At 39.8% G+C, this 72,089-nt stretch overlaps 1 protein-coding gene across 1 annotated transcript; it reads left to right on the top strand.

Moving 5' to 3' along the window:
- The first annotated feature begins 22,361 nt into the window (after nt 1-22,361).
- On the top strand, nt 22,362-61,822 carry TXNDC15 (thioredoxin domain containing 15). Its single transcript, XM_053717206.1, has 5 exons — nt 22,362-22,491; nt 26,666-27,126; nt 27,989-28,152; nt 35,777-35,907; nt 61,053-61,822. The coding sequence occupies exons 1-5, from the start codon at nt 22,422-22,424 to the stop codon at nt 61,247-61,249; spliced, it is 1,023 nt and encodes a 340-aa protein (XP_053573181.1). The 5' UTR covers nt 22,362-22,421; the 3' UTR covers nt 61,250-61,822.
- The last annotated feature ends 10,267 nt before the right edge of the window (nt 61,823-72,089 follow it).

Here is a 72,089-nt window from a genome sequence, read left to right as displayed (position 1 = left end):
GTCAGCGATCCACATTCCGGGTGTGGACAACTGGGAAGCGGACTTTCTCAGCAGATTGTTTCATCCGGGGAATGGTCTCTCCCTCCTGAGGTGTTTGCAGAGATTTGCAACAGATGGGGGATGCCGGAGATAGACCTCATGGCGTCCAGACTCAATTCCAAGCTTCCCAGATATGGGTTGCGGTCCAGGGATCCACAGGCAGAACTGATAGATGCCTTAGCAGTGCCATGGGGGTTCAACTTAGTTTACATATTTCCACCATTACCACTCCTACCTCGGGTAGTGGCCCGCATCGAGCAGGAGCAAGCTTCAACTATTCTAATTGCTCCATCTTGGCCGCGAAGGATGTGGTTTGCGGACCTGGTGGGGATGTCATCATCTCCTCCATGGAGGTTACCTTGTCGCAGAGATCTGCTGGAACAGGGTCCCTTTGTTCATCAAAATCTAGATTTTCTGAGGCTGACTGCATGGTGATTGAACGCTTAGTCCTAGCCAAGAGAGGTTTTTCTGAGAGAGTGATTGAGACTCTCATTCAAGCCACAAAGCCGGTCACTTGTCGCATCTACCATAGGGTATGGAGGACCTATTTAGTCTGGTGTGAAGAACGTGGATTCCCCTGGCATAAGGTCAAAGTATCCAGGATTCTTTCCTTTCTCCAAGAGGGTTTGGAGAAGGGACTTGCCGCTAGTTCCTTAAAAGGACAGATTTCGGCTCTATCTGTGTTACTTCACATGAGTCTTGCCGAGCTTCCTAAAATTCAGTCTTTTGTTCAGGCCCTGTCCAGAATCAGGCCTGTGTTTAGACATTCCACTCCTCCTTGGAGTTTACATTTGGTTCTTAAGGTTTTGTAGAGGGCTCCGTTTGAGCCCATGCACTCGGCTGACATTAAATTATTGTCTTGGAAGTTTTTTTTTCTACGGGCTATTGCTTCTACACGCAGAGTCTATGAGATGGCAACCTTGCAATGTGAGCCTCCTTACCTAGTTTTTCACGCTGATTAGGCTGTTCTTTGCACTGATTTGGGTTTTCTCCCTAAGGTTGTATCTGATCACAACATCAATCAGGAGATTGTGGTTCCTTCTTTGTGTCCTAATTCTTCTTCTTCGAAAGAACGATTACTTCATAATCTGGATGTGGTTCGGGCTTTGAAGTTTTATCTTCAGGCTACAAAGGATTTTAGGCAGACTTCAACATTGTTTGTTGTCTATTCTAGAAAGCGTAGAGGGCAGAATGCTTCTTCCACTTCCCTATCTTTGGTTGAGGAGCATTATCCGTTTTGAATATGAGACTGCGGGACATAAGCCTCCTCAGAGGATTACGACTTAACTAGAGCTGTGGCTTTTTCTTGGGCCTTCAAGAATAAGTCCTCTATTGAAAAGATTTGTAGGGCGGCCACCTGCTCCTTCTTACTTACTTTTTCAAAGTTTTACAAATTTGATGTTTTTGCTTCGGGTGAAGCAGCTTTTGGGAGAAAGGTTTTGCAGGCTGTGGTGCCCTCAGAATAGGGTCTGCCTCTCTTTACCCTCCCGTTTGTATTCAGTGTCCTCTAGAGCTTGGATATATGTTTCCCACAAGTAAGGAATGAAGCCGTGGACTCTCCTCATATTATGATGGAAAACATAAATTATGCTTTCCTGATCATTTCCATCTGTATGAGGAGAGTCCATGGCCCCTGCCCGTTTTTTCCGTTGCGCAGACCTACATTTTTTGTTTATTCTTCTGGCACAATTTATACCCTGATATTTCTCCTACTGTTCCTTGTTCCCTCGACAGAGTGACTGAGGGATGAGAGACGTGGGAGAGGTATTTAAGCCTTTGGCTGGGGTGTGCCTCCTCCTGGTGGCCAGGTTCTGTATTTCCCACAAGTAAGTAATGAAGCCATGGACTCTCCTCATACAGATGGAAATGAAATTATCAGGTAAGCATAATTTATATTTTTTGAAATTTGAGGGACATTTGGGGACTAATATTTTTAAAATTCCACAGTAAAAATTCCCCATATTTTGTGATATCGTAGAGGGGTTATTGTGTAAGATAGCTGCATTGAAAACTGGTGGCAAAATGGCAGATTATGTTTTTATCCCTTAGTGAAATTGCTGTAAGTACCTATTTTGCTATTTGAGCGACATTTTTGGCCCAATATTTTTTAAATTACACAGTAAAAAGTCCCCATACTTTGTCATATCGTAGAGGGGTCATTGTGTGAGATAGCTGTGGTAAAAATTTAGTGGCACAATGGGAGATTTTATTTTATCCCAAAGTGAAATTACTGGAAAGTGCCTATTTTTGCAATTAGAGGGATAATTAGGGCCCAAAATTTTTAAAATTCCATAGTAAAAAGTCCCCATAGTTTGTGTGACGAACCAAGGTTATCCAACCCTGCGCCAGTCACTTATTTGGCATAGAAAGGGTTATCAGATCCCTTCTACTCTCACTAATATGTCAAAATCTAGCCACACCAGACCAGCTTGTGATTTAGTTCAGTGGGTGCAAAGGTTAACAACACTCTCCAGTCTATACTAGACGTAAAAGAAATGCCCCAAAACTCCCCTTTAATGCCACCCACACTAAACTAACTACAATATCTCAGCTGCCACCACTTAAAATTTATTAAAGGGAAAATCCTAAGGAAAAACCCAGACTTACACATTAACTCTCTGAGTACAATTTAGCAGAAAATAACCTAAATTATACAGTTGTAATATTCCAGTCTCTTCAGTAACGTGGTTCAATTATTAGACAAAGGCCAAACTTAATAAAGGAATTATTTATTATGACAAAATTATTATGCACAATGCATTATTAATAAAAAAAAGTTGTTACAAATAAAATTACACATTAGCAAACAGTTTTTCAAAATAAAAAGAAGAAAATTAGAAACCTTACACTGTACTAGTCTTTGGAATCTGTTACCAGAGAGATGACATGAATCAATTGGGTCCTTACTCTGTGTTGTCACAGCCTCCCTTGTAAGAATGACAATCTTATAGTTAAAAAATAAGATTCTTATACCTATTTTCCATAGATCAGGTTGCCTGACCACAACCTCCTGGGCGGGCTAAGAAACCCCCCTGTCTTTAAGACCTTCAATAAAGTTTTTGCCTGAAATTATAGAACCCATTATAATTTCTGATAGGTAATTTATTTTCAGATATACTGACCGGTAATCTCTTGGTTTCATTGGGAGAATCAGTTTGATACCAGATATGACAGATTTCCCTTCATTTAATGTCATAACAGTTTTAAACACATATATAGAATTATTAGGAAAGTTGTATTTTTGAGGATTAATTTTATTATTGAACAACAACCATGTTCTCAATGAACCCAAAAAACTCATTAATATCAAATCTGAATAGTTTTGGAAGTAGTTTTTAGTTTGTTTTTAGTTATAGCTATTTTAGGGGGATATCTGTGTGTGCAGGTGACTATTACTGTGCATAATTATTAGGCAACTTAACAAAAAACAAATATATACCCATTTCAATTATTTATTTTTACCAGTGAAACCAATATAACATCTCAACATTCACAAATATACATTTCTGACATTCAAAAACAAAACAAAAACAAATCAATGACCAATATAGCCACCTTTCTTTGCAAGGACACTCAAAAGCCTGCCATCCATGGATTCTGTCAGTGTTTTGATCTGTTCACCATCAACATTGCGTGCAGCAGCAACCACAGCCTCCCAGACACTGTTCAGAGAGGTGTACTGTAAATCTCCTCCTTGTAAATCTCACATTTGATGATGGACCACAGGTTCTCAATGGGGTTCAGATCAGGTGAACAAGGAGGCCATGTCATTAGATTTTCTTCTTTTATACCCTTTCTTGCCAGCCACGCTGTGGAGTACTTGGACGTGTGTGATGGAGCATTGTCCTGCATGAAAATCATGTTTTTCTTGAAGGATGCAGACTTCTTCCTGTACCACTGCTTGAAGAAGGTGTCTTCCAGAAACTGGCAGTAGGACTGGGAGTTGAGCTTGACTCCATCCTCAACCGAAAAGGCCCCACAAGCTCATCTTTGATGATACCAGCCCAAACCAGTACTCCACCTCCACCTTGCTGGCATCTGAGTCGGACTGGAGCTCTCTGCCCTTTACCAATCTAGCCACGGGCCCATCCATCTGGCCAATCAAGACTCACTCTCATTTCATCAGTCCATAAAACCTTAGAAAAATCAGTCTTGAGATATTTCTTGGCCCAGTCTTGACGTTTTAGCTTGTGTGTCTTGTTCAGTGGTGGTCGTCTTTCAGCCTTTCTTACCTTGGCCATGTCTCTGAGTATTGCACACCTTGTGCTTTGGGGCATTCCAGTGATGTTGCAGCTCTGAAATATGGCCAAACTGGTGGCAAGTGGCATCTTGGCAGCTGCACGCTTGACTTTTCTCAGTTCATGGGCAGTTATTTTGCGCCTTGGTTTTTACACATGCTTCTTGTGACCCTGTTGACTAATTTGAATGAAACGCTTGATTGTTCGATGATCACGCTTCAGAAGCTTTGCAATTTTAAGAGTGCTGCATCCCTCTGCAAGATATCTCACTATTTTTGACTTTTCTGAGCCTGTCAAGTCCTTCTTTTGACCCATTTTGCCAAAGGAAAGGAAGTTGCCTAATAATTATGCACACCTGATATAGGGTGTTGATGTCATTAGACCACACCCCTTCTCATTACAGAGATGCACATCACCTAATATGCTTAATTGGTAGTAGGCTTTCGAGCCTATACAGCTTGGAGTAAGACAACATGCATAAAGAGGATGATGTGGTCAAAATACTCATTTGCCTAATAATTCTGCACTCCCTGTATACATAATACCCATGTCCCTTTATTGACCTCCTCAGGATATGTGACTGAGGCCCTGTTTTCTATCATGTATTCTACTGACAGTCTAAGCCATAAAACCCTATCCTGTTTACACTGCCAAGCATTTATGATGCTCCTGACAAACCCAGGACACCAGTTCTTCTTGAAAAATAAATAACTGTCTTTTAGTTCGCAAACCAACAGAATTAACCCCTTAGCAGCTGAATCCTGAGATATTCATGATACCTCCCCCAATAAGAGACGCAAAAGGGGGTGGCTACAAGCCACTCCCGATGCGTATCAAAGGTAGCTTCCCCTTGCGGTGATAACGCCATTGCCAGAGAAATTGCACATAGCAGTTTTTAAAAGTGACACACTATTCGCTCTACCCAGCTGATTTAATATATTGCAGGGACCCTCCCATGCATCCTGTAGTTGGTTCTGTCTAATGGGCGTTAGTACAAGAACATTTTGCACCATTTCATATACTCCCTCTCTGGCAGTAAAATCCTGCAACTGTCTTTGTGGGAATATGGCATCTCTGGGTTTTGCAGGTACCTCCCCCAATAAGGCTTGCATCTTATTCCTGAATAACACATTATCCCCTGTTACAGAGGTGCCTGTGAAGCCTAGGGTCTTGCTAGCTATGGTGTGCTTTCTGAACATATTGTGTGCTGTCAGTTGCTGCTTAACTACCCAGGGCTCTTGCCCTCCCACTGGAGTAGAATTCCTATACTCCTGCACTCTGTTATGGTTGGTAGGAGTTTGACTAACTGCCCCCCCTCCTCTCCACTGTGGATCCTAGCTGCTGAGCCTGCTGGGGACTCGGATGCTGTGCACCTCTCAATGTATTTGCTGAATGGCACTGTGGGGCTGTGTAAATACACTTCTCTGTACTCCCCCTCCTGTGTCTGCAGTTTGTGTCAGTCTCTGTCCCCTAGTCTGTGCAGTCTGTTTATAGGTCACAGCAGAGGTTACTGGGGTCTCTGTCACCCACAATCTTTCACACTCACTCTGGGGGTCCCTCAAAGAGTATCCTGTACCCCCCTCCCACATACACTCTGGATTCTGTGGCTCTGCTACTTTTGTTATAGAGGGGGCTACATTCTCCCCCCGCTCTCTCTCACAGTCAGTCTACCAATTCACATCCTCACACAGAGTTTGGGATCCTTCTGACACTGGGGTAGACAAGCACACATCTTCCTTCTGCCATTTATCCCATATAACTTGTCTTCCCACAGGGAACTCAACTGATCCTGGCACAGACTGGCACACATCATCCAGCAGCCCAGTCACCCAGTCATTCTCTCCCCCCGTCAATCTCACTCCCTTCTATAGAATCCACTGATTCAATCACAGACAGACACTCACCACTCATCTGCCTCCTCTTACAAACAGCTTCTCCCTGTACAGTTAAACTCGGTTCAGGCACAGACAGACCCACACAGTCTATCTGCCTTTCTCCCCCGTCAGTCTCACCCTGTACAGTTAAATGTAATCCTGCTGGTACTGCTGGTTTAATTACAGGAAGACACACACCGTCTATCCGTCTTTCTCCCCAGTCAGTCTCTCCTCTTACAGGTTCACATCTCAGCACAGACACCCCCAGTTCAGGCACAGCACTTTGCACACATGCACTCTGTCCTCTCTCCTGGTCATAATGTCTCTGAGCATTGTCACACACAGCCCTTTCCACATAAGGGTCTACAACTAATGTCCCTAGGTCCCATGTAGCATTGTCAGGCACATAAAGAGATAACAATCTACCCAAATCAGTACCCGGTAAAACATCATTAGGAATATTTTCAGATACCCCCACATTTCTTAAACCTCTCCCCGCTCCCCAACCAAGATATACACGTGCCATAGGCAATGCAAGTTTTATTCCCCCAATCCCTTTAACTGCTACAGTCCTGCAAGGAATAATGTCCTGAGAGCGCACCAGCACTGGACGTATAAGAGTCACGGCTGCGCCTGTGTCCCGAAGCCCAAGTGTTATCTTAGTTCCAACGAGCACAGGTTGCAAGTTCTCCTGGTTGCTTTCCTCTGGACGTGTAACAAATAAAACAGATGCCGGTACCTCTGAGGGATTACCCCCTCCAGCTGATTGCACCAAATTAATCCTCTCTGGGCAAGTGGAGCTGATGTGGCCCACTTTGTTGCAAGCAAAACATCTGCGGGTATCCCCCTGCCCAGATGCAGCACTTGCCCCTCCTTTCCCAGAGGGAACAGACACATGAAACAAAGGCACAGCAGGTTTTGTGAAGGGGGGTCGTGCAGCAACTCCTTTCCATGTGGATCCCCCCTTAGAAAAGGATTTTCTCCCATTCCCTGGTGACCTGTTGGCTGTGTAAAAATCAGCCAGCTCACCAGCTTCCAATGCTGTTATGGGTTTACGGTCCAAAACCCATTCTTGAACTTCTGCTGGGCACAGCTGAATACATTGCTCCTTCACAATCAAATCTTCCAGCTCTTCTATAGTGGCAACCTTTAGCCCTCTGACCCACTGTTTAAAGGCTGTTATCAAGTTCCCAACAGCTGCAGTATAGCTCTCTGACAAACCTTTCTGCAGAGAACGGAATTTCTTCCTGTACACCTCAGGAGTAAGATTATACCTCCTCTGCAGTGCAGCTTTAATGGAATCATAGTCCTGATCAAACTCCGGGGCGTAGTTCAGCAAAAGCCTCCAGTGCAGGACCTTTCAGGCCAGGGGTAAGGTACTTGGCCCACTGCTCCCTTGGCAGCTGGAACTGTCTGCAAACTTTCTCAAAGCTACGCAGGAATACATCCACATCGCCATCTTTCTCCAGAGTGGGAAAATTCTCTGCATGCACTCTGGGAGCAGGTGGGTCTCTAGCTTCACTGACAACAGGTGAGACCATCCCTCTCTCCAACCGTACAAGCTGTAGCTGATACTCGCTCTCAGCCTGTCATTCAGAAGCCTGTCTTTCAGCTGCCAGAGACTCTCTCTCAGCTTCCCTAGCTGCCTGTCTCTCAGCTGCTTCTGCAGCCGCCTGTCTCTGAGCTGCTTCCAAAGCAGCCTGTCTCTCAGCTGCTTCTGCAGCCACCTGTCTCTCAGCTGCTTCCACAGCAGCCTGTCTCTCAGCTGCTTCCACAGCAGCCTGTCTCTCAGCCACAGCAGCCTGTCTCTCATAAAATGTTGTAATCAGTTCCATGCGCAAACTTGCATCCACTGAGCCCATATGTTTCAGAACAGTTTGCAAATAACAGTCCAATGCATCCCCAGATCCTGATGAATCACTGCCCACAGCTGCAGACATCTCTCCTGAGACTTCAACTGGTGTGGTTTGGCTGTAATCATATTCAAAAAGAGCTTGTATTAGTCCATCTTTGTTCTTTCCACAGGTTGGAATATCACGCTCCTGGCATAACAGTGCCAACACTTCTTTACACATGTATGTACCATTAATGCAAAAAAGAGATTTGCAAAAAAAAGGAAAAAAGGCTGCTTTTCTCTAAGTGAATATATCAACAAAATTGTGAGGAATCAATTTATTTAGGTAGAGTTTGTCTTGAAAAACAACGCTACTTGTCTTTGAGTAAATATATCAACAGAATCTCATAAGTATAAGGAATCAATTTGTTATTGTGTAAAATTTGTCTCAAAAAATAACACTCACACTAGGTAAAACTTTATTGGAGACAAAGGGTTAAGTCCAGCAGGACTCATACAAACACTCACACACACACTGGTTAAAATTAGCTCAAGCTTACAAATACAATCATAGATGTCTGATATGTGATTGAGAAAATATGTATATAGTGGGTTGGCTGCAATCTACTTAGTAATCTTTAAGGATATTCCTCAAATGTAGTTATATTGAGATTGCATAATTTGAACTATTGTGCAGAAAAAATTAACACAGTAAGTAATAATCATTTAGATGGTGTGTCACGTTTAATAGCCAGAATTTGAGCATATGTACCAATGTTAGATTTACTTTGGACCTGATCAATTACTTAGTATCTTGTGCAAGCCTGTAATATATATTGTTGCGGCAAAGGGGGTTAAAAGATTAAATTATGGCACAATGTATCAAGGGGTAAATGTGGCTGCAGCGGTGAGTAAATTACATTGCATATGCCAATGATACTCCAATCTTACTATGTGTTCTTATTCAACACTTGTATAACCTGTCAGTTGTAACATTACCCAACACTGTGACTGAATGCATAAATCCCCCAATTGCCTAATAAATATTGTAAGAAAATTGTGAGCAATAAGTTATTTCAATCAAAATAAGGAAAGTGACCAGGTGGATACAAAGTATTCTCTTGCTACAAAAAGCCTCTTCTATAGCGGAGGCTATAATTAACGTTATACTGGGGGTTTAGAGATTTAATTATGGCACAATGTATCAAGGGGTAAATGTGACTGCAGTAGTGAGTAAATTACATTGCCTATGCCAATGATACTCCAATCATACTACGTGTTCTTATTCAACACTAGCATAACCTGTCAGTTGTAACATTACCCGGCACTGTGACTGAATATAATTCCCCAATTGCCTAATAAATATTGTTAGGAAATTGCGAGCAAAAAGTTATTTCAATCAAAATAATGAAAGCGACCAGGTGGATACAAAGTAATCTCTTGCTACAAAAAGCCTCTTCTATAGCGGAGGCTATAATTAACGTTATACTGGCTAATTAAAACAAATAAGCAACAGACCAAACTAGAAAAGTCTCTGCTATATCGGAGACTGTGTTAATGTTATACTGCACTAATTTCGATCAAACATATATTAAGAAATATTGGAAATTATATTGAGTTAGCGACTAAAAACAGTGAGGTACAGTGACCTCGTGAACAGTGCCCCTGACGTGCGTTTCACATAACGCTTCTTCAGAGGGGTACACGCCGGCCGGCCTCGACAGATGATATCCACATGTAAGACCCAGTCAGGACCATTGATTGGCTCAGTGCTGTGTGAATTTCCGGTTACTATTGGTCATCATGATTAGACCGCACCTTTGAACGGACCAATCATGGAATTCGGTTTCCAAGCGTCACTTATTGTTAGGTTTCAATTGAAAGATATTATAGTTGATCAAGTTCGCCACATACAGAATCATTACCAGAGGGGTTACTCAGTACATTTTGGTTGTTAAAGTTACGTGCTGTTAGTCTGTAAATTTTGTTATGTTACATCAATAGATTAAAATCAATAACTATCAAAATGTATGATTTTTGTGATATAACTTTAGAGAGCATATTACATATACCAATGTAAATTAACATTTTTTTTTTTTTTGAAAAATATTTTTTTATTGAGGTTAAAGTAAAGGGTAACATACGATGAGCCAACAGCACAGGTTAAATACAAAATACAAAGCAGTATTAAAGCTTAGTACAGAAGACGAAAAGTTGTGCAATTCAAGTACTTATGGTAAATATTGACAAAAAGGTGATGAAAACTATAGCAACCAACCTGTGCAGGGGTAGGAATGACCTCTAATTTTTTCACGGACCTACCACTAGCAAATACAACAAGGTACATTATAGAACAAGTATATGTATTCAGGAATCCTAATGGTAAGGCAGATAATGTGTAAGGGAGTTGAGGATTATGAAAAGTCTGACATCCCTTAATAGAAAGAACCTATAGGTTCAACTTATACAACAGAGGTACCTAACATTATACACAGGTAGTGGTATGGTTTAAGGGGGGGGGGAGATCAGTGGGCCAGAGCCACTTTTAGTTTGGGGGGGGAATTTTGGGGGGGCGGACCATAGTGAATATAGGGAGAATAGAGACATCTTAGGGACTAGAAGGGATTAGGGAACTTAGAAGGGTCCTATAGTGAGATTGCTTAATCAAAAACTCAAATTCTTACACAAGTAAATATAATATATGACCTCATAAGGGGGAGCTGTATGTAGGTAAAAAACCATTAAACCTGGGTCCGGTAGCCAAACAGTGATAAAATCAGATAATATTGTGTCCAGCATAATGCAATGTATAGGCAATCAAATAAAAAAAAAATCGTAGGACAACATAATTTTTTAGTTTCAGAGATGTCGGTTGTACAATCAAGAGATAAAGATTAGAGCGGGTGAGTTAGCACTATCAACGATAAATAAACAGTATAAGCGACTCTTAATATGGGTGTAGACTGTCCCTTTAAAGTAAAATGCACTGAAAAACATTTGGCGTGTATAATTAAATAAAAATAATTTAATTGGTATATGTTTTGTTATAATTAAAGGGACACTGTAGCCAAAAAAATTATTTTGTGATTCAGATAGAGCATGCAATTTTAAGCAACTTTCAATAGACGTAAATTAGAAAGTTACTTACAATTACATGCTCTATCTGAATCATGAAAGAAAAAAATTGGGTTCAGTGTCCCTTTAACCTTGTTGGTGCTGGTTGATTTTTATCTACAAATATACATTGTAGTTGTTATATTCATTTAATCCAAAGGGATGTACAGTGTTTAACAAATGTATCCATCTGCATTCTGCCTTTAACAGTGCATTTTCTAGGCTGCCACCTCTTATGCCTAATGATATTTTCTGTAGTACTGAAAATTTTAATTGATTGTATTGGCTTTTATGTTTCAGTAAGAAGTGTTTTGCAACACTTGTGATCTTTTTCCCATTCTGAAGATCATTTTCTGCATTTTGTATGTTATTTTTATGTTCCAGTATTCTTACACGTGCCTCTCTAGTAGTCATACCTACATAGGCTTTCTCACATTCGCAGAAAATGACATAAATTACTCCTGTGGACCTGCATGTAAAATGTTGTTGTAATTTATGGACCGTGCCATATTTGTCTCTGATGTCTTTTATCTTTTTGACAAAAGGACAAGCTGTACAGGTACAACAGGGTTACATCCCTGGGTCAGTGTCGCTTCTTCTTGGAATATGTATATAATGGCTTTTGACCAGTTGATCCTTTAGGTTTCTGGGTCTCTTGTATCCAATTTTTATTCTGTCTCCTATAATATCTTTGAGGTCAGAGTCATTCTCAAGAATGAACCAGTTTTCATTTAATATTTTAATCACCTGATACATTTGAGGGTTATAGGTAGTTATTAACCTTGGAGTAGTATTGGAGATGTCTTTCTTTTTAGGGTGAAGGAGTGTGGCTCTTTCAGTTTTTAAGGCTTTGAATTCTGCCTTTTTAACAGACCTCTTGCTATACCCCCTTTGAAGTAGTCTTGTCATTAATTGTTTACTCTCATTTTCAAAGATTGAGGTATCTGAACAATTTTGCCTGAGTCGAAGAAACTCCCCATACGGTATTGCATTCAGTGTACTGCTAGGTTGTGCACTCGTCTCATGTAGTAATGTATTATACTTATGGGATTCTGTTGATATATTTACTCAAAGACAAGTAGCGTTGTTTTTCGAGACAAACTCTACCTAAATAAATTGATTCCTCACACTTATGGGATTTTGTTGATATATTCACTTAGAGAAAGGCAGCCTTTTTTCCTTTTTTTGCAAATCTCTTTTTTGCATTAATGGTACATACATGTGTATTTTTCTAGCTTCACTCTAGAATTAATGGGCCAGCGCATTGGTGCAAGAATTAATTAGCCCTATAATTCTTATTTGTTAAATCCCATTTCCCCTCAGTTTTTTCTTACCGAATACTTGCTATTACTAGGTATATCCTAGTTTTTCTTTTTGAGGGTATAAAAGTCTAATAAATATGAATCTCCAACAAGATTTAATCGTAAAACAAGAAAAGAGACTAAAGGAATTAAATCAATTATTTGATAAACCAAATATTGAAGATATTCAAATAACAAAAGATGAACTTAACAACACACTATGCCAATTACACCAAACCTTATATAAACACACTAAAAGATGGTGGAACTGGCATTTTTTTGATAAGTATGCAGAACGTGGTATAATACCTAGAGGTCTCAGAATAAAAATGTTTCCAGCTTTCACTTTACATAATGAGGAATTAGTTAAAGAATGGGAGGGCACCCTATCAGAATGCTCACTCAAACTTATTCAAATTCTAAAAAACATGACACCTTGGAGTTAAATAATCTGGATGCAGAAATAAAAAAACCCAAAATGAAATGTTAAAAAAATCGGAGGAGAAATTCAACTTTGTGGAAACTTATCAAACGTATCAAAAAGAACTTGATAAATTAGAAAGTGAATTAATCCAGATCAACAAAACTTACAGAGAGACATAGATGATTTTCAACATCAGAGAGTTTATAGGTGGAGAAACTATACCTTCAATAGATCTAGGTCTTATAGAAATGATGTTAGAGAAAATAACAGTGGGACAGATACAGAAACTGACATCGCAGACAATGAAAGCAATAGGGATGATATTGAGCCAATGACAAGAGACTTACCAGCAACTGAAGTTCAGTCCAGCTCCTCATTGATAACACCACAACCCCTAAATCAGGTGTCTTTTTTAGCATTAAGCAACAGACAACAACAGGCGCAAAACTCGACACAAATAAACAAAACAAGGGGCAACAAAAGGAAAAACACAGGGCCTCAGAGACAGTCAGACAGAAAGAGAGAGATGAGTCCGTTCACGAAAATCAGGACCAACTCATGAGAATTATTAATTTGAGTGATCATGTCCTGAGCACTGACCATGAAAAAGTTTTGTCTAAAGGCCTGACTTTCTGTCCCACTAATAAACTCAATAAGTTTGAAATAATTAAAGATATACACCTATTCATACGCAAACTCTTATTAAAAAAGATGTACTCTCACAAAACTGACCCCTCTTTTTCTAATGATGAGCTGGATTCACTAAGAGATTTGGAGGATCTTTTAAGTGAATCAGACACTGATACTCAATTATCCTCTTGGAAAAAGGATTTAAAACCTAAATCTACCTTTATGCCCCCCACAGCGATATCACCACAAGTCAATGCATTCTCACAGATAGTATGTAACAAAATTGAACAACTACCTATTTATAATGTGAACAACAATCTCACTCATTATGAAACAAACGCTCTGAAGGATATAAAAACATGGATAGATGTAATCATAAAGCCCTCTGACAAGGGCGGTAATATTGCCCTATGGTCCAAAAAAGATTATGTAGAAGAAGCAATGAGACAATTAACAAATCAAGACTGTTATAAAAAATTGTTCTCTAATCCTCAAACAGAATTTATGGATCAATACAACAAATTCATTATAAGAACATGGAAAGATGGGATTATCTCTAAAACTGAAAAATATTTTCTAATACAGAAAAATCCCACTCTTGCAACTATATATTTCTTGCCAAAGGTACATAAAAACTTAATCAAACCTCCCGGAAGAACAATAATATCCGGTAATAACAATCTAACGGAGGCTGCAAGTAAATATGTAGATCAGAGATTAAGGGAATACTTGACCACTTTACCATCTTATGTCCGTGATACAATGGAAGTATTACAAATCTTACAAAGCTTACATCTTAAACAGGATACATGGCTTATCACTGCAGACGTGGAATCCTTGTATACCAGCATTAGACATGAAGATGGTATACAAGCAATCAAGTATTTTCTATCCACAAATGCATCTGATAACAAGGAACATAATGAATTTGTCATATCACTCCTGAAATTTGTACTAACTCACAATATATTCACATTCAAAGACTGTTTCTTCCTTCAGACACAAGGCACGGCAATGGGCACCTCGTTTGCCCCGACGTATGCCAATTTATTTTTGGGTTTTTGGGAACAAAAAATTGTCTTTACAGATACCATGGAAAAATGTACAAATCATGTAGTACTCTGGCTAAGGTACATTGATGATGTGCTCTTCATATGGGAAGGCACACACAAGATGTTAGATGAGTTCTTATCTGAACTCAATACAAATAACCTAAGCATTAAATTAACATACCAAGCAGAACTACAAGAAATTAATTTCCTGGATCTTACAATAACCAAAAACCTAGATGGAACCATTCAAACTAAAGTCTTCAGAAAAGAAACGTCAACCAATACATTACTACATGAGACAAGTGCACACCCTAGCAGTACACTGAAGGCAATACCGTATGGGGAGTTTCTTCGACTCAGGTGAAATTGTTCAGATACCTCAATCTTTGAAAATGAGAGTGAACAATTAATGACAAGACTACTTCAAAGGGGGTATAGCAAGAGGTCTGTTAAAAAGGGAGAATTCAAAGCCTTAAAAACTGAAAGAGCCACACTCCTTCACCCTAAAAAGAAAGACACCTCCAATACTACTCCAAGGTTAATAACTACCTATAACCCTCAAATGCATCAGGTGATTAAAATATTAAATGAAAACTGGTTAATTCTTGAGAATGACTCTGACCTCAAAGATATTATAGGAGACAGAATAAAAATTGGATACAAGAGACCCAGAAACCTAAAGGATCAACTGCTCAAAAGCCATTATATACATATTCCAAGAAGAAGCGACACTGACCCAGGGATGTACCCCTGTTGTACCTGTACAGATTGTCCTTTTGCCAAAAAGATAAAAGACATCAGAGACAAATATGGCACGGTCCATAAATTACAACAACATTTTACATGAAGGTCCACAGGAGTAATTTATGTCATTTTCTGCGAATGTGAGAAAGCCTATGTAGGTATGACTACTAGAGAGGCACGTGTAAGAATACTGGAACATAAAAATAACATACAAAATGCAGAAAATGATCTTCAGAATGGGAAAAAGATCACGAGTGTTGCAAAACACTTCTTACTGAAACATAAAAGCCAATACAATCAATTAAAATTTTCAGTACTACAGAAAATATCATTAGGCATAAGAGGTGGCAGCCTAGAAAATGCACTGTTAAAGGCAGAATGCAGATGGATACATTTGTTAAACACTGTACATCCCTTTGGATTAAATGAATATAACAACTACAATGTATATTTGTAGATAAAAATTAACCAGCACCAACAAGGTTAATTATAACAAAACATATACCAATTAAATTATTTTTATTTAATTATACACACCAAAAGTTTTTCAGTGCATTTTACTTTAATGCAACTTCACGTCACTAACACAGGTACACATACTTGTAATCCCTATTTGTCCCATCATCACGTTTACACTTCCTAACATTGTTTTTATTATTCACTCATGTATCATTTAAACTTAGCACGACACAAATAATATTGATATACAATATCTCACCCTTTGTCTCAGGCATCACCGCTTCAATATCACTTCAGCATTACTTGCTTCACCATCCTGTCACCACAACTGGTATATATTCTCAATATGAATTATGTAACTTATACATTATTATATAGAAGAGCTAGTACATAAGACCGAAAGGATGACTCACCTCTCACAATGTAAATACTATTTATTCGCAAACTACCATACATATAGTATTAGGTTTATGCAAGAGCTCTGTGTAATTTCTTCAGCTTAGGTAACATTTAGATTATTTTTTATCTATTTTTTATATATATTTGTATATATTTTTATAACAATTTTTTTTAATTATTTCAAAAAAATAATTTCTGTTCTTCAACAAATGATACCTATTCAGTTCATTTTTTAACACTTTTTTAGTTTCTATAAACAACACCAATCTTCATCTTTCTTTTTACTCACAATTTTACAATCACATTGCACTTTTAATAATTTTACACTCATATCATCACTGAGCTTAATGACACATTAAATGTTAATTTACATTGGTATATGTAATATGCTCTCTAACGTTATATCACAAAAATCCTACATTTGATAGTTATTGATTTTAATCTATTGATGTAACATAACAAAATTTACAGACTAACAGCAAGTAACTTTAACAACCAAAATGTACTGAGTAACCCCTCTGGTAATGATTCTGTATGTGGTGAACTTGATCAACTATAATATCTTTCAATTTAAACCTAACAATAAGTGACGCTTGGAAACCGAATTCCATGATTGGTCCGTTCAAAGGTGCGGTCTAATCATGATGACCAATAGTAACCGGAAATTCACACAGTGATGAGCCAATCAATGGTCCTGACTGGGTCTTACATGTGGATATCATCTGTCGAGTCCAGCCAGTGCGTACTCCTCTGAAGAAGCGTTATGTATATTAGCCAGTATAACGTTAATTATAGCCTCCGCTATAGAAGAGGCTTTTTGTAGCAAGAGATTACTTTGTATCCACCTGGTCGCTTTCATTATTTTGATTGAAATAACTTTTTGCTCACAATTTCCTAACAATATTTATTAGGCAATTGGGGAATTATATTCAGTCACAGTGCCAGGTAATGTTACAACTGACAGGTTATGCTAGTGTTGAATAAGAACACGTAGTATGATTGGAGTATCATTGGCATAGGCAATGTAATTTACTCACTACTGCAGTCACATTTACCCCTTGATACATTGTGCCATAATTAAATCTCTAAACCCCCAGTATAACGTTAATTATAGCCTCCGCTATAGAAGAGGCTTTTTGTAGCAAGAGAATACTTTGTATCCACCTGGTCACTTTCATTATTTTGATTGAAATAACTTATTGCTCACAATTTTCTAACAATATTTATTAGGCAATTGGGGGATTTATGCATTCAGGCACAGTGTTGGGTAATGTTACAACTGACAGGTTATACTAGTGTTGAATAAGAACACGTAGTAATTTTAATTTACTCACCGCTGCAGCCACATTTACCCCTTGATACATTGTGCCATAATTTAATCTTTTAACCCCCTTTGCCGCAACAATATATATTACAGGCTTGCACAAGATACTAAGTAATTGATCAGGTCCAAAGTAAATCTAACATTGGTACATATGCATTAAACGTGACACACCATCTAAATGATTATTACTTACTGTGTTAATTTTTTCTGCACAATAGTTCAAATTATGCAATCTCAATATAACTACATTTGAGGAATATCCTTAAAGATTACTAAGTAGATTGCAGCCAACCCACTATATACATATTTTCTCGATCACATATCAGACATCTATGATTGTACAGGGAGTGCAGAATTATTAGGCAAATGAGTATTTTGACCACATCATCCTCTTTATGCATGTTGTCTTACTCCAAGCTGTATAGGCTCGAAAGCCTACTACCAATTAAGCATATTAGGTGATGTGCATCTCTGTAATGAGAAGGGGTGTGGTCTAATGACATCAACACCCTATATCAGGTGTGCATAATTATTAGGCAACTTCCTTTCCTTTGGCAAAATGGGTCAAAAGAAGGACTTGACAAGCTCAGAAAAGTCAAAAATAGTGAGATATCTTGCAGAGGGATGCAGCACTCTTAAAATTGCAAAGCTTCTGAAGCGTGATCATCGAACAATCAAGCGTTTCATTCAAAATAGTCAACAGGGTCGCAAGAAGCGTGTGGAAAAACCAAGGCGCAAAATAACTGCCCATGAACTGAGAAAAGTCAAGCGTGCAGCTGCCAAGATGCCACTTTCCACCAGTTTGGCCATATTTCAGAGCTGCAACATCACTGGAGTGCCCAAAAGCACAAGGTGTGCAATACTCAGAGACATGGCCAAGGTAAGAAAGGCTGAAAGACGACCACCACTGAACAAGACACACAAGCTAAAACGTCAAGACTGGGCCAAGAAATATCTTAAGACTGATTTTTCTAAGGTTTTATGGACTGATGAAATGAGAGTGAGTCTTGATGGGCCAGATGGATGGGCCCGTGGCTGGATTGGTAAAGGGCAGAGAGCTCCAGTCCAACTCAGACGCCAGCAAGGTGGAGGTGGAGTACTGGTTTGGGCTGGTATCATCAAAGATGAGCTTGTGGGGCCTTTTCGGTTGAGGATGGAGTCAAGCTCAACTCCCAGTCCTACTGCCAGTTTCTGGAAGACACCTTCTTCAAGCAGTGGTACAGGAAGAAGTCTGCATCCTTCAAGAAAAACATGATTTTCATGCAGGACAATGCTCCATCACACGCGTCCAAGTACTCCACAGCGTGGCTGGCAAGAAAGGGTATAAAAGAAGAAAATCTAATGACATGGCCTCCTTGTTCACCTGATCTGAACCCCATTGAGAACCTGTGGTCCATCATCAAATGTGAGATTTACAAGGAGGGAAAACAGTACACCTCTCTGAACAGTGTCTGGGAGGCTGTGGTTGCTGCTGCACGCAATGTTGATGGTGAACAGATCAAAACACTGACAGAATCCATGGATGGCAGGCTTTTGAGTGTCCTTGCAAAGAAAGGTGGCTATATTGGTCACTGATTTGTTTTTGAATGTCAGAAATGTATATTTGTGAATGTTGAGATGTTATATTGGTTTCACTGGTAAAAATAAATAATTGAAATGGGTATATATTTGTTTTTTGTTAAGTTGCCTAATAATTATGCACAGTAATAGTCACCTGCACACACAGATATCCCCCTAAAATAGCTATAACTAAAAACAAACTAAAACTACTTCCAAAACTATTCAGCTTTGATATTAATGAGTTTTTTGGGTTCATTGAGAACATGGTTGTTGTTCAATAATAAAATTAATCCTCAAAAATACAACTTGCCTAATAATTCTGCACTCCCTGTATTTGTAAGCTTGAGCTAATTTTAACCAGTGTGTGTGTGAGTGTTTGTATGAGTCCTGCTGGACTTAACCCTTTGTCTCCAATAAAGTTTTACCTAGTGTGAGTGTTATTTTTTTAGACAAATTTTACACCATAACAAATTGATTCCTCATACTTATGGGATTCTGTTGATATATTTACTCAAAGGCAAGTAGCGTTGTTTTTCGAGACAAACTCTACCTAAATAAATTGATTCCTCACACTTATGGGATTTTGTTGATATATTCACTTAGAGAAAAGCAGCCTTTTTTCCTTTTTTTGGAAATCTCTTTTTTGCATTAATGGTACATACATGAGTATTTTTCTAGCTTCACTCTAGAATTAATGGGCCAGCGCATTGGTGCAAGAATTAATTAGTCCTATAATTCTTATTTGTTAAATCCCATTTCCCCTCAGTTTTTTCTTACCCAACACTTCTTTAGTCTGCTCCTTATACGTTTCCATAGTAAAAATAAAAATAGAAAAGAAAAACAGAGAATAGGGAAGGGAACTGTTTGCAATGTGTGACTATATAATGCACTGAGTTTTAGCCTTTGGAAATTGTGAGAGTCACAATTTATTTTTAGTACCAGGATTTTCACACTAGCAAATCCACAAGCACTAAAATCTAATATTTTTTTTTTATCTACACCGCTGCCCACCAATTTGTGACGAACCAAGGTTATCCAACCCTGTGCCAGTCACTTATTTGGCATAGAAAGGGTTATCAGACCCCTTCTACTCTCACTAATATGTCAAAATCTAGCCACACCAGACCAGCTTGTGATTTAGTTCAGTGGGTGCAAGGGTTAACAACACTCTCCACTCTATACTAGACGTAAAAGAAATGCCCCAAAACTCCCCTTTAATGCCACCCACACTAAACTAACTACAATATCTCAGCTGCCACCACTTAAAATTTATTAAAGGGAAAATCCTAATGAAAAACCCAGACTTACACATTAACTCTCTGAGTACAATTTAGCAGAAAATAACCTAAATTATACAGTTCTAATATTCCAGTCTCTTCAGTAACATGGTTCAATTATTAGACAAAGGCCAAACTTAATAAAGGAATTATTTATTATGACAAAAATATTATGCACAATGCATTATTAATAAAAAGTTGTTACAAATAAAATTACACATTAGCAAACAGTTTTCAAAATAAAAAGAAGAAAATTAGAAACCTTACACTGTACTAGTCTTTGGAATCTGTTACCAGAGAGATGGCATGAATCAATTGGGTCCTTACTCTGTGTTGTCACAGCCTCCCTTGTAAGAATGACAATCTTATAGTTAAAAAATAAGATTCTTATGCCTATTTTCCATAGATCAGGTTGCCTGACCACACCCTCCTGGGCGGGCTAAGAAACCACCCTGTCTTTAAGTTTTTTGCCTGAAATTATAGAACCCATTATAATTTCTGATAGGTAACTTTATTTTCAGATATACTGACCAGTAATCTCTTGGTTTCATTGGGAGAATCCATTTCATACCAGATATGACAGATTTCCCTTCATTTAATGTAATAACAGTTTTAAACACATATATACATAATACCCATGTCCCTTTATTGACCTCCTCAGGATATGTGACTGAGGCCCTGTTTTCTATCATGTATTGTACTGACAGTCTAAGCCATAAAACTCTATCCTGTTTACACTGCCAAGCATTTATGATGCTCCTGACACTTCAAAGAAACACAAACCCAGGACACCAGTTCTTCTTGAAAATCAAATAACTGTTTTTTAGTTCACAAACCAACAGAATGAATCCCTTAGCAGCTGAATCCTGAGATATTCGTGACACTTTGTCATATCGTAGAGGGGTCATTGTGTGAGATAGCTGTGGTGAAAATTTAGTGGCACAATGGGAGATTTTGTTTTTATAGCCCAAGTGAAACTGTTTGAATGTGCCTATTTTTGCAATTTGAGGGACATTTGGGGCCCAATATTTTTAAAATTTCACAGTAAAAAGTCTCCAAACTTTGTGATATCGTAGATGGGTCATTGTGTGGGAAAGCTGCGGTGAATATTTAGTGGCACAATGGGAGATTTTGTTTTTATCCATAAGTGAAATTGCTGGAAAGGGCCTGTTTTTGCAATTTGAGGGACATTTTGGGCCCAATATTTTTATAATTGCACAGTAAAAAGTCTCCAAACTTTGTGATATTGTAGAGGGGTCATTGTGTGAGATACCCGTGGTAAAATTTTAGTGGTACAATCAGAGATTTTGTGATATCGTAGAGGTGTAATTGTGTGAGATAACTGCAGTGATCATTTAGTGGCACAATTGGGAATCGTGTTTTTAACGATTAGAGAAATGCTGGAAAATGACGTTTTTTAAATTTGAGTGACATTTATAACAAAAATGCTTGTTGTATTCATTAAAACATTTATTATTAGCATATATGTATGGTACAGCCTTTAATAGTCTTAAGAAAGTGCTAACAAATTAAGTGTCTGATAGCTTGACTACTGTTTTATAACTGTCTGATAGCTCCAAAACAGTGTCTGATAGCTTGAAATGGATTTTTCAACTGTCTGATAGCTTGCTTGACTCCAGTCACAAGACCCTACTGCACTTTGAAGTTTGAAACCGTTATCTGTTTGGCTGTCAGTATATTTTTTGAAGGACAGCTGGCAACCCTACCTTCAAGGTCTAAGAAATTAACATATGAACCTCCTTGTTTAGCTTTCAACTAAGAATTCAAAAAGAAAAAAGCAAATTGGTGATAAAAGTAAATTTGTAAGTTGTTTAAAATTACATGCCCTGTTTGAATCATGAAAGTTTATTTTGGACTTGACTGTCCCACTCCCTTGACCATTTTATTATAATATGGCGGAATGTTAGGCCTTTGTGTGCAAAACAACAACAAGTAACGCATTCTCCTTCCACAATCTCGTACACTACGCTACCCTCGTGTGGTGGTTGAAGATGATTTGCTAATCTGTGCGCAATTTCAGTACGCGCCTTAGTCGTGCGCCGTCGTGCAACGTCATTTTTATGCATCCTGTAAGAGGATCTTGGAACGCAGAACCGGAAGTGCATGCGTTCCAGCTTTAGGTGCTGACAGAATGGGCCCGTTTTTACGGGTTCTGGTTACCTGCTCTGCGTTATGTCTGCTTCTGTTATCTGTAGTTCGAGGTGAGAGGGCACATTTAGACTGTGTGACGCGCTAAAGGATATCTCATTTATGCTATGTGTATTGTGACACCTTACCCATTTACTTGCAGAAAGGTCTTACTCTAAAATGGAGGAGAAAAATGTTGTACATTTGAAGTTTCAGTATCCACGGTTCTGAAATTTCCATTTGCAAATGTTTTTTTTTTTTTAAGTGAAGTCCGTATTACCTGGAACATATTTTCACCTTGTTAAGCAATCATTTGTAAAATTAATAATGTTGCCGTTTGTTGTGCCCACCTGCCACACAGAATATACATAATTCAAGTTAAATGATTAAAATTTGTTTTGTGTCAATTTAAATACATTCATACACATACATGTAACTTTTATATAAGTAAACTTCAGATTGATAGTTTATTTTAGGTTTAAGAAATAACTGGCTGGTAGACAATAAAACCGCTAGTCCAACCAATATTTACTAGAATATATATATATATATATATATATATAATTATACACATAAATATCAAATTTCCGATCCATAGCTGACTTTGACTATGTGTTTAAACCCTTTGGGGTTAAACACATAGTTAAAGGCATACAACAGCACAGTAAGAAAATGCTCTAACACATATCGTTAAGATAGTAGGATTTGGAATATATATATATATATATATATATATATATATATATGGGTTAAACACATAGACAAAGTCAGCTATGGATCGGAAATGCACTGCTTATCAGGGCTTTGGAGCCAGAACAGATAAACTCTGTTGATTTTAAATCCCGGACACCTTAATGAAAGCTCAATATATTTAAAATAATTAATAAGGGTATTACAGTAACAGTGTCTTAAACAATGATGCGTCCTGGGGATGCGTGGGATCTGTCCGTGAACACTCAGCGAACTGATCAATGAGTAACACGTTTGCCCACAGCCCCATGTTACACATACACAAAAGCTATTAAAAGGTATTTTCTCATGCTCAGAGGCTACTTCTAGATTAGTGTCAAATGCTTAAGTGGATTTAAAGGAGGGCATTTTGTTATGCTTGTGCAGTATTTTGTATTTTTAAAAATTAATTTTCCTATGCTTAAAATGTGAAGTATTTTATTCTTATACTTGTGGGTGTGACTCTGCATATGAAAGAGAGAGGTTTATACTCCTACCAATCAGTGTGCATTACCTGTAGTTTTAAAAATCAAAATAAGCAGCTTTAAAGGGACATTTTAAACTGCTGGGCACTACTACCCAAGAATGGTTACTACTCAGTTTGCTATTGCTTTCCATCCTGTTGCTTGATCTTTCTTTTAAACCATGTTTCTGCGTTAACCCCTGAAATGTTGTCAGATGGTAAAGCTCCACCTCTTTGTACTGGGTGCTGCCATCCTGGCACACAGATATTCTCTCATACTGTGACCGAAGTAGTGTGCATTTACAGATCAATGAGGTTGTCAACTTTGTGATAACTGTATAATGTGCCTCAGTTTAGGGTACATGATGCAGAGCAGGAGCTGTACATTTTCTCAGTGGCTACTTTGGTGTATATTATTAATGATTGCTTTTTTAAAGGGACACTGAACCCAAATGTTTTTCTTTCGTGATTCAGATAGAGCATGTAATTTTAAGAAACTTTCTAATTTACTCCTATTATCAATTTTTCTTCGTTCTCTTGCTATCTTTATTTGAAAAAGAAGGCATCTAAGCTTTTTTCTTGGTTCAGAACTATGGATAGCTCTTTTTTATTGGTGGATGAATTTTTCCACCAATCAGCAAGGACAACCCAGGTTGTTCACCAGAAATGGGCCGACATCTAAACTTACATTCTTGCATTTCAAATAAAGATACTAAGAGAATGAAGACAATTGGATAATAGGAGTAAATTAGAAAGTTGCTTAAAATTTCATACTCCATAATCACGAAAGAAAAATTTTGGGTTCAGTGTCCCTTTAAATATATCTTGTGTAACTGTGTAAAGCTCACAATGTATCATGCACACTAGGCTGAAGCACGTAATACAGCTGTAAAAAAAAAAGTGGGCAATATTATTGACCTGTGAGTGTTCACTGCTCCTGTCACAGGGTGTGATGGCGGCACCCAGTATAAAAAGGCGGAGCTTCAGTATCTGGCACCTTTTAAGCTATTACAACAGGAGGACTGATTTGAAAAAACTGCAGCAGCAGGATAACATGCAATAGCAAAGTGAGTAGTTACTATCCTTTTGTAGTTGTGCACAGCTGTTTAATGTCCCTTTAATGTTTCCTTTTCTTGCAAAGACATATATTTTAACACTTTAAATAATGCTCTTTAATATGCTTGATGGGAATATTTTGTGTTTCAAGTCTCCATAAAATAGTATTTTATTAAGATTTTATGTTGGAGTCGGTACATTTTTTCTGACTCCACTCAAAATAGTTTCTGATGAGTTTCCCTTAAAGGGACATTTAACCCAAAATATTTATTTTATTATTCAGATAGAGAATACAATTTTAAAAAAGTTTCCAATTTACTTCTATTATCAAATGTGCTTTCTTTTATTATTATTATTCTTTATTTATAAAGCGCCAACAGATTCCGCAGCGCTGCCCATGGGTACAAGGATAACAGTACAGTGGAGAAACAATACGATAAGACACAACATTTTACAGACAAATACAGGGGGAATTGAGGGCCCTGTTCCCGTGGGAACTTACAATCTAGAGGGGTAGGAGGATGGGAAACAGGAGGTGGGGACTGCAGAGGTGAGAATGATATTAGTGAGGAGATAGAGGGCAACTGTTAGTTAGTTGGTTAGTTTGTTAATAAGTCGGGTGATAAGCTTCCCTGAACAGAAAGGTCTTTAGGGAACGTTTAAAGGAGGAGAGGTTAGGGGCAAGTCTGACATCTCGAGGAAGTGCGTTCCAGAGGGTTGGTGTCGCACGAGAGAAGTCCTGTAGTCTAGAATGAGAGGAGGTGATGGTAGAGGACGCAAGAAGCAGGTCGTTGTTGGATCTCAGGGGAGGGGCAGGAGTATATTTGTTCATAAGTGAGGACAGGTAGGGTGGGGCAGCATTGGTGAGGGCTTTGTAGGTCAGGGTGAGAATTTTGAATTTAACTCTGTTGTGAATGGGGAGCCAGTGAAGGGACTCACAGAGAGGTGCAGCAGAAACAGAGCGTCGTCTTATGATATTCTTTGTTGAAGAGATACCGTGGCAGGTAGTGTGCACGTGCCTGAAGCACTACATGACAGGAAATAGTGCTGCCATCTAGTGCTCTTGCTAATATATAACATTGTTGCAAAACTGCTGCCATATAGTGCTGCAGACACGTGCACACTCTTGAGCTTACTTTACTGCTTTTGAACAAAGCATAACAAGAAAACAAAGAAAATTGGATAACAGAAGTAAATTGGAAAGTTGTTGAAAATTGTGTGCTCTATCTGAATCATGAAAGAAAAAAATTGGGTTTTATGTCCCTTTTTAACTGAGCACTGATGGTGATTGGTGGCTACACACATATGGCTTCCCTGATTGATTCACTGTTCAGCATGCATTGCTGGTACATAATTAACTTTATATGGACAGTACACATCTTGAGTTTTTCATATAAAATGTTTAGTTATGTGAAATGAAACATCTTTGCAATATAATTTAATTATTTATTTTGCCCCTTTCATATAATTTACCTCTGTAAATTGAGGATTTTCTGATTCTCAGAACTTGAAATATACCCTGTTGACTTCTCAGTGCTAACCCTACTACACATCTTTCCCTAATTGGCTTTAACTGATAACAACTACAAAACAATGCAGTTTATACTAACTTTATGACCATGGCTATCCTTGTTGACTGCAGACTAAAGCCGAGATTGGTTCCTTCAAATGATGCAACTGGTGGGTGGAGTTTGTATTTATAAAAAACAATTGCAGTAAAAAGGATGTTTGTTTTAAAAAAATGAGATTTGTCTGATATATTATTCTATAGCAGCACAACAGAAATTTCTTGTAAGTACAAAGTGTTTATTGTCTCTTTAACAATGGTTTAACTCAATGGGGGTAAAACATAGATATAGGTCTGCAGTAATGCAAAATACTTTTCATATTGCAGCTTTATGTTCCTTTAAATACATTAAGCAACATCTCAGTTGGGTATATATAGTTTTGGACCTTTTTGTTCTAGAATTCAAAATGATCTTTTTTGTTTTCCTCTATAGGAAGCCAGAGTGATCCAGAAGTTGACAGTAAATCATTCATTCCTCTTAGCCAGGAAACAGAGTCTTTTTTATCAGAAAATATTGAAGATGTCCATATACATGAACCTATTCAATACAAGACTGCTGAAATTGCAGATGCCATGCAGAGTACGGATATTCAGACTGACCCTGTTGTGCTCCTTTCTATGGTTCCTGGACAAATCAGAGACAAAGCAGAAGTAGATGCTACAGTATCAGTTTGCAATGGTGCAAAAGATGGTGTAGATTGTGGTGCATCAGAGAAAGACCCTGCAGATGCTAATGAGAGGACAAAAAGCCAAACGAATGAGTCATTACCAGAGGAGTTAAAAACAGAGGAATCCAACACAACAGATAATGGCAAGGCCCTAAAAGTGAACTGTGAGGAGCGAAACATTACTGGGATTGAAAATTTCACATTACAAATCCTTAATGTTTCTCAGGTTTGCTTTATGAAACAACATTTATTTTATTATTACTTCAGTCTATTGTACTTTTTGTAATTGGTGTAAATATAAGTTGTCAATACTTTGCTTTATACAATTAGTTATCAGCACAGGCAGATTATTTGACAAATGTGTAGTATGATTTAATTTCTGAATACTCCAGTATTCCTATATAACATAGTTATATTTGTTCACTCAGAAAATGTATTTTTTAACTGTTATGCCTCTTTAATTATTAGCCCTTTGGTCACCTAGAAAACATCATCATTAGTCCTTGTAACATTGAGGACATATGATTATGTCCAGGAGAGTGTTTTTCTTTTTTCTCTTAGCATCTGTATATTTGTCTTTAGACCACTAAAGGGATAGTAAAGTCCAAATTAAACTTTCATGATTCAGATAGGGCATGCCATTTTAAACAACTTACTAATTTACTTTTATCATCAAATTTTCTTTGTTCTCTTGTTATTCTTAGTTGAAAGCTAAACCTAGGTAGGCTCATATGCTAATTTCTAAGCCATTGAAGGACGCCTCTGTATTTGACAGTTTTTCACAGCTAGAGGGCGTTAGTTCATGTGTTTCATATAGATTATATTGTGCTTATGCACGTGAAGTTATTTAAGAGTCAGCACTAATTGCCTGAAATGCAAGTCTGTCAAAAGATCTGAGATAAGGAGGCAGTCAGCAGAAGCTTAGATAGAAGGTAATTACATAGGTAAAAAGTATATTGCTGTAACAGTGTTACTTGTGCCAAACTGGGGAATTGGAAATAAAGGGATTATCTATTTTTTTTAAACAATAACATTTTTGGTGTTTACTATCCCTTAAGGCTGTCTTTGTTGTTTGTCATTCTTTAAAGGACTTAATGGAGTTTCTGAATCCTAACAGCAGTGAGTGTACCCTTGCTTTATTCTACATTCCTTGGTGTCGCTTTTCTGCAAGTTTGGCTCCACACTTTAATTCACTGCCACGGGCGTTCCCTACATTACATTTTGTGGCCTTAGACGCTTCCCAGCATAGTAGGTAAGTAAATAACAAATACTTATTGCCAGTGAGCAATAGCCTCTTTCATTTTTCTTCCAGCCTATAACTTAATAGATTATTCAACATAAATTTATTTTTACCTAAATCATTATGACTTCTCCTATTCTTGAAATTCTATAAACAATTACTGAGTTAATGTATTTGCATTACAGTTGTTTATGTAAATGCTTGTTAACGGATTCCATTTCCAAAGGCATTCCTGTTTGTTCAGTTGAACTTTACTTTTCTATGATGCACTAGTAAGGAGAAAATTATGAGATGGAAATGGTCATTTACAGTGCTTGACTTTTTCTTTGCTATATTATCGTATATATTTTTTGTAATTTACCCATTTGGGACGTGCACCCAGACCTGTCTGTGGTTAACTGCCTGTGGCTCTGTGGATGGTGCAGCTTCCTGATAGTGCTGTTTTTGCACCCAGGGCTGTGCACGTTGCAGGGTCACAGGATGTGTACCCGGTCCGGCCTGAGAGTGCTGTCCCCTTTCGTGTTTTGTATATGTCTGGGGAGATTACATAAGCGTGTGTACCCTTCATTTTTTCTCCGTTTGTTTGACTGTGAGCCTTTGTATGTGTGTGTGTGTATATATGTGTAAAAAGGATTCGCACAACGATATAAAGCAAACACTCTACATGAAAGAAAGTTATTCTATCCCAGGTCTAACCCTTTGCCACCCATAATAGGTAATTGAAACATCTATGTCTCTGTATAGACTAGAAATACACTCTCTTAACACACTGTTATTGTTTGTCTACTCATTCAGATTCCATATGTGTTCATAACATTTGTTACATTTTGTTGCGCCCAAAGAGGCTTATAGACTTCACAATTTAATTGAATGTTCTATATTTACATTGTAGCATTTATCATTATGGAATGTTTTATGGGCTGCCTCTATATACTATATGTAATAATGTTATCCATTGGTCGTTTAAAGGGACACTGTACCCAAAAAATTTCTTTTGTAATTCAGAAAGAGCATGCAATTTTAAGCAACTTTCTAATTTACTCCTATTATCAATTTTTCTTCGTTCTCTTGCTATCATTATTTGAAAAAGAAGGCATCTAAGCTTTTTTTTTTGGTTTCAGTACTCTGGACAGCACTTTTTTATTGGTGGATGAATTTATCCACCAATCAGCAAGGACAACCCAGGTTGTTCACCAAAAATGGGCCGGCATCTAAACTTACATTCTTGCATTTCAAATAAAGATACCAAGAGAAAGAAGAAAATTTGATAATAGGAGTAAATTAGAAAGTTGCTTAATTTCATGCTCTATCTGAATCACGAAAGAAAATTTTTGGGTACAGTGTCCCTTTTAAGATAACATCTTGAGGTAGACTATTGACAAGCCTGTTCCTATCTATATATAGTACTATTAATTTTATCAGGTTAGCTTTATCTCCTCATCCCCTAATAGCCAGTTTGTGTCTATTCATGCAGATTCCATATGTGTTTATAACAGTTGTTACATTTGTTGCGCCCAAAGAGGCTTATAGACTTTACAATTTAATTGAATGTTCTGTATTTACACTGTTGTATTTATCATTATGGAATGCTTTATGGGCTGCTTCTATATATTATATGAAATAATGTTATCCATCGGTTGTTTAGGATAACAATATGAGGTAGAGTATTGACAAGTTTGTTCCTACCTGTATATAGTACTATTGATTTCATTAGGTTAGTTTTAACTCCTCATCCCCTAATAGCCAGTTTATATCCTTCTGCAATTTTCAATATACAAACATGTATAACTATGTTTTCTGTATTAATGTAATGTACATGAATAATGTATGCTGATATTGGAATTTTTTACTAATGGCAATTAAGTGTCTAAGAGGTTAATTTGAGCACTGAAATTTTTTCAATGTGATTGATAAATTGTGAACCTATCAGAGAACACTTTAAATATGTGACACGTTAGCACATTGTTAGCTACGATTACGGCATAAGGTCAAAACATGTCAGCCTGATGCTTTCGTGTGTCTAAACTTTTAAATGCTTATGGTACTCCCATGTCTGTTTTTACCATAAGTGGAATACAATAAAGGAACTTTTGTTTTATACTTCGCTCTGGATATTTTCGTTTATTCAAATATATATATGTATATGTATATGTGTGTGTGTGTGTGTGTGTGTATATATATATATATATATATATATATATATATATATATATATATATATATATATATATATATATGTGTGTGTTCAGAGAGAGCACTCTCACCTCAATTTCAACTGCCAGGGTGTCAACGATTAAATATAAGAACAAAAGGAGGCACTCGCTGCTCTTTTTAATAAATGAATTTAATCTCTTAAGCGTGACGTTTCGGGGACACAGGGGAGTGTGTCCAGTACAGTTTATAGGTCACATTAAAGGTGGAAAAAGTTCTGAAATTATTTATGTTTGTCTCTTTTTTTTTTAACATCACAGAAACCTGACATTGCACTCACTGGATTTTTTAAAAACTTTTACTGTGACCGTCTTACGTTTTGGGGATAATGTATCCCTTTCCTCAGACCCGGTCTTAGGAAGGGGATACATTATCCCCGAAACGTAACACGGTCACAGTAAAATTAAGTTTTAAAAAATCCAGTGAGTGCAAGATTTCTTTTCTGCTGTTGTAAATATCCACTAGCACCCTGGCAGATGTTTTGAAGGTGAGAGTGCACTATATATATATATATATATATATATATATATATATATATATATATCTCTATCCCTCAGTTTACGCCGGGGTTAGGTTCCAGAAGGAATGGTTGTAAACCGAAACCGTTGTAAATTGAAACCCAGTTTATAATGTACGTCAATGGGAAGTGAGGGAGATATGTTCCAGGCCCCTCTCAAAATTGTCATAAGTAACATCTAATACATTATTTTTAAAGCTTTGAAATGAAGACTTTAAATGCTAAACAGCATTATAAACATAATAAAATAATCACACAAAACAGAATATATAATTAAACTAAGTTAAATGAACAAAAACATTTGCTAAACAACATTATAAACCTAATAAAATAATCACACAACACAGACTTCACTTGCATTTTTCTGCAAACAGTTATTTCTATGCATTCCAATCTGGACTGATTTATAGACAGGAAGATCTTGTTCTTTTGAAATCTGCTAGATAGCTCAGGTCTGGTTAAACTGATTAATTTCAGCTTGCTTGGCTTTGCTGCAACACAAGCGGACAGCTCCACCTACTGGCTATTTTAATAAATGCACTGCTTCTCAATGCTTTTCAATAGCAGTCACGTGACTGGAAAAAAAGGTTGTTATTCTGAAACGGTGTAAATTGAACCGTTGTAAAACGAGGGCCACCTGTATGTGTGTGTGTGTATATATATATATATATATATATATATATATATATATATATATATATATATATATATATATATATATATATATATATATATATATATATATATATATATATATATATATATATATATATATATATATACATAATGTGTGTGTGTATGTATATATGTATATATATATATATATATATAATATTTACAGTAATACACATTTAAAAATATTAAGTATTTGAGAGGAAAGAAACATAGAATTTGACGGTAGTTAAGAACCAAAAAGGCCCATCAAGTCTACCCATATTACATGTTACTTTTTCCTTATGTATGTCCCAGGCATTTTTGAATTCATTTACATGTTTACCACCTCAAATGGAAGTTTATTCCATGAATCCACCACCTTTTCTGCAAAAAAAAATGCTTCCTCAAATTTCTCCTGAATCTGCTACCCTCTAACTTTAGATTGTGACCCCTTGTTTTGACATTTATTTTTTTGTGAAAAATGTAACCAAGTATTCGACTGGCTGCACTGGCTGTACTGCTGCATTGTGTACCAAATTTTAAATAATCTGAAATAATAATTCCCAAGTCCCTTTCTTCTTTAGTTACAGTCAGTAATGTACCATTGAGAATATAATTGGCCTGTGTATATATATATGTCTATACCTGTATGTATATACATATATAAATAAACATATATTTAGACATAACAAAGAAAAATTGGTAATAGAAGTAGATTGGTAAGTTGTTTAAAATTGCATGCTCTATCAGAATCATGAAAGGAAAAATTGGGGTATTATGTCCCTTTTAACCCCTTCGCCCAATCCGACGTGTATCTATACGTTATGTGGTACTTTGGCTATTGTACCGTGTGACGTATATATACATCGGAGCTGCAGAAAGCTCGGCTGTTAAGTTATAGCCGAGAGCTGGAGTTCCTGAGCTCCAGGCATCTGCCAGCATATGGAACCGGAGCATGATTAGTGCTCCGCTTCCATATGTAGGCAGATGCCAGATCGTTACAGTGACACTGTGTGTGTCACAGTCTGTAACGATCCTCTGCTGGTGCCGGCAGGAGGTGTGGGACGGAATCCGGGAGGCGGGTGGGCGGCCCAGCAGCGATGTGGGGAGGGAGTGGGAGGGCCAGACACTGAAGAAAATAAAACATAAAGGGAGAGGGAGGGAACGGGTGCTACTCTACAGATAAAAGGTGGGGTTGGGGGTCCCTAACTAATAATCACAGGAGTGGGGGAGGTGAAAGGACCACTACACTACAGAAAATGTAAAAAAAAAAATACATTTAAATGAAAATGGTGTTCTATAGGTACTGGCAGACAGCTGCCAGTACCTAAGATGGCGGACACTAGCTAGGGAGGAGGGTTATTGAGCTATTTAGGAGGGATCAGGGATGTTGGAGGATAAGGGGGGATCCTACACTGCACGAGATATGCAAAATTGAAGTTTTTTTTTTTTTATATTGAATGACTGTCTGCCAGTACCTAAGAGGGGGGTGGCCAGTGTGTGTGTGTGGGGGGGAGGGAAGAGAGCTGTTTTGGAGGGATCAGGGAGTGGGAGGTGTCAGATGGGAGGGTAATTTCTACACTATAGCTACAATTAACCTTACAAGCTACCTGATTAACCCCTTCACTGCCTAGAATAATAGAAGTTTGGTTAGCAGCTGCAGTTAGTGGCTTTCTAATTACCAAAAAGCAATGGCAAAGCCATATATGTCTGCTATTTCTGACCAAAGGAGATACCAGGGTAGCTTTTACAATAATTTTGTGCTATGATTGCACAAACAGTATGTAAATAATTTCAGTGAGAAACACAAAGTTTGTGAAAAAGTTAACATTTTTTTTTATAAGATTTCATTTGGCAGGGAAATGGTGGCAAGACCTATTTCAAAATGGTAGTGCTCCCTTCCTTGTAGTAAATATTTCAAAATGTGCCTAGATCAATACCTTGGGTTTTCTAATATATATATATATATATATATATATATATATATGTGTGTGACCGCACCACCCTTTCTAGTTAATATGCTCAGGCACGGGATAAAGTCCGGTCACAGACTATATAATAATAATAAAACATCAAAAAATCCCAGCCACTGAGTCTTAGAATCAAGAAGTTTTTATTCTTCAACAAAAGATATGATTGAATTGATCTTTCACAAAATGTAATCATAATCATCAAGGTACCATCAGGTGTAGGTTCACTCAGATCCACACATACCCTGTTTCTGTTTAAATGGAGTGATAATGTATAAATTATATGATATAACTATTTTTATTTTTTTGCTCAAATAGCAACTGTGTTGACTATAATGGGATGATTAGGTTTTTTTAATGAGGCTTTGCTAGGCTAGGCAACCCTGACTAGCTGAGCCCTCTGGCTTCACATACTGGATGTAGTAATCATGTGATGAGGAAGTAAGTCATATGAGTTCCTTATCTTAAGTTGCTTTTTAAGTGTATCCATTTAATATCTCAGCCATCCTTTAGGTGATTAAAAAAGGAATGTTATTTAAAGGGACACTGAACCCAAATTTTTTCTTTTGTAATTCAGACAGAGCATGCAATTTTAAGCAACTTTCTAATTTACTCCTATTATCAAATTTTCTTCATTCTCTTGGTATTTTTATTTGAAAAGCAAGAATGTAAGTTTAGATGCTGGCCCATTTTTGGTGAACAACCTGGGTTGTCCTTGCTGATTGGACAGCACCAATAAACAAGTGCTGTCCATGGTTCTGAACCACAAATTGACTGGCTCCTTAGCTTAGATGCCTTCTTTTTCAAATAAAGATAGCAAGAGAACGAAGAAAAATTGATAATAGGAGTAAATTAGAAAGTTGCTTAAAAGTGCATGCTCTATCTGAATCGTGAAAGAAAAAAAAATTGGGTTCAGTGTCCCTTTAAGTCAAAATACACTTGTATGATTCAGAAAGAGCATGTCGTTTTAAGACACTTCTCAATTTACTTCCATTATCAAATTTTGCACAATCTTTTTATATTTACACTTTCTGGGGAACAAGATCCTACTGAGCATCTGCACAAGCTCACAGGGTATACGTATACTAGTATGTGATTTGCTGATGTCTGTCACATGATACAGGGGGCCAGAAAATGGGAGAGAAAATAAATTTGTCAGAAAAAAAAATCTGCTTATTTGAAATTTAGAGTAGGTGTTAAATCATTGTCTTTTTATTATAGATTTGTTTAATATGCAATTCTATTGCATTGAGTGGTCATTTAATATAAATCTATGGCTGTATTTAATCAATATTATATTAGGGTTTATTCATTAGAAATATTAGAATATTTCAAGTGGTGAAATAGTTGAGTGATGTGATTAGTTAATTAAGATAGGACTGTGATTGGTTCTTTTGGATATAAATAGGATAGTGTATACTGTTTGAGGTTACACCTGATAAAGCAGCTATATAAAAGCTGGGAAACGTGTTGTATTAATTTTTATAATGTTATTTAAAAAAAAAAAAAAAAAAAAAAAAAAACTTTACACTATCTTGTTTGATGGTCCTGCTGTACATGACTATCCAGAAGCTTGAGTAGTCTAGAGCAGTGTTTTTCAACCAGTGTGCCGTGGCACACTAGTGTGCCGTGAGAGATCCTTAGGTGTGCCACGGCAGACTGACAACAGTGTGACATATTTTTTAAACTTTGCTTGTTTTTTACTCCCAGTGCAGGGGTAGTTTGTAGGAGGCATGGCATAACAGCACAATACATACAGTATGTGTGTGTTTGTGTGTATATATATATATGCTGTATTAGGCTGCAATGTGTGATTTTTTTTAAATTTTGGGATGGTGGTGTGCCACAGGATTTTTTAATGTAAAAAGTGTGCCACGGCACAAAAAAGGTTAAAAATCACTGGTCTAGAGCAGATTGCCCGTTGTCAGCTGAGAGGCTTTGATATGTCAGTGTGGGATATGCAGGACTTTGAAATCAGGTCTGGTTTCCATATTGTTCATCACATTTATGCACTATGGTGGTACCATCTTTTTTTCTATTAATGCTTAAGGAAAACCCCCACAGCTGTATTGGTGGAGAGTGGAGTTCCCTTATAAACCTGACAACAAAACATGGTTTTATTCATGAAAGTAACATTTTACAAAATATTATACATTTTAAACACCCTCTTTTAGATGGAACAAAGAAACAATTGACTGCAGAGTCCCTTTATATAATATGAATGTTTGTTTATTTCTATTCCTTTTTCTGGTCTTAAAATAACTTATTTTTCCTTTATCCTTAGTTTATCAACTCGATTTGGTACAGTAGCTGTTCCAAATATTCTGCTTTTCCAAGGAGCTAAGCCTATGGCCAGATTTAATCACACTGAACGGACCTTTGATGCACTAAAAGCTTTCATATATAACCAGTCAGGTACAGAATTTTATATTGTCTATTTTTGGTATAGCCCTTTAGTATCCTGCTGTAGTTTAAAATCTAAGCCTTATTATATATGTTTGTAAATTGTTATTGTGAAATTTGTCACACTTATACAAAAAGCATACCTGGCTTCAAAAATGTTTAAAGATCTTTCTTACTTTTTGGTAACAAGCGCAGTTAACAGTACTATACACTTAAAGAGGCAGTATACTGTACAATTATTATTTTATTACTTATCTCATCTACTTTCTCACCTCCCACTGGGAGCGTAATTTCTTCTGCTGGCTACATTTTCACATCTTTTTTTTTTGTTTTATTATTTACATTTCTTACTCTAGTACAAGAAGGTCAGTTTATGTCTACTTAATGTATGCACATCTTCAAATCCCAGTTTACAAAGATCATATGAAATGCCTTTTTTTTTTATTTGTATTTTTTTTATTGAGGACAACATAATACAAGATGTACAGTAAGTAATAGCTTCATTTGACATCAGGATTATACAGGTTATCTGTAAAGCAGGTCAGTAATGTCGTACAGTAAGACAGTCTCCATTTTCTTTTGTAAGATGAGGAGAGTCTGCAGGTGTCCATAACGTGGGATATATTTCCTTCCACTGGGAGGATGTCAAGAACCCTCACAAGATCTTTAATCCCTTCCACCTTCTCTCCCCACTCACTTTGTTCTTCGAGTTCTTCCTTTGTGTAGAGAGGTTGAGAGAAGTGCTCTGCAAGCAAGATTGTATTATTTTCTATATAATTATTTATTGGGAGCCCTGACTTGAGACCCAGTACCCCTCTTCAGTCTTCACTCAGGGAAGACTTCAGCATAATTTCTACAAGATTCTGAGTGAAGCAGGCATAAAGGAATGCCTCAATTATGGCATGTCCATACTCTCATGGGTAAATCTCTCAGCCATAATTGCCCTCAGATGTTGAGGGGACCCTGACAACCTCCATCTATCTGGAATATCTGCAAGTATCCTCTGCAGTATATTTACTTGCACTGAATGGGCTCTCAGCAAGCTGGTAAGATACAGTGAAGGGGTGCTACAGTCCAGATGACTAAGGCACTAAACACAGCCCAGGAACTATCCCTAAATGATGGAATTCCGCGTTAAAATCCCCTCTTTTTTTCAATGTCTTGTTACCCATTAGCAGCCCTCAGTATGTTTTAATCCTGGGTTAACTATATTTCCTTACAGAACAAAAAAAGCTACACTGTCTCTTTAAGAAAACCACTATTTGCCTTATACAGTTAGTGGTTCAGCACAAGACTGAGGTTAGGTTGGGGACACAAGGGGGATCAAAACATTTTTTTTATTTTTTTATTCAATAAACTAAGTTTATGGTGTTTTTTTTTTTTAAACAGGTGTTAGCTTGCTTATCTTTCTGGACTCCGCCCCCCACCCCTTTGGTGTTCTCTCTCTCTCTCTCTCTCTCTCTCTCTCTCTCTCTCTCTCTCTTTCTCTTTCTCTTTCTCTTTCTCTTTCTCTTTCTCTTTCTCTTTCTCTTTCTCTTTCTCTTTCTCTTTCTCTTTCTCTTTCTCTTTCTCTTTCTCTTTCTCTTTCTCTTTCTCTTTCTCTTTCTCTTTCTCTTTCTCTTTCTCTTTCTCTTTCTCTTTCTCTTTCTCTTTCTCTTTCTCTTTCTCTCTTTCTCTCTTTCTCTCTTTCTCTTTCTCTTTCTCTTTCTCTTTCTCTTTCTCTTTCTCTCTCTCTTTCTCTCTCTCTTTCTCTTTCTCTTTCTCTTTCTCTCTTTCTCTCTTTCTCTCTTTCTCTCTTTCTCTCTCTCTTTCTCTTTCTCTTTCTCTTTCTCTTTCTCTTTCTCTTTCTCTTTCTCTTTCTCTTTCTCTTTCTCTTTCTCTTTCTCTTTCTCTTTCTCTTTCTCTTTCTCTTTCTCTTTCTCTTTCTCTCTCTCTTTCTCTTTCTCTCTCTCTTTCTCTCTCTCTTTCTCTCTCTCTTTCTCTCTCTCTTTCTCTCTCTCTCTCGGCCCGTCCCCAGAGCTTACAAGCTATCTGGGTCCAGTTTTAACCCTTTTTATGTCCAGCAGGTGGGTAATCTTTTTATTTTTTTTTCTGAGGGAATATCTTTTGAGGGTTTTTTTTTTTCTCTTGGGTTCTGAGGTGTGTTTTTTTTAAGTTTTGGAATATATATTTATTTTCAATTACCTGCAGTTTTGCTTATTATTTTTCAGTAATGTATGTACCCCCACTTCATTTGACTGACAGATTAGAAGGGACCACTAGTGAACATACTGCAGCCCAAAAACATAATGCAGTTTCCATGTTTGTTATGCAAAACTGTTAAAATGGACCAAATTAACCAGTTATGTACTAATTGTGTCCCACATCTCCAATTCGCAAGTCATAATCCTGTCAGTATTACACCTGGTAGACAATTAGTTCCCATGTCTGTTTTTTTGTGGCCCGGGGAAACGCCGCCACAATCTAGTCTTTATAAGACTATGACAGAAAATTTAGCATCTATCCCCAAACAAAGTACGCATAAGCGAAAATCAGGATATTTACCTCACAATACCTGTCATATGCAGGGTCCTATCCCCAAGGCTCCGTTACCACCAACCTTACAAAGCTCTGACTCGCTTAATTTTCGTTCTGAGGGTAAAGTCTCCTCTGACGGCCTTGAACCTATACCTGAGGCTGATTCCACGTTTAAATTTAAAGTGGACTATATTCGCTTCCTACTTCAGAAAGTTTTGAATACCTTGGAACTATCAGAGCTGAATCCAGAGGATTCCAAACCTCTAAATAAGTTGAATCAACTTTTAAAGCTTCGCCTAAAGTGCCTAAGGCTTTTTTTTTTTCTCCAACTTCTTTTTATTAAGAATCCAAAGGAGTAAGCAACAATGCATTACAGTTATTCTTGAATACATTATAAATGTTACAGTGTGGATTCCATTCTTAATAAAATTAACAATAAACAATAATAAGTGCAGCATCACAGCTCTCTGTGTCTCTGTAACTCTCATAAAGTTATTGAAATGTACATTTTATTATAGCTCCTAGTCTAGTGCAGTCTGTGTGAAGTTTTTAGGCATGTTATACTTTGAGGGCCATGTGGTTCCCTCTGGTTCAATATAGTTAATTTTTTTCTTTTTTCCCAGGTACTGTTCCCACGCTGCTAGTGATTCAATGAACGGGGTGCCTAAGGCTTTTTAAGCAAGACTTGGTTACACATTCCTTTTGCACCCTCAAACAGGTTAAAAAAAAAAAAAGTATCAACTTTCAGAGAAGAATTTAACAGCCTGAGAAGTAGTTCCTAAGGTTGATGTAGCTATTTCCACCTTAGCTAGGGATCCAGTGGATCTCAAATCTGAGTCCTTGATTAGGAAATTATTCTCTATAACGGCTCATCAGCTTAGACCTGCAGTAGCAATCACCTGTGTGGCTGCTGCTGCGTCCTTCTGGTGTAATTCTCTTTCTCAGATGGTTTCTGATCAATCTTATGAGGATATTGCCAACTGCATTAAGGCCCTTAAATGGCTAATGATTTCATTTGTGATGCAGTCTTTGACATCATCATCAAAATTGATGTAAAAATATGTCCATTGCTGTTTTATGGCTTAAATCTTAGTCATTGGAATCTCTTTAAATTCCAGCCCTCCTGGCATCGCCATCTTCAATAGCACTCGGAAGCCTTGTTGTGGGACTCTTTCGGTTTATGGATTTTTAACAAGTCATTAAGTAATTTTGTATTTGTTTTAAATTTGTATTGTGTATTCTGATACTATACTTTTCATCACTGTGTATGATCATATAAGTGCAATATTTGTTTCCTAATTGTTTTTAATGATCATAGATTAGATGTATTTTTGCATTCTGTTTTATAGTTGCTAATTTAGCTGTACTTTTGTAAAGCAACAGTAGATATTCTCTTGATTGAGGGTATTTATACTTTACTGCAAGCCAGAAATCCTGTCACTCAGAAAATGTATCATAAGATTTGGAAAGCTTGCTTATTTTGGTGTTCTAGAGGTTTCTCTTGGAAATCTTTTAGAATCCCTAGAATTCTTCAGTTCTTTTAAGATGGACTAGATAAGGGCCACAAAAAAATGGTCATATTACCTGATGTTTAAACTTTTTTCCAAGCCTTGGTGAGAATTCACCCTTTTATTAGTCCAATATCTCCATCTTGGAATTTGAATCGGGTTCTTTCTGTTCTGCAAGGTACCTCCTTTTAACCTATGCACTCTTGGGATCTAAAGTTATGTCATGGAGGGTTCTCTTTCTTCTCGCCATTTCTTCCGCTAGAGCTTCTGAATTATCTGCCCTGTCTTCTGATCACCCCTTCTTGATTTTTCATCAAGATAAAGTGGTCCTCCGGACTAAATATGATTTCTCCAACATTGGTGTGTCCGGTCCACGGCGTCATCCTTACTTGTGGGAATATCTCTTCCCCAACAGGAAATGGCAAAGAGTCCCAGCAAAGCTGGCCATATAGTCCCTCCTAGGCTTCGCCCACCCCAGTCATTCTCTTTGCCGTTGCACAGGCAACATCTCCACGGAGATGGTTAAGAGTATGTGGTGTTTTAAATGTAGTTTTTTATTCTTCTATCAAGTGTTTGTTATTTTAAAATAGTGCTGGTATGTACTATTTACTCTGAAACAGAAAAGGATGAAGATTTCTGTTTGTTAGAGGAAAATGATTTTAGCAGACAGTAACTAAAATCGATTGCTGTTTCCACATAGGACTGTTGAGATGAAGTAACTTCAGTTGGGGGAAACAGTTAGCAGACTTTTCTGCTTAAGGTATGACTAGCCATATTTCTAACAAGACTGTGTAATGCTGGAAGGCTGTCATTTCCCCTCATGGGGACCGGTAAGCCATTTTCTTAGTCTCAAACAGAATAAAGGGCTTAATATGGGCTATAAAGCTGGTAGACATTTTTATGGGCTAAATCGATTGCTTTATTTGGACATTTTATACATGTTTATGCTGATAATTCACATTTATAAACTTGGGGAACGTTTTTTAACGGCAGGCACTATGTTAGACACCTTTTCCAGTCAGGGAGGGCCTTCCCAGTTGTAGGCTGAGCCTCATTTTCGCGCCATTACTGCGCAGTTGTTTTTGAGAGCAAGACATGCAGATGCATGTGTGAGGATCTGAAAGTAGCTGGAAAAGTTTCTAGAAGGCGTCATTTGGTATCGTATTCCCCTCTGGGCTTGGTTAGGTCTCAGCAAAGGCTGTAGATGGGACTGTATAGGGGTTAAATTTGTAAACGGCTCCGATTCCGTTATTTTAAGGGTTAAAGCTCTGAAAATTGGTGTGCAATACTCTTAATGCTTTAAGACACTGTGGTGACATTTTGGTAATTTTTGAACAATTCCTTCATACTTTTTCACATATTCAATAATAAAGTGTTTCTGTTTAAAATTTAAAGAGACAGTAACGGTTTTGTTTTAAAACGTTTTTTGTGCTTTATTGACAAGTTTAAGCCTGTTTAACATGTCTGTGCCTTCGGATAAGTTATGCTCTATATGTATGAAAGCCAATGTGTCTCCCCATTTAAAATTGTGTGATAATTGTGCCATAGCGTCCAAACAAAGTAAGGACAGTACTGCCACAGATAATGAAATTGCCCAAGATGATTCCTCAGATGAGGGGAGTAGACATGATACTACATCATCTCCTACTGTGTCTACACCAGTTTTGCCCACGCAGGAGGCCCCTAGTACATCTAGCGCGCCAATGCTTATTACCATGCAACAATTGACGGCTGTAATGGATAACTCCATAGCAAATATTTTATCCAAAATGCCTGCATATCAGAGAAAGCGCGATTGCTCTGTTTTAAACACTGAAGAGCAGGAGGGCGCTGATGATAATTGTTCTGTCATTCCCTCACACCAATCTGAAGTGGCCATGAGGGAGGTTTTGTCAGATGGGGAAATTTCAGATTCAGGAAAAATTTCTCAACAAGCTGAACCTGATGTTGTGACATTTAAATTTAAATTAGAGTGTGGCAAACCTAGCCACTTCTGGACTATAATGTAAGAAAGGTTGTCTATAGGCTGTATTGTGTGCTATGTAGATGTGACAGACCCTTCTGGCAGTACTGAAGGAGTTAAATGTGTTTAGCTTTAAGAAGACTATTCTTGAACGACAAGGTTACTAGTCTCAGCTATTGTGTACTTTCATTAAAGCTAGTGATTACCATTCCATTGTTCAATCACATCTAGAGAGACGACGCCTTAGTGATAAGAAGAGCCAAGTGTGTGTCCTGTGGTTAAGTTGTTATCAGCTTGAGCAAGGTATTCTATTGTATCATGTCAAAAGGCGTGTTCCATCCATCTAATCTACAACATTCTGTTTTAAACCTGAAAACTGGCTGGGTCGTGAGTTATTGACTCCCAAACTGTGTTTCGTCCGGTTATTGGGAGTATTTTAATATTGCTCTCCGCTACAATTGGTGGCAAGCGTTGGGATCAGACCTTACAGCCGAAAAGCGCAATTCGTGCAATTGTAACTGCCGAATAAGAAAAGGGAATGGCAAGCAGAATACAGTGAAAGAACCGACTACCGAAGTGAATGGAGACGGATTATTCTAAGCTAAAGAGACAAACGTTAAAGGAACTGCTAGAAGCCAGGGGAAAGATAGCCAGCAGCAAACCCAAGGCTATATTAATTGCAGAGCTGATGGAGGGAGACAGAGCTCGCAGCGCTACGCCTCCAGCAGCCATGGAGGAGACCCTATACCAGAGGGAAATGAGGACCAGGCTGGAATTTTTACCCCAACCTGTACCACGGGACATGCTATCCGTGGTAATGGCAGATGTGCAGGAGTACGTGATGGCACACAGTCCGCGGAATGCATCCTCCCGAGCAGAATCCATTTCGGAAGCACTCAGTAACCCAGTAAGACCCAAAATCCCATACCATGCCTTTAAAATGTTTTGTGAGGAGAAGGATGAGATCGATGGGTATTTACAGGATTTTGAGAGACTGTGTGAGTTACATGAGTTAGAGCAGTCCGTATGGGTGCCGGTGCTAGCAGGCAAGCTAGCCGGTAGGGCAGCGGAAGCGTATCGCGCTGTACCCAGGGAGGACAGCAAGGATTACGCTAAAGTGAAGAGCGCAATCTTGGAAAGATATGCCATTACCCCAGAGGCATACCGGCGCAAGTTTAGAGGCCTGCGCAAGCCAGAAAGAGATTCCCATGCAGAGTGGGCCCACAAGCTGGATCAAGCATCTCAGGGGTGGATACAGGCCAGCCAAGCTACCACCATGGAAGAATTGCGACAACTGATGCTGTTGGAGCAATTCTTTAACGGCTTGTCCCCAGAAGCCCAAGAATGGGTGAGAGATCGAAAACCCCTCACGTTAACCGAAGCAGCCAGATTAGCAGACCAGCATTTTGACGCCAGGAGGCACCATGGACTACTACCTAAGACGTACACTCGACCCACAGGACAGCCCAGTCCTCTACAGTCTAACAACCCCACAGCGGCACCGTTTCGTCCAGCCCCAGGGAATCCACCACCCCCCTCACGATACAATGGACGGGCGAATATACAATGCCACACCTGCAAGCAGTGGGGACATATGGCACGTGAGTGCACCCAAAATCGGAGCAGACAAGCTTGGAACCAGGTCAGACAGAACCTGGCCCCAAGGGCGGCTGCTCACCATTACCAAACGGAGCCAGCCGCTCATGAGGGGTTGAGCACCCCAGCCGGGGAACCCCTGGGAATTCTGCATGAGGTGATGTCGGTCCGAGCCACCGATAACCGGCAACATCACCGTCAGCTGGTGACCGTGGAGGGGAAGGAGGTCCAGGGACTTCGGGATTCGGGAGCTACTTTAACCCTGATAGCTCCCCATTTGGTGCCAGATACAGCACACACGGGCGGATCCGTGGCAGTACGAGTGGCAGGGGGAGCAGTATACAGATTGCCCACTGCTAAGATTCATTTGGATTGGGGTGCAGGGGAGGGCATGGTAGAAGTGGGCTTAATGCAAAACCTACCAGCGGATGTTGTACTGGGGAATGACCTGGGTCAGATGACCTCTGCTTTTGTACCTCAGGCTCCACATCAGGAGGTCCACCCAGTAACCACCCGGCAGCAGGCACGCACTACGGCCCCACCAGCTCACCACGAGGCTCAGGTAAGAGACCATGACACCCCCTTGACACATATGACTTGGGATACCCCCACCCAATTTGAGGCGGAGGTGAAAGCTGACCCCACGCTGCAGGCATACCGGGATAAAGGGAACACCGATCAGGCTGGGTTAGAAGGGGAACGGTACGTCTGGGAGAAAGGGTTATTGTACCGCATAGCCGAACGGGGGGTAGGCAGCGCAGTCACCGTGACCACTAAGCAACTGGTAGTACCCCAGAAGTATAGGCAGGAACTGCTCAGGATAGCTCATGACATTCCCCTGTCAGGCCACCTGGGAATGACTCGCACCCGCTACAGATTGACCCACGCCTTTTTCTGGCCTGGGATCTCTAAAGATGTACGGCAATATTGCACCTCCTGTGACGTGTGCCAACGAGTAGGCAAACGAGGTGACCGCCCTAAGGCTAAATTATGCCCGTTACCCATTATTGAGGAACCCTTTAGCAGGGTAGCAGTAGATATCGTAGGGCCTCTACCCAAGCCCAGTCCCTCCGGGAAGAGGTACATTTTAACCGTAGTGGACTATGCCACTAGGTACCCCGAGGCCATTGCGCTCTCCAACATCCATGCAGAGACGGTAGCTGAAGCCTTAATAAAAATATTTTCCCGGGTAGGGTTCCCCCAGGAGATAATATCAGATAGGGGAACCCAGTTTACCGCAGAGGTGACCCAACAACTTTGGAGGGTATGTGGTGTTAGACCCATAATTAACTCAGCCTACCATCCCCAGTCCAATGGGTTATGTGAGAGATTTAATGGGACTTTAAAACAGATGCTCCGTACATTTGGCGAGACTCATAAGGACTGGGAGCGCTACCTACCCCATCTGCTTTTCGCATATAGGGAGGTACCCCAAGAGTCGACAGGTTTTTCCCCCTTCGAATTGCTATTTGGGAGAAGGGTGCGGGGGCCATTAAACCTCATTAGGGAGCATTGGGAGCGAGAGAGTAGCCCCGATGGTAAACCCATTGTATCTTACGTGCTGGAGTTCAGGGACCGACTGGAGGCATTAACCCAGGCTGTACGTACCAACCTCCAGGTGGCTCAACAACGCCAGCGCCGCTGGTACGATAGGGGAGCCAGGGATCGCAGCTTTCAAGTGGGGCAGAAAGTTTTAATTTTAAAACCTGTACGCACCGACAAGCTGCAGGCCGTCTGGCAAGGCCCATACCAGGTCGTAGAGCAGCGATGCGACACTACCTATGTGATTGGCCCCTGCTCAGGGGTAGGGAAGCGACGCATGCTTCATGTGAACATGCTCAAACCCTACCATGAGAGGATGGAGGACGTGGCGGCAATATGCGCCTCGGCCTCTGAGGATCAGGAGAATCTGCCTCTCCCTGACCTATTAGAATCAGAGGACCAGATAGAGCCCTCCAGGGGTGTTCAGCTGGGGGAGCGGCTAAGCCCTTCGGAGCGTGCCCAGGTACAGGAGTTGATAGTAGCTAAAGGGGCTATCTTCTCCCACTTACCTGGGTACACCCCGCTGGCCACTCACCGAGTTGAAACCCCGGGGCAGCTACCTATGCGGCAGACCCCGTATCGTGTCCCTGAAGCAGTCAAGGCACACATGAAGGCAGAAATTGACGAGATGTTGCAACTAGGGGTTATCGAACCTTCCGACAGCCCCTGGGCATCCCCGGTAGTGTTGGTACCCAAGAAAGACGGCACCACACGCTTCTGTGTTGACTACCGGAGGCTAAATGACAAAATGGTGTCTGATGCCTATCCGATGCCCCGGATAGACGAGTTGCTGGATAAAATGGCTAGGGGACAGTATCTTACGACCATAGACTTATGCAAGGGATACTGGCAAATCCCGCTAGCCGATGACGCCGTCCCCAAGTCAGCGTTTGTCACCCCGTTTGGCCTATACCAATTTCGGGTCATGCCTTTCGGGATGAAGAACGCTCCGGCGACCTTTCAAAGGATGGTAGATCGGCTACTGGACGGGTTCCAGGAGTATGCCTGCGCATACCTGGACGATATTGCCATATATAGCCAGAACTGGGCAGAACACCTACAGCATATAGGAGCAGTTATTGACCGTATAGGGGAGGCAGGGCTGACCCTGAAACCTAGTAAATGCCATATCGGGATGGCAGAAGTGCAGTATTTAGGCCACCGGGTGGGGAGCGGGCACCAGAAACCCGAACCGGCCAAAATTGAAGCTGTTGCTAAGTGGCCCACCCCTAGGACCAAGACCCAAGTACTGGCATTTTTAGGCACGGCGGGGTACTACAGAAAGTTCGTGCCCAATTATAGTGCCCTAGCCAAACCCCTGACTGACTTGACACGTAAGAACCTTCCCCGACAAGTTACTTGGGCCCCAGAGTGTGAGCAGGCATTCCAACAACTAAAGACGGCTCTAACTAATGCGCCTGTACTTGCTGCACCCGATCCAACTAAAAGATTTCTTGTTCACACAGACGCTTCGATGTTTGGAGTGGGGGCAGTGCTGAGCCAAGTTGGAGCAGATGGCGGAGAACACCCCGTAGCTTACTTGAGCCGAAAGTTGTTGCCCCGTGAAGTAAGCTACGCCGCCATCGAAAAAGAATGCCTGGCCGTGGTGTGGGCCCTCAAAAAGTTGCAGCCGTACCTGTATGGACAACCTTTTTCCTTACTCACAGATCACAACCCGTTGGTGTGGCTGAACCGTGTGGCCGGGGACAATGCCAGGCTGCTGCGCTGGAGTTTGGCGCTGCAGCCCTTCGACTTTACCATCCATTACCGCCCAGGGAAACAAAACGGTAACGCCGACGGGTTGTCCAGACAAACTGAACTTGAAAAGTGATCTGTGAGTGCTTCCCCGGACATCCCCAAGCCGATCCGTTGGGATCAGACTGTGTATGCCGGCTTGGTTCTGGGGGAGCATTGTGGCAAACCTAGCCACTTCTGGACTATAATGTAAGAAAGGTTGTCTATAGGCTGTATTGTGTGCTATGTAGATGTGACAGACCCTTCTGGCAGTACTGAAGGAGTTAAATGTGTTTAGCTTTAAGAAGACTATTCTTGAACGACAAGGTTACTAGTCTCAGCTATTGTGTACTTTCATTAAAGCTAGTGATTACCATTCCATTGTTCAATCACATCTAGAGAGACGACGCCTTAGTGATAAGAAGAGCCAAGTGTGTGTCCTGTGGTTAAGTTGTTATCAGCTTGAGCAAGGTATTCTATTGTATCATGTCAAAAGGCGTGTTCCATCCATCTAATCTACAACATTCTGTTTTAAACCTGAAAACTGGCTGGGTCGTGAGTTATTGACTCCCAAACTGTGTTTCGTCCGGTTATTGGGAGTATTTTAATATTGCTCTCCGCTACATAGAGCATCTCCGCGCACTGCTTAAGGAGGTGTTATCTAATCTGGATGATTGTGACAACTTGGTCATTCCAGAGAAATTATGCAAGATGGACTAGTTTCTAGAGGTTCCGGTGCACCCCGACGCTTTTCCTATACCCAAGCGGGTGGCGGACATAGTGAATAAGGAGTGGGAGAAGCCCGGCATACCTTTTGTCCCCCCCCCCTATATTTAAGAAATTATTTCCTATGGTCGACCCCAGAAAGGACAAATGGCAGACAGTCCCTAAGGTCGAGGGGGCAGTTTCTACTCTAAACAAGCGCACTACTATTCCTATCGAGGATAGTTGTGCTTTCAAAGATCCTATGGATAAAAAATTGGAAGGTTTGCTTAAAAAGATTTTTGTACAGCAAGGTTACCTTCTACAACCCATTTCGTGCATTGTTCCTGTCACTACAGCAGCGTGGTTCTGGTTCGAGGAACTAGAAAAGTCGCTCAGTAGAGAGACTCCATATGAGGAGGTTATGGACAGAGTTCACGCACTTAAGTTGGCTAACTCTTTTATTTTAGATGCCGCTTTGCAATTAGCTAGATTAGCGGCGAAAAATTCAGGGTTTCCAATTGTGGCGCGCAGAGCGCTTTGGCTAAAGTCTTGGTCAGCGGATGTATCATCCAAGACAAAATTGCTTAACATCCCTTTCAAAGGTAAAACTCTATTTGGACCAGAATTGAAAGAGATTATCTCAGACATCACTGGGGGAAAGGGCCACGCCCTTCCTCAAGATAGGCCTTTCAAGGCCAAGAATAAGTCTAATTTTCGTTCCTTTCGCAATTTCAGGAACGGACCGGCCTCTAATTCTGCATCCTCTAAGCAAGAGGGTAATGCCTCACAGCCCAAACCAGCCTGGAAGCCTATGCAAGGCTGGAACAAGGGTAAGCAGGCCAAGAAGCCTGCTGCTGCTAACAAAACAGCATGAAGGAGTAGCCCCCGATCCGGGACCGGATCTAGTAGGGGGCAGACTCTCTCTCTTTGCTCAGGCTTGGGCAAGAGATGTTCAGGATCCCTGGGCACTAGAAATAGTTTCTCAGGGTTATCTTCTGGAATTCAGGGAACTACCCCCAAGGGGAAGGTTCCACATGTCTCACTTATCCTTAAACCAAATAAAGAGACAGGCGTTCTTACATTGTGTAGAAGACCTGTTAAAGATGGGAGTGATACACCCAGTTCCAATAAAGGAACAAGGAATGGGATTTTATTCAAATCTGTTCGTAGTTCCCAAAAAAGAGGGATTTTCAGACCAATTTTGGATTTGAAGATCCTAAACAAATTTCTCAGGGTACCATCGTTCAAGATGGAAACCATTCGAACGATTCTACCCACTATCCAGGAAGGTCAATTTATGACTACCGTGGATCTAAAGGATGCGTACCTACATATTCCTATCCACAAAGAACATCATCAGTTCCTAAGGTTCGCCTTTCTGGACAAACATTACCAGTTTGTGGCCCTCCCATTCGGGTTAGCCACTGCTCCAAGGATTTTCACAAAGGTACTAGGGTCCCTTCTAGCGGTTCTAAGACCGAGGGGCATTGCAGTAGTACCATACTTGGACGACATTCTAATACAAGCGTCGTCCCTGTCAACAGCAAAGGCTCATACAGACATCGTTCTGGCCTTTCTCAGATCACACGGATGGAAGGTGAACATAGAAAAAAGTTCTCTGTCCCCGTCAACAAGAGTTCCCTTCTTGGGAACAATAATAGATTCCTTAGAAATGAGGATTTTTCTGACAGAGGTCAGAAAGTCAAAACTTCTAAGCACTTGTCAAGTTCTTCATTCTGTTCCACGTCCTTCCATAGCGCAGTGCATGGAAGTAGTAGGGTTGATGGTTGCAGCAATGGACATAGTTCCTTTTGCACGAATTCATCTAAGACCATTACAACTGTGCATGCTCAAACAGTGGAATGGGGACTATACAGACTTGTCTCCAATGATTCAAGTAGATCAGAAGACCAGAGATTCACTCCGTTGGTGGCTGACCCTGGACCATCTATCCCAGGGAATGAGCTTCCACAGACCAGAGTGGGTCATTGTCACGACCGACGCCAGTCTAGTGGGCTGGGGCGCGGTCTGGGAATCCCTGAAAGCTCAGGGACTATGGTCTCGGGAAGAGTCTCTTCTCCCGATAAACATTCTGGAACTAAGAGCGATCTTCAATGCTCTCAGGGCTTGGCCTCAGCTAGCAAAGGCCAGATTCATAAGATTCCAATCAGACAACATGACGACCGTTGCGTATATCAATCATCAGGGGGGAACAAGGAGTTCCCTGGCGATGAAAGAAGTGACCAAAATAATTCAATGGGCGGAGGATCACTCCTGCCACCTATCTGCGATCCACATCCCAGGTGTGGAAAACTGGGAAGTGGATTATCTGAGTCGTCAGACATTCCATCCGGGGGAGTGGGAACTCCACCCGGAGATCTTTGCCCACCTAACTCAATTATGGGGCATTCCAGACATGGATCTGATGGCGTCTCGTCAGAACTTCAAGGTTCCTTGCTACGGGTCCAGATCCAGGGATCCCAAGGCGACTCTAGTAGATGCACTAGTAGCACCTTGGACCTTCAACCTAGCTTATGTATTTCCACCGTTTCCTCTCATTCCCAGGCTGGTAGCCAGGCTCAAACAGGAGAGGGCCTCGGTGATCTTGATAGCTTCTGCGTGGCCACGCAAGACTTGGTATGCAGACCTGGTGAATATGTCATTGGTTCCACCATGGAAGCTACCTTTGAGACAGGACCTTCTTGTTCAGGGTCCATTCGAACATCCAAATCTGGTCTCCCTCCAGCTGACGGCTTGGAGATTGAACGCTTGATTCTATCAAAGCGTGGGTTTTCAGATTCTGTGATATACTCTGGTTCAGGCCAGAAAACCGGTAACTAGAAAGATTTACCATAAAATATGGAAAAGATATATCTGTTGGTGTGAATCCAAAGGATTCCCATGGAATAAGATAAAAAAATCCTAAGATTCTCTCCTTTCTACAAGAAGGTTTGGAGAAAGGATTATCTGCAAGTTCTCTAAAGGGACAGATCTCTGCTTTATCTGTCTTACTACACAAAAGACTGGCAGCTGTGCCAGATGTTCAAGCATTTGTTCAGGCTCTGGTTAGGATCAAGCCTGTTTACAGACCTTTGACTCCTCCCTGGAGTCTAAATCTAGTTCTTTCAGTTCTTCAAGGGGTTCCGTTTGAACCTTTACATTCCATAGATATTAAGTTACTATCTTGGAAAGTTTTGTTTTTGGTTGCTATTTCTTCTGCTAGAAGAGTTTCAGAGTTATCTGCTCTGCAGTGTTCTCCGCCCTATCTGGTGTTCCATGCAGATAAGGTGGTTTTGCGTACTAAGCCTGGTTTTCTTCCAAAGGTTGTTTCTAACAAGAATATTAACCAGGAGATAGTTGTACCTTCTTTATGTCCGAATCCAGTTTCAAAGAAGGAACGTTTGTTACACAATTTGGACGTAGTCCGTGCTCTAAAATTCTATTTAGAGGCTACAAAAGATTTCAGACAAACATCTTCTTTGTTTGTTGTCTATTCTGGTAAGAGGAGAGGTCAAAAAGCGACTTCTACCTCTCTTTCCTTTTGGCTTAAAAGCATCATCCGATTGGCTTATCAGACTGCCGGACGGCAGCCTCCTGAAAGAATCACATCTCACTCCACTAGGGCTGTGGCTTCCACATGGGCCTTCAAGAACGAGGCTTCTGTTGACCAGATATGCAAGGCAGCGACTTGGTCTTCACTGCACACTTTTGCCAAATTTTACAAATTTGATACTTTTGCTTCTTCGGAGGCTATTTTTGGGAGAAAGGTTTTGCAAGCCGTGGTGCCTTCCGTTTAGGTAACCTGATTTGCTCCCTCCCTTCATCCGTGTCCTAAAGCTTTGGTATTGGTTCCCACAAGTAAGGATGACGCTGTGGACCGGACACACCAATGTTGGAGAAAACAGAATTTATGCTTACCTGATAAATTACTTTCTCCAACGGTGTGTCCGGTCCACGGCCCGCCCTGGTTTTTTAATCAGGTCTGATGAATTATTTTCTCTAACTACAGTCACCACGGTACCATATGGTTTCTCCTATATTTTTCCTCCTGACGGTCGAATGACTGGGGTGGGCGGAGCCTAGGAGGGACTATATGGCCAGCTTTGCTGGGACTCTTTGCCATTTCCTGTTGGGGAAGAGATATTCCCACAAGTAAGGATGACGCCGTGGACCGGACACACCGTTGGAGAAAGTAATTTATCAGGTAAGCATAAATTCTGTTTTTCTTCTGAAGGTAGTGTCTTCAGGAAATTGTTGTTCCTTCTCTGCGCCCAAATCCTTCTAACCGTAAGGAACACCTACTTCACAATTTGGATTTAGTCAGAGCCTTTAAGTCTTATCTTCAGGCTACTAAAGACTTTCTACAGACTTCCAGCTTGTTTGTTTACTTTTTAAGGTTCCAGAAAGGGTCAAAAGTTTAAAGTGATGGCCTTGGCATCATGGCTAAATTAGACTATTCGTAAGGCTTTCTTGGACCTTAAAAAATGTTGGCTCCTTGGAACAGATTTGCAAGGCGGCAACTTGGTCTTCTCTTCATACCTCTTCTAAATTTATTATTTTTATATTTATGCTTCTTCCAAAGCTGTTGGCAGGAAAGTCCTTCATGCTGCAGTGTCTGGCAAATAGGAACTGCAATCATTTTGTACCACCCATCCTAAACATGGACTCTCTTTCTACTTATTTGCACCTCTTAAACTTGCTTTGTCTTTCCTACCTTTTCTATCTGCTCGGCTATATGTAAACTGAGTGGGGAGAGGAGGTGGGAGGGATTGACCTCCTCCTAGTGGAAATAAATATATCCCACGTTATGGACACCTATGGACTCTCTTCAACCTGAAAGAAATTTATCTGTAAGTATAAATTCAGTTTTTTCCCTTTTTAGCTGTAGAAGGCCACTCATGAGCCTTAAGAATGAAAAACTAAGGGGTGTAATAGAGAAAATTCCACTAATATAAATTATAATATGTAACCAGAATAATAATAAAAATAGGGGCCATCTCTGGATAAATATTACCCAGGGTAACTTGAGGGGCCCCAGGGTAAAAGGAAAAAATTCTATATAAAACTAAAATAAACAACAAAAAACACACACACTAAAGGTGATATCACAAACATTTTAAGGATATTATTGATAAAATAGAGCCCCAAAACATCCGAAAAGAAAGCGAGCTTGGGCTATTATTAGTGTAAAAGTAATGCAGAATAATATTCACTGGGGGTGAGCAAGGTGACAGTGTAGGAGTTAGTGGTTAAAATATATGTTATGTAATATAGCATCTGAAATCAGACCTAAAAAAAACTAAAGAAACGAGCATAAGGGGGATTTTTTAAAAAACATCTAAAATATTATGTGATTTATTGATATAACGGTGTGGGGACAGTGTATCTCTCTTATACGAATATTGCCCTAATAGTGCACATAAGGCATGGGCGTGGTTATAAAAGGGAAAGGCCAGGGTAAATAAACAATTAGACAATTAAACCAGTACAGGACCCGGAATGAATACGATTATACGGTATATTCTATAGGATAATATGGAAAAGCCTAAGAGTTGGCTGCCACAGACCCGAGATGTCCACTCAGGAAATCCAAAGTCATAAGCACAGCAGATTTAGCAGTGCATGAGTCCACAAGATATTTACTACAAGAAAATACATTTTTCTTTTATGGATGTTGTAATGTAAAGACAATAGTCAGATTATTGAAATCTCGGCAGGAGTTTCTGAGGATCTTAATTCTCTGAGTTGCTGCTTGGACACACACCCTACACAGCTTTTTAACATAGTAGATGAGGTTGAAAAAAGACAGATCTCTTGTGTGATTTTTATCTGAGATGATAAAATAACATTTCTTTCCTAAGATATGGAGAGTCCATGACGTCATTCAATTACTAGTGGGAATATCACTCCTGGCCAGCAGGAGGAGGCAAAGAGCACCACAGCAAAGATGTTAAAGGAACAGTCTAGTCAAAATTACAAAATTAAACTTTCATGATTCAGATAGGGCATGCAATTTTAAACAACTTCCCAATTGACTTTTATCATTAAATTTGCTTTGTTCCCTTGGTGGTATTTTTGAAAAGCTAAACTTAGGTAGGCTCAATCTGATTTATAAACCATTGAAAACCACCTCTGAGCTTTTAGACAGTACTAGTTCATGTGTGTCATATAGATAACATTGTGCTCACTCCCATGGAGTTATTTAGGAGTTTGCACTGATTGGCTACACTGCATGTCCATCAAAAGCTCTGAGATAAGGGGAAGTCTGCAAAGGCTTAGATACAAGGGTAAAACATATATTAATATAACAGTGTTGGTTATGCAAAACTGGGGAATGGGTAATAAAGGGATTATCTAGCTTTGTAAACAATAAAAATTCTGGTGTAGACTGTCCCTTTAAGTGTCACTCCCCTATCCATAATCAGTCATTCTCTTTGCCTCAATGGAGGAGGTGAGGTTGGTGTCTGAAGAAATGAATTCCTTTTTCGGGTACTTTTCCTTGCAAGCACGGATTTGGGGTTACCCGAGTCCACGTTAATCTCTTTCAGTACAGTAGTGGTGGCTTTTAAGCAGTTAGGAAGTTGTGAGGTAGTCCTTGCTTTGTTTCCTAACACATTGTTGCCCATGGTACAGAAAGCCAGAGTTGGTTACTCCTTTCTTTTTCTACAGGTCTCTGTAAGTAGTATGTGTCCTTTCACGCCTTGTGAGCTGTCTTCCTCCTGGACAGCTAGACTGCAGGTAAGTGCTTTTGTCTTCTAGGTCTTGGAGACTTGCACTTCAGAAGAGTATGTCATATGCAGTAGATGGGGACATTTTTAAAATCCTTTATACAGGATTTTCTTTGGCAGAGGGCAGGCACATTATGTATGCTGAGACAAGGAGTTAATCTTCCCTTTATTGGGACGTTTTTCCTTTTTGGGCTAATTTTGTTGAAATACTTTATTAGTATGTGTGTGGCTTATGTTTTATACAGGGATTTATGTATAAACTTAAAATTTGGCAGTTGGTTTTCTTTGCTTGCTTAGCTAGAACAGGCTAACTGACAAACTGCTTGAGTTTGAAACCAGCTGCAGCTACTTGCATCTTATGTTGTAGGCAGAGGAACACGAGTGCCTTTTACTTGCTGCGTAGTTTCCTCTCTCTGCCGGTCATGTGACATCTCTCTGCTGTCGGATATTCACGGAGCGGAGGGGTGTCATTGAATTTCAGTCTCTTCAGTGTCAATCTATTATACGATCGATTTTAGAGACTTCGAGCAGCCAAATTGTGGTACTAAAAATTCTTAAAGTGACAGTGTATTTATAAAAATTCTACATTTTGGGAATTTTTTCTTTTAGTATTATGGACATGGACCAAGACTCTGTGTGTTTGACAAATGCTTGTTATGCCTAGAGGCACAAATTGTTTTGCCTATGCAACTCTGTGCTGCATGCTTAGCTAGAACACTTCAATTTAAAGATAAATTGTTGGCCTCTGAGCCCAATGTCTCTCTCAGGATGATGCTGTTCAGGCAATGCCACAGCTTTCTCCTGAAATGTCCCAAACCTTTATGGCGTCACATACAGTGCCCTGCAGTTCCTCTCAACCTCCTGGAGGAGTTTATTTGTCTGCAGATTTTGCTGCACAGGTATCTTCTGCAGCATTTTCCGCTTTTCCTATGCTGGGAAAACGCAAGAGGAAAATTAGAAATTCAGATAGTAAGGTTTCTGTTCGACTTACTGCTACGCAGGTTGCCCTCCCTTATAAGTCTAATGAGGAAGATACGCCGGTAGCCTCTGAGGGTGAAATCTCAGATTCGGACAGCATTATTCCTTCATCTGATACTGAAGAAGTAAACTTCAGATTTAAGCTTGAACACCTTTGTGTACTGTTAAAGGAGGTATTGGCTACTTTGGACGACTCTGATACTTCTATCATTGTCAACCCTAAGAAGTCTAGTAAACTTAATAAATACTATGATGTTCCTTCCTCTGTGGAAGTTTTTCCTGTCCCAGACCGTGTGATGGAGATATCACAGGAATGGGAGAAGCCAGGGATTCCTTTCTCCCCATCTCCCGTATTTAAAAAGATGTTTCCTGTTGCTGACTCCATTAAAGATTCTTGGCACTCAGTGCCTAAAGTAGAAGGGGCTATTTCTACTCTGGCTACGAGAACTATGATCCCTATAGAGGATAGCTGCTCCTTTAAGGATCCCATGGACAAAAAGATGGAAACTTATTTGAATAAGATGTATGTTCATAAAGTTCTTCAATGGCAACCTGCAGTTTGTATTGCCACAGTAGCAAGTGCGGCATCTTATTGGTGCGGCGCCTTGTCTGAATCAATTTTACTAGAGACTCCATTGGAGGAGATACAAGATAGGATTAAGGCTCTCAAACTATCCAATTCCTTTATTTCTGATGCTAACATGCAAGTTATTAGACTGGGAGCCAATATGTCTGGCTTTACTGTCCTAGCACGCAGGGCATTGTGGCTAAAATATTGGTCAGCTGATGTTACCTCTAAGTCCAAGCTTCTGGCGCTTCCTTACAAGGGGAAGACCTTGTTCGGACCTGGTTTGGCAGAAATGATTTCTAAAATTATGGGTGGAAAAGGATTTTTTCTACCGCAAGACAAGAAGAACAGACGTCATAGTAATTTTCATCCCTTTCATAACTTCAAAGGTCAAAAGTCTTCCTCTCCCTCGTCCAAGTCTTCTTGGAAGCCCAATCAGCCTTTGAATAAGGGGAAGCAATCAAAGAAACTCAGCTGATTCTAAGTCAGCATTAAGGGTCGGCTTCCGGTCCGGGTTCGGATCAAGTGGGGGGCAGACTTTCCCTGTTTTGTCAAGCATGGAGTCTAGATGTCCCAGATCCTTGGGCTGTGGACATAGTATCTCTCAGGGTTACAAAATAAAATTTAAAACTTTCCCTCCCAAGGGGCACATTCAACCTTTCAAGATTATCTGCAGACCAGGTAAAAAGAGACGCAATATTGAACTGCGTTCAGGACCTTTCCTCCCTGGGAGTGATTGTTCCAGTAACGGAACAGGGTCTAGGATTCTATTCAAATATGTTTGTGGTTCCCAAAAAAGAGGGAACTTTTCTACCCATTTTAGACCTAAAGTGCCTCTACAAGTTTCTCAGGGTACTGTCCTTCAAAATGGAAACCATTTGTTCCATTCTGCCTTTGGTCCAAGAGGGTTAGTTCATGGCGACCATAGACTTGAAGGACGCGTATCTTCATGTTCCCATCCACAGGGATCATCACAAATTCCTGAGATTCGCCTTTCTAGACAAACACTTTCAGTTTGTGGCTTTTCCGTTTTGGCCTTGCCACAGCTCCAAGAATTTTCTCAAAGGTTCTCGGGGCTCTCTTGGCAATGATCAGGTCTCAGGGAATTGCAGTGGCACCATACCTGGACGACATATTGGTTCAGGCGCCATCTTTTCAACAAGCAAACTCTCATACAGAGATCTTGTTGTCTTTTTTTACGTTCCCATGGTTGGAAAGTGATTCTCGAAAAGAGATCCCTTGTTCCAGCTACAAGGGATGTTTTCTTAGGGACCATAATAGATTTCCTATCTATGAAAATTTTTCTGACTGAGGTCAGAAAATCCAAAATTCTCTCTCTTCAGTCTACTGTTCGGCCATCAGTGGCTCAATGTATGGAGGTAATTGATCTGATGGTTGCTTCCATGAACATCATTCCCTTCGCTCGATTCCATTTGAGAGCTCTACAATTATGCATGCTCAGACAATGGAACGGATACCATTCGGATCAGTCTCAAAGGATAGATCTAGACCAGTCAACAAGAGACTCTCTCCCGTGGTGGCTTTCTCAGGACCATGTGTCTCAGGGCACATGCTTCCGGAGACCTTTCTGGGTGATTATGACCATGGATGCCAGCCTGCTAGGCTGGAGAGCAGTCTGGGACTCGTTAAAGGCGCAGGGACTATGGACTTGGGAGGAGTCTGCTCTCCCCATAAACATCTTGCAGTTGAGAGCGATTTACAATGGTTTGATGGCTTGGCCTCAATTGTCCTTAGCCTGGTTTTTCAGGTTTCAGTCGGACAACATTACCTCAGTGGCTTACATCAACCACCAGGGAGGAACTCAGAGTTCCTTAGCCATGAAGGAGGTGGCATGGATTATTCAGTTCAGCGGAAGCTCACAATTGTTGTCTATCTACATTCCTGGAGTGGACAACTGGGAAGCAGATTTCCTGAGCAGACAGACATTTTATCCCGGGGGGTGGGCTCTCCATCCGGATGTGTTCTCCAGGTTAACCCTCAAATGGGGGGTGCCAGAGTTGGATCTGATGGCGTCTCGACAGAACCCCAAGCTTCCAAGGTACGGTTCAAGGTCAAGAGATCCTCAGGCCGCTCTGATAGATGCTCTTGTGGTTCTTTGGGATTTCGGTCTAGCATACCTGTTTCCTCCGTTTGTGCTCCTTCCACGAGTTATTGCTCGTATGAAACGAGAGAGCATCAGTAATTCTAATAGCTCCTGCATGGTCTCGCAGGATCTAGTATGCAGACCTAGAGAAGATGTCTTCTCGGCCGACTTGGAGGTTGCCTCTGAGGAAGGACCTTCTAACTCAGGGTCCATTCCTCCATCCAAATCTCGTTTCTCTGAAGCTGACTGTTTGGAGATTGAACCCTTAGTTCTGTCTAAGCGTGGATTTTCTGAGTTGGTCATTGAGACCATGATCCAAGCTCACAAGCCTGTATGGTGTAAATATCTTTATTGGTGTGAATCTAAGGGCTACTCTTGGAGTAGGGTCAGGATTCCTAGAATTTTGTCTTTTCTCCAGGAAGGTCTGGAGAAAGGGTTGTCAGTCAGTTCTCTGAAAGGTCAGATTTCTGCATTATCTATTTTGTTACACAAGCGTCTGTTGGATGTGCCAGATGTTAAATCTTTTTGTCAGACCCTGGTTAGAATCAGTTTAAAATTATTTAAACCTGTTGCTCCTCCTTTGAGCCTTAATCTTGTTCTTAAAGTTTAGCAGCAGGCACTGTTTGAGCCAATGCATTCCACAGATTTTAAGTTGCTATCTTGGAAGGTTTTGTTTCTTATTGCTATCTCTTCTGCTCGGAGAGTTTCGGAACTCTCGGCTTTGCAGTGTGATTCGCCTTACCTTATCTTGTGTGTTTCAAGTATTCATGAATACTTGAAACACACAGATAGTATTCAGACATAACCATAAGATGTCAAACCTCAAGTAGTTTGGATCTGGCTTTATCGAGACTGTAATGGTTAAACGGATGGTTATTATATACCCAGTGGGTATGAGAATGTCTCTGGTTCTAATTCTGTCTCATCTTGGTACCTCGGTCTTAAACATGAGTTTTCTACCATATTACTTGCTTGTCATGAAGCACATCTGATTAATTGTGAACATATAGTATCCATATTAATGTTAAAGGGACACTGAACCCAAATTTTTTTTTCTTTCGTGATTCAGATAGAGCATGAAATTTTAAGCAACTTTCTAATTTACTCCTATTATCAAATTGTCTTCATTATCTTGGTATCTTTATTTGAAATGCAAAAATGTAAGTTCAGATGCCGGACCATTTTTGGTGAACAACCTGGATTGTCCTTGCTGATTGGTGGATAAATTCATCCACCAATAAAAAAGTGCTGTCCAGAGTTCTGAACCCAGAAAAAAGCTTAGATGCCTTCTTTTATAAATAAAGATAGCAAGAGAATGAAGAAAAATTGATAACAGGAGTAAATTAGAAAGTTGCTTAAAATTGCATGGTCTATCTGAATCACAAAAGACAAAATTTGGGTTTAGTGTCCCTTTAATATTTATAATGTTAATATTCATAATGTATATAGCATAGGTCTCTTATTAGTTTTTTAATAATGCATACCCCTTGTTGTTAATACATGGTCAGACGCTCTATGAGACATTGTACATACACGGCACTACTGTATGGTTCTGCCGTGCATGTTTTCTTTAACACGTGTGCTAATTATGACAGCTGTCAGGAGCAGCGTGTCAGCGTCGATACGGAACCAGGAAGTGAATGTCAAGTGACGATGACATCACTGAAACGCAATGTGCTCTGTGGAACGCAAACAGCGTCGGAGCTCTGTTCACCTGTTCAGCTGATGGGGATGTGATAATTAGACACTGTTGGGTATATTAGGCGGTGTGTATTGGGCTATAGTAGGTAAGATTGTTTGTTTGGTGATTGTACTTGGCATTTGACAAAGGGACCAATGTGGTCTCGAAACGTTATGCTTTGCTTTTAAATTTTCTACATTAAATGTTAAGTTTTATTACAAAGACTAGCGAGTGCTTATTTTTGCTACATTATTTGGATTGTTATATAGCACCGTGGCATTAAGTGGATACTGTTTATGGAGTGTATCCATTTGGAATATATGTATGTGTGTGTGTATATATATATATATATATATATATATATATATATATATATATATATATATATATATATATATATATATATATATATATATATATATATATTATGAACAAAGACACCAAACCTAAGCGCTACATGAATCAGTTTACCCAAATGTATGTCACCGCTGTTAGTTGATCCTCGATCCTCAGCGTGTAACTTGTGATCTCTTCCCCGGCACAATGGAGAGTGGGTGTATGCAGGGAGACTTGAACTGCTGCAGCTGCTTAATCAGAGTGTCTGCAAACACTCCAAAGAAATGTAGAAATCCAAAAGAATTAAGAGAGAGCGCAAAAACAGTCCAAAGACACCTGCTCTTAAAAAGTGAATACATTTTAATATAATCCAATTGGATTATATTAAAATGTATTCACTTTTTAAGAGCAGGTGTCTTTGGACTGTTTTTGCGCTCTCTCTTAATTCTTTTGGATATATATATATATATCAACCACACAGAACAAGCAGCATGAAAAATGATTAGACTTTATGTCAAGGTAGTAACCTTTATAGGTGCAGACCCATAAATCAAATATAAATGCAAAGAGAAAGCTCACCCACAGATGAGAGATGAGCCAGAACACCCAAGGTATATAGGAGTTCTTAAATAAAGACAGGGAGTTCAGCACATCTTTTAATTTAAAGTCCATTCTCATAATTGATCGTAAAAAATTGGCCTGTTTCAGTGGCAGAAATGTGGTACATTCCAAATGCACAAAAATATGTATCCAACTGTTTTAATAATACAGCAAGCAAATGCAACATCATACAAAGATACAAGTTAAAAATAGACAGAAAAAGGCACTGCATATGTCTCAAAAGTTAGGGAACAACAACACCACAGCCGGCACCAGGCTCCACAAAAGGATAATGCCTGGACGGGTAAAATATATATATATAAATAAACCACACATAGTGCCTTTTTGTGTCTCTTTTAAACTCCACAAAGGGTGAAACACTTGAGTCAACTTACCTAACACCAGACGCTTTTGGGTCTCATCAGTGTGGTGGCGGCAGCAGTTTCTCCTCCAAGATACTACAGCTTTTCAGTTTGTTTGTTTTTTCAGCATGCAGATCAATTAAAGGGCAGAATTGCTTATAAATCTACATGTACTTTTTTATTTTTCATACAGTGCATAGAACTGAATAATTTTACATTAATATTTTTCTTCTAGGCATTGAAGCTAAACCGGATATAGTCATTTCCGAAGCTGACTGTGAAGGCCCACTACCTTGTGAACCAATTGAAGGAATTGACTGGTTGCTTGTATTCTCTTGTCTTTATGTTACCATCTTCATATTATATGCAACTGTGCAGACAGAGAGTATTCGCTGGCTTATACCTGGTCAGGAACATGAACACCAGGAATGACGCATTATAGTAATGTTTAAGAAACACCTGCAAATATTGTTTCCACTAAGAAAGAGACTTATATGTATAAAACACTGCAGTTATTTATAGACTTTAGATGATTATCAATGTGTAGAAAATTCCACAAACAAATAAGATATTGCTTGCCTTTGAGTCAGCTTCGTCAGAAATGTCATATTGGTTCAAGTATTCAAGAGGGATATTGTCATGTGCCTTTATTGTTGGCACTCAAGTCCGGAAATTTAAATGAATAGTGCTTGAATCTGTTTTATTGTTCCATGGAATACAGGACTTTTCTTGTTTGTGGATATAATTCCCATTAGAAAAATAACATCACAGAAAGTGGACGGTGATGTACAGTGAACAAAATGGGAGCAGATAACATAGTGACCGCAGAGAGAAGTTATGAATTAATTTTGTACTAAAAGATGACCTTTTTGATTTTTACAGGAATTCATGAGTTTGTCCATTACCTATAAAAATGGTAACCTAGTTGAAGTCGCTTGAATAACATTAACTTAAACATGACAGCAGGATAACAATTAAATAAAAAGTAAGAATTCCTGACTCTGATTATGTGTTGTTAATGTGATACTGATGAATGACCGTAAAACCAGGTGAGTCATATCACTTTTATTCCCTTGTTAGTTTGAGCTGATGTTGGAACATTTAACAGTCCTATAAACTAGGAAAGCTCTACTCCACTATTGAGAGACTATGTTTAGCAGAACTAACTACAGGATTGATTCTCAGCACTGCATATACATGTCATGAGCACTGCTCACATGAATGTAGTGGGAGTAAATCTATGAACGATATTTGTTACTGAAACTAACAGGAACTGTTTGTACACAACCTAGTTGCTCACTAGCTGATAAGGACAACACCCTGAGCTCTATTGGTGGATAGAGACAGTCCTCATAGGTACAGAAAAGAAAACAAAATGACTTTAATTTGACAGGTCTAGTACCATTAAATTAACATCCATACCAAGGGTAAAACATCCTGTGCTTGTTTTCCTGCTCAAAGGGATAGAAAAATCAAAATTAAACTGGCATGGTTCAGATAGAGCATGTCATTTTAAGACACTTTTAAATTTGCTTCTATTTTCAAATGTGCTTTGTTCTTTTGGTATCCCTTGATGAAAAACAATATGCACATATCCTACACTAGTGGGAGCTAGCTGCTGGTTAGTGGCTGCACACATTTTTCTCTTGTGATTGGCTAACTAGATATGTTCAGCTAGCTACACGTGCAATGCTGTTCCTTCAGCAAAGGATAACAAGATAATGAAGCACATTTGATAATAGAAGTAAACTGGAAAGTTGTTTGAAATTGTATGTTCTATCCAAAGCATGAAAGAAAATTTTGGGGTTTCCTGCTCCTTTTAAGAGGGATATAACTACCCAGTAAAAAAAAATCTCCTGGTTATATCTTCTTGATATTTTTAGTATACTCGATGGAAGAAAAGCAATGGACTGTAAAGTTGTATCATTATGCTTGATGAATGTTCTTTAATGCACACTTCTGTATAATTTGCTTGTAAATAATTGTAAATGTCTAATTCAATGTTAGTAATTATATATAAAATCTTTTTTATTTTATTTTAAATGATCATGATTGCTGATACAAACTAAAATATCAACTATTAAATCATGCCGCTTAATTGATAAACGTAAACGGGCGTGCGATAAATTAGTGCTCCACTTGTAATCTAGCCCTAAATGTTTAACATGGGCCAAACAATACAAACATGTCACATTAGAAGACTGGAATAGTGTCCTATTTATTGATGGGTCAAAATTTGACAATTGGTTGCAAACACAGAATTCACGTGAGGAGCTGTGCCAGGCATATCTGAAGCACAAGGAAGAGCAAGGAGTGATAATTTGCTTGGCTTTCCCTTTATGATCACTAGACCCCCATTGAACATGTGAAAATGTGAAACACACTGTGACATCTCTAGACAGTCTCTGGGACACTCTAAAGGAGAACTGTAATAATGTGGATTGTAAAATGCTACACAAACTTGTAGTAGAACCAATGCCAGAGTTAAAATAGTCATTAAAGGGACGATGTACTGTAAAACTGTTTTCCTTTTTTTTTTTTATATATATATATATATATATATATGCATTTGCAATGATTTGGACAATAAGTGTCATGGAACGCAAACTTAATTCTTTCAAGGTTCAGACAATACCATACAATTTAAAAAAAACAAAACAAAAAAAAAACAGTTTCCAGCTTAATTCTATTTTGAAATTTATTTTATTCTCGTATTCTTTGTTAAGAAGTATACCTAGGTAGTGCCTGCTTCTGGAGTAACCATATTGCAGCGGTTTTGTAAGAATACTTTCTTTTGCATGATGTACCGAGTCCACGGATTCATCCTTACTTGTGGGATATTATCCTTCCTAACAGGAAGTGGCAAAGAGAGCACCACAGAAGAGCTGTCTATATAGCTTCCCCCTTAACTCCACCCCCCAGTCATTCTATTTGCCGGCTCTAAGCAGGAAGGGTAAAGTGAAAGAGGTGTTAAATCTAATTTCTCCAACATTGGTGTGTCCGGTCCACGGCGTCATCCTTACTTGTGGGATATTCTCTTCCCCAACAGGAAATGGCAAAGAGTCCCAGCAAAGCTGGTCACATGATCCCTCCTAGGCTCCGCCCACCCCAGTCATTCTCTTTGCCGTTGCACAGGCAACATCTCCACGGAGATGGTTAAGAGTTTTTTGGTGTTTAAATGTAGTTTTATTCTTCTATCAAGTGTTTGTTATTTTAAAATAGTGCTGGTATGTACTATTTACTCTGAAACAGAAAAGGATGAAGATTTCTGTTTGTAAGAGGAAGATGATTTTAGCAGACAGTAACTAAAATCGATTGCTGTTTCCACACAGGACTGTTGAGATGAAGTAACTTCAGTTGGGGGAAACAGTTAGCAGACTTTTCTGCTTAAGGTATGACTAGCCATATTTCTAACAAGACCATGTAATGCTAGAAGGCTGTCATTTCCCCTCATGGGGACCGGTAAGCCATTTTCTTAGTTAAACATAAAAGAATAAAGGGCTTCAAAAAGGGCTTAAAAACTGGTAGACATTTTTCTGGGCTAAAACGATTGCTTTACTAGGCATATTATGCAGATTCTAACTAATTATTGGTATTATAATCTTGGGGAACGTTTAGAAAAACGGCAGGCACTGTGTTGGACACCTTTTTCAGATGGGGGCCTTTCTAGTTATAGACAGAGCCTTATTCTGGGACTGTATAGGGGTTAAATGTAAAAACGGCTCCGGTTCCGTTAATTTAAGGGTTAAAGCTCTAAATTATATTTATTTAATATTTGGTGTGCAATACTTTTAATGCTTTAAGACACTGTGGTGAAATTTTGGTGAATTTTGAACAATTCCTTCATACTTTTTCACATATTCAGTAATAAAGTGTTTTCAGTTTGAAATTTAAAGTGACAGTAACGGTTTTATTTTAAAACGTTTTTTGTGCTTTGTTGACAAGTTTAAGCCTGTTTAACATGTCTGTACCATCAGATAAGCTATGTTCTATATGTATGAAAGCCAATGTGTCTCCCCATTTAAATTTATGTGATAATTGTGCCATAGTGTCCAAACAAAGTAAGGACAGTAATGCCACAGATAATGATATTGCCCAAGATGATTCCTCAAATGAGGGGAGTAAACATGATACTACATCATCCCCTACTGTGTCTACACCAGTTATGCCCACACAGGAGGCCCCTAGTACATCTAGTGCGCCAATACTTATTACCATGCAACAATTAACGGTTGTAATGGATAACTCCATAGCAAATCTTTTATCCAAAATGCCTACTTATCAGAGAAAGCGCGATTGCTCTGTTTTAAACACTGAAGAGCAAGAGGACGCTGATGATAACTGTTCTGACATACCCTCACACCAATCTCAAGGGGCCATGAGGGAGGTTTTGTCTGATGGAGAAATTTCAGATTCAGGAAAAATTTCTCATCAAGCTGAACCTGATGTTGTGACATTTAAATTTAAATTAGAACATCTCCGCGCACTGCTTAAGGAGGTGTTATCTACTCTGGATGATTGTGACAATTTGGTCATTCCAGAGAAATTATGTAAGATGGACAAGTTCCTAGAGGTTCCGGTGCCCCCCAACGCTTTTCCTATACCCAAGCGGGTGGCGGACATAGTAAATAAAGAGTGGGAAAGGCCCGGCATACCTTTTGTTCCCCCCCCTATATTTAAGAAATTATTTCCTATAGTCGACCCCAGAAAGGACTTATGGCAGACAGTCCCCAAGGTCGAGGGGGCGGTTTCTACTCTAAACAAACGCACTACTATTCCTATCGAAGATAGTTGTGCTTTCAAAGATCCTATGGATAAGAAATTAGAGGGTTTGCTTAAAAAGATTTTTGTACAGCAAGGTTACCTTCTACAACCAATTTCATGCATTGTTCCTGTCACTACGGCAGCGTGTTTCTGGTTCGAGGAACTAGAAAAATCGCTCAGTAAAGAATCTTCGTATGAGGAGGTTATGGACAGAGTTCAAGCACTTAAATTGGCTAACTCTTTTGTTTTAGATGCCGCTTTGCAATTAGCTAGATTAGCGGCGAAAAATTCAGGGTTTGCTGTCGTGGCGCGCAGAGCGCTTTGGCTAAAGTCTTGGTCAGCGGATGTGTCTTCCAAGACAAAATTGCTTAACATTCCTTTCAAAGGTAAAACATTATTTGGACCTGATTTGAAAGAGATTATTTCAGACATCACTGGGGGAAAGGGCCACGCCCTCCCACAGGATAGGTCTTTTAAGGCTAAAAATAAGCCTAATTTTCGTCCCTTTTGCAGAAACGGACCAGTCTCTAATTCTGTATCCTCTAAGCAAGAGGGTAATACTTCACAACCCATACCAGCCTGGAAACCAATGCAAGGCTGGAACAAGGGTAAGCAGGCCAAGAAGCCTACCACTGCTACCAAAACAGCATGAAGGGATAGCCCCCGATCCGGGACCGGATCTAGTGGGGGGCAGACTTTCTCTCTTTGCTCAGGCTTGGGCAAGAGATGTTCAGGATCCTTGGGCGCTAGAAATAGTTTCTCAAGGTTATCTCCTGGAATTCAAGGAACTACCCCCAAGGGGAAGGTTCCACAGGTCTCAATTATCTTCAAACCAAATAAAGAGACAGGCATTCTTACATTGTGTAGAAGACCTGTTAAAGATGGGAGTGATACATCCAGTTCCAATAAGAGAACAAGGAATGGGATTTTATTCCAATCTGTTCATAGTTCCCAAAAAAGAGGGAACATTCAGACCAATTTTGGATCTAAAGATCCTAAACAAATTTCTCAGGGTACCATCGTTCAAAATGGAAACTATTCGAACGATCCTACCTACTATCCAGGAAAATCAATTTATGACTACCGTGGATTTAAAGGACCTACATATTCCTATCCACAAGGAACATCATCAGTTCCTAAGGTTCGCTTTTCTGGACAAGCATTACCAGTTTGTGGCACTTCCATTCGGATTAGCCACTGCTCCAAGGATTTTCACAAAGGTACTAGGGTCCCTTCTAGCGGTTCTAAGACCAAGGGGCATTGCAGTAGTACCTTACTTGGACGACATCCTGATTCAAGCGTCGTCCCTGTCAAAAGCAAAGGCTCATACGGACATCGTCCTAGCCTTTCTCAGATCTCACGGATGGAAGGTGAACAAAGAAAAAAGTTCTCTGTCCCCGTCAACAAGAGTTCCCTTCTTGGGAACAATAATAGATTCCTTAGAAATTAGGATTTTTCTGACAGAGGTCAGAAAATCAAAACTTCTAAGCTCTTGTCAAGTACTTCATTCTGTTCCTCGTCCTTCCATAGCGCAGTGCATGGAAGTAATAGGATTGATGGTTGCAACAATGGACATAGTTCCTTTTGCACGAATTCATCTAAGACCATTACAACTGTGCATGCTCAGACAGTGGAATGGGGATTATACAGACTTGTCTCCGACGATTCAAGTAGATCAAAAGACCAGAGATTCACTCCGTTGGTGGCTGACCCTGGACAATCTGTCACAGGGAATGAGCTTCCGCAGACCAGAGTGGGTCATTGTCACGACCGACGCCAGCCTAGTGGGCTGGGGCGCGGTCTGGGAATCCCTGAAAGCTCAGGGTCTATGGTCTCGGGAAGAGTCTCTTCTCCCGATAAACATTCTGGAACTGAGAGCGATATTCAATGCTCTCAGAGCTTGGCCTCAACTAGCAAAGGCCAAATTCATAAGGTTTCAGTCAGACAACATGACGACTGTTGCATATATCAATCATCAGGGGGGAACAAGGAGTTCCCTTGCGATGAAAGAAGTGACCAAGATAATTCAATGGGCGGAGGATCACTCCTGCCACTTGTCTGCGATCCACATCCCAGGAGTGGAAAATTGGGAAGCGGATTTTCTGAGTCGTCAGACATTCCATCCGGGGGAGTGGGAACTCCATCCGGAAATCTTTGCCCAAATAACTCAATTATGGGGCATTCCAGACATGGATCTGATGGCGTCTCATCAGAACTTCAAGGTTCCTTGCTACGGGTCCAGATCCAGGGATCCCAAGGCGACCCTAGTAGATGCACTAGTAGCACCTTGGACCTTCAGCCTAGCTTATGTATTCCCACCGTTTCCTCTCATCCCCAGGCTGGTAGCCAGGATCAATCAGGAGAGGGCCTCGGTGATCTTGATAGCTCCTGCGTGGCCACGCAGGACTTGGTATGCAGATCTGGTGAATATGTCATCGGCTCCACCATGGAAGCTACCTTTGAGACAGGACCTTCTTGTTCAAGGTCCGTTCGAACATCCGAATCTGGCCTCACTCCAACTGACTGCTTGGAGATTGAACGCTTGATTTTATCAAAGCGTGGGTTTTCAGATTCTGTCATTGATACTCTTGTTCAGGCTAGAAAGCCTGTAACTAGGAAAATTTACCATAAAATATGGAAAAAATATATTTGTTGGTGTGAATCTAAAGGATTCCCATGGAACAAGATAAAAATTCCTAAGATTCTATCCTTTCTACAGGAGGGTTTGGAGAAAGGATTATCTGCAAGTTCTTTGAAGGGACAGATTTCTGCTTTATCTGTTTTACTTCACAAAAAACTGGCGGCTGTGCCAGATGTTCAAGCTTTTGTTCAGGCTCTGGTTAGAATCAAGCCTGTTTACAAACCTTTGACTCCTCCTTGGAGTCTCAATTTAGTTCTTTCAGTTCTTCAAGGGGTTCCGTTTGAACCCTTACATTCCGTAGATATTAAGTTATTATCTTGTTAAGTTTTGTTTTTGGTTGCAATTTCTTCTGCTAGAAGAGTTTCAGAGTTATCTGCTCTGCAGTGTTCTCCGCCCTATCTGGTGTTCCATGCAGATAAGGTGGTTTTGCGTACTAAGCCTGGTTTTCTTCCGAAAGTTGTTTCCAACAAAAATATTAACCAGGAGATAGTTGTACCTTCTTTGTGTCCGAATCCAGTTTCAAAGAAGGAACGTTTGTTACACAATTTGGACGTAGTCCGTGCTCTAAAATTCTATTTAGAGGCTACTAAAGATTTCAGACAAACATCTTCCTTGTTTGTTGTTTATTCTGGTAAAAGGAGAGGTCAAAAAGCGACTTCTACCTCTCTTTCCTTTTGGCTTAAAAGCATTATCCGATTGGCTTATGAGACTGCCGGACGGCAGCCTCCTGAAAGAATCACAGCTCACTCCACTAGGGCTGTGGCTTCCACATGGGCCTTCAAGAACGAGGCTTCTGTTGACCAGATATGTAAGGCAGCGACTTGGTCTTCACTGCACACTTTTGCCAAATTTTACAAATTTGATACTTTTGCTTCTTCGGAGGCTATTTTTGGGAGAAAGGTTTTGCAAGCCGTGGTGCCTTCCATTTAGGTGACCTGATTTGCTCCCTCCCTTCATCCGTGTCCTAAAGCTTTGGTATTGGTTCCCACAAGTAAGGATGACGCCGTGGACCGGACACACCAATGTTGGAGAAAACAGAATTTATGCTTACCTGATAAATTACTTTCTCCAACGGTGTGTCCGGTCCACGGCCCGCCCTGGTTTTTTAATCAGGTCTCTAACTACAGTCACCACGGTATCATATGGTTTCTCCTATATATATTTCCTCCTGTCCGTCGGTCGAATGACTGGGGTGGGCGGAGCCTAGGAGGGATCATGTGACCAGCTTTGCTGGGACTCTTTGCCATTTCCTGTTGGGGAAGAGAATATCCCACAAGTAAGGATGACGCCGTGGACCGGACACACCGTTGGAGAAAGTAATTTATCAGGTAAGCATAAATTCTGTTTTCTCTGCAACTGACTGCTTGGAGATTGAACGCTTGATTCTATCAAACTGGGGTTTCTCTGAGTCGGTCATAAATACCTTGATTCAGGCTCGAAAGCCTGTTGCCAGGAAAATCTATCATAAGATATGGCGTAAATATCTTTTTTGGTGCGAATCCAAAGGCTTCTCCTGGAGTAAAATCAGGATTCCTAGGATTTTGTCTTATCTCCAAGAGGAATTGGAGAAAGGATTGTCAGCTAGTTCCCTAAAAGGACAGATATCTGCTCTGTCTATTTTGTTGCACAAGCGTCTGGCTTTTATTTTGTCAGGCTTTAGCTAGAATTAAGCCTGTGTTTAAATCTGTTGCTCCGCCATGGAGTCTAAATTTGGTTCTTAGAGTTCTTCAGGGGGTTCCGTTTGAACCCATGCATTCCATAGATATTAAGCTTTTATCTTGGAAATTTTTGTTCCTAGTTGCTATCTCTTTAACTCGAAGAGTTTCTGAACTATCTGCATTACAATGTGACGCACCTTATCTTGTGTTCCATGCTGATAAGGTGGTTTTGCGTACCAAGCCTGGGTTCCTACCTAAGGTTGTTACTAACAGGAATATCAATCAGGAAATTGTTCCTTCTCTGTGTCCTAATCCTTCTTGTAAGAAGGAACGTCTGTTGCACAACTTGGACGTGGTTCGTGCTTTGAAATTTTATTTGCAGGCAACCAAAGATTTTCGTCAAACATCTTCTTTGTTGTCTATTCTGGAAAGCGTAGGGGTCAAAAGGCTACGGCTACCTCTTTCCTTTTGGCTGAAAAGCATCATCCGTTTGGCTTACAAGACTGCTGGACAGCAGCCTCCTGAAAGGATTACAGCTCATTCTACTAGAGCGGTGGTTTCCACATGGGCTTTTAAAAATTATGCTTCTGTTGAACAGATTTGTTAGGCTGCGACTTTGTCTTCGCTCCATACCTTTTCAAAATTGTACAAATTTGATACTTTTGCTTCTTCGGAGGCTATTTTTGGGAGAAAGGTTTTGCAAGCAGTGGTGCCTTCAGTTTATGTTCCTGTCTTGTCCCTCCCTTCATCCGTGTCCTAAAGCTTTGGTATTGGTATCCCACAAGTAAGGATGAATCCTTGGACTCGGTACATCATGCAAAAGAAAACAAAATTTATGCTTACCTGATAAATTTCTTTCTTTTGCGATGTACCGAGTCCACGGCCCGCCCTGTCTATTCAAGACAGATGGTATTTTTTATTAAAAACTTCAGTCACCTCTGCACCTTATAGTTTCTCCTTTTTCTTCCTTGGCCTTTGGTTGAATGAATGGGGGGTGGAGTTAAGGGGGAGCTATATAGACAGCTCTGCTGTGGTGCTCTCTTTGCCACTTCCTGTTAGGAAGGATAATATCCTACAAGTAAGGATGAATTCGTGGACTCGGTACATCGCAAAAGAAAGAAATTTATCAGGTAAGCATAAATTTTGTTTTTGAGCACTGGATAACAGCCGTGTTTGCACAATGTATAATATATAACTGTAGGAAGTGTTCACATCTGGAGTACTAAATTGCAGCAAACACTGCTGCCATCTAGTGCTCTTGCAAATGTAAAACATTCTTGCAAAACTACTATTTAGTGCTCCAAACATGTACATGCTCCTAAGCCCACCTACCAGTTTTTCAACAAAGGATACAAGTCGACTAAATTTGATGATAAAAGAAAACTGGAATTTCTTCTATAAAGGTAAGACAAGTCCACGGATTCATCCTTTACTTGTGGGATATCATCCTTCCCTACAGGAAGTGGCAAAGAGCACCACAGCAGAGCTGTCTATATAGCTCCTCCCTTAGCTCCACCCCCAGTCATTCTCTGCCTACTCGAAGTACTAGGAAGGGTAAAGTGAAAGAGGTGATAAAATATTAGTTTTTAATTTCTTCAAGCAAGAGTTTATTTTAAATGGTACCGGTGTGTACTATTTACTTTCAGGCAGCAGATGGATGAAGACTGCTGCCTGGAGGATGATGATCTTAGCATTTGTAACTAAGGTCCATTGCTGTTCCCACAGAGGCTGAGGAGTACAGGAAACTTCAGTGTGAAGAACGGTTTCATGCTATGCAGCAATGAGGTATGTTCAGTCATATTTTTCTGGAGAGACTGTGTATTTCAGAAAGGCTGACATTATACCCAGGAGGGTAAGGGTAAGCAGTAATCTTAGAGCTAAAAGAAGGGCATTACTTAGCTTTCATATGGGGCCAATTACTAATATGGTTGACACTGAATGACAAATGTTTGTGAGCAAACGTTTTTTTGTTGATTTGGGAGTGCTTTAACGTTTTTGTGGGCAATAAACGTTTTTGGACAATTTTATTAGGGCACACATGGCTTAATTTTCGTGTCTTAGAACCCACATGGCTAGTTATAACCGCTTTGGTGCAGTTCTTTAAGGCTGAGGAAACATCGAGTGAGATGGGCGGGGCCTATTTTCGTGCCTCTGATGCGCAGTTAGTTTTGTCAATAAGCAGCAAGCTCTAACTCCTGAGGGCCCTGGT

The sequence above is a fragment of the Bombina bombina genome, chromosome 6 (assembly GCF_027579735.1).
Source record: "Bombina bombina isolate aBomBom1 chromosome 6, aBomBom1.pri, whole genome shotgun sequence".
Classification (NCBI taxonomy): domain Eukaryota; kingdom Metazoa; phylum Chordata; class Amphibia; order Anura; family Bombinatoridae; genus Bombina; species Bombina bombina.
The sequence above is the reverse complement of the archived record's forward strand: the minus strand, read 5'-3'. Positions and strand labels throughout refer to the sequence as shown.

Coding starts and splice junctions, on each gene's coding strand:
- TXNDC15 (XM_053717206.1), top strand. CDS start 22,422: ATGGGCCCGTTTTTACGGGTTCTGGTTACCTGCTCTGCGTTATGTCTG. Junction 22,492..26,665: donor TCTGTTATCTGTAGTTCGAG/GTGAGAGGGCAC, acceptor TTTCCTCTATAG/GAAGCCAGAGTGATCCAGAA. Junction 35,908..61,052: donor TTTCATATATAACCAGTCAG/GTACAGAATTTT, acceptor TTTTTCTTCTAG/GCATTGAAGCTAAACCGGAT.